This window comes from Nicotiana attenuata, unplaced genomic scaffold, assembly GCF_001879085.1.
Source record: "Nicotiana attenuata strain UT unplaced genomic scaffold, NIATTr2, whole genome shotgun sequence".
Classification (NCBI taxonomy): Eukaryota; Viridiplantae; Streptophyta; class Magnoliopsida; order Solanales; family Solanaceae; genus Nicotiana; species Nicotiana attenuata.
Window position 1 is genome coordinate 529,097 of NW_017670401.1, and position 72,089 is coordinate 601,185.

Sequence of the window (72,089 nt, forward strand, 5' to 3'; positions counted from 1 at the left end):
ACAATTTTCACCCTTTTTTTCTTTTTTTCCCCTTTCTTTTTCTTTTTTTTCTTTATTTTTCTTTCAATAATAAAAAAAATGATTCGATCGAATCCTATGTAGGTTGCCTACGTATCATGACCCCGCATGAATCAGATATTTGCGTAGTTCTAGAAGATCGAGAATAAAGCAAACAAACTATCGTTCTCTTTTTTTCTTTTTTACCTTAATGACTACTCTGATGAGAAAAGAGAAATAAAAGATGCAAAACACTTTTTTTTGAATTTTCTAGACTTAATGTTCTATAACCTATTCTAAACTCAAGCTTAGCGAGCATATATTTTTCCTTTTTTTGAAACAAATATACTATAGAAAATTATTAAGGAAAAATCCTACAAGAGAAAAATATTTTTGATTCCTTTTTTGTTCTGAAATGAAGTCCAAACAATAAACCAAAGAAAAATATTTCGAATTTTCATTTGATATCCCTGAAGAAAGACTTCGAAACGAGAAATGAACAAAATAAAAAAAAAATTGGATTTCGGTTTTTGATTACCTAAGAAAGAAACTTTAAAGATAAAGTATGTTTTTTTCTCTTCTGTGCACAATGTCCTAAAGTTCTCGGGAAAATAAAAGAATATTTTTTCCATTTTTCAAAGAAGAACCTCAAAAGAAAATCTTTTTGAATTTTTGAGATTAATACCTTAAAGAAAACTTTTAAAAAAAGGTACTAAAAGGAAAATTCTCTTCTTTTTTTTTGAATTTTTGGTCCTAATATAGTAAAGAAAATATAAAAACAATTTGTTTTAAGTTCTAGGTATTAATTGCCTAAAGGAAAAACCACAAAAGATATTTCTGAACTTATAGAGTTAGTATTCTAAAGAAAACATCTAACAGAAATATAAAAACGCCAAATCTCTTTTTTTTGGGATCTTTGATTTGTTACACATCTCTTTTTTCAAATACAAAATACGAAATAATAACAAGACTCGACAAACTTAACTAGACTATGACAGACTCTAGCATCAACTAAATGACTGAAATGAACAATAGACTCAAAAAAAAAACTCCTCAGGCAGCTCCTGAATGCAGTGATCCTGGGTATCTGTCATGCTCAAACTCCGGTAAGTAAATCCACACCTGTATGAGAAATCTTAAACCAACACTATGTGAGACAATAACATTCCCTACTAGACACATGCAAGACATGGTTTAGGCTATTTTTTGCAAAATGGTTTATTTTGGCCAAAAGATGTCTAGAAGTGCAAAATTTGGCTAAGACCCCGCAAAGCCAAGAACCTAAGATCTACTAGGAAGACCGGACCCTATGTGGGTTGCCTACGTATCACGCCCCGAAAGACGAGAATCAGGTATGCGTAGTTCGGGCAGATTGGATACGGGCGAAAATTAAAAAAAATAACTAACTTAGAGAAAACATTTTTTTTTTGTCTTTTCCTTGAAAATGATGAAACATGCAAACTCTTTTTTTTGATTTTCTTTTTCCTTTTAATTTTTTTTTTTGCTCTTTTTTTTTCCTCAACAAAATGTGACAGAAAATATAATTGGGCCCCACTCGCTTTATCTTCACACTTCACTCTCTCTTTTTTCTTTTTTTCATTTTTCACTGTTTTTTTTTCATTTGCCCTCAGCTATCCTTGGTCTGTCAAATGACCCTTTTACCCTTGAATAAATGCAACATGTAGCACATAGGATGCATCAAGATGGTCTGTTATTTTGGGTACACCTGTCCTAGACGGACCCAACCCCTGTGTTGAGTCCCCTAAGTCAAATGCACATGATGCAAACAAGTGTTCCTTCTAGGGATCCGGCATGAGGCTGAGTTATTCTAGGTTTAAAAACCTGGGGTTATTGTTCTAGACCTGGCTTACCCGAGCGGACAACTCGAGCCGAGGGGGGCAGCATACCGGGAATACAGAAGCTTCGCTGGCTTTGCAACTTATCCGAACCTCGTTCTAAAATTTGGGATATGACTCTAACAGAAAAGAAGTCACACGAAGTGCACACTCCTTCATGATTTAGAAGACTCAGAGAGAAGAAGGGTTAAGTAACAGTTTATATACAGTTCACGGAATATCAAAGCGGTAAAAGCAACACTTAGCACATTAGGCCCAAACATGTAACAAAATCAGATAAAGACAAATATAACAATTTATCTAAGCTCGAATTCTGAACCCTGAACCAAAAGTTCTGGGTTCTTATCCCCAGCAGAGTCGCCAGAGCTGTCACACCTCTTTTTTTACTGCACCCCCGTAAAGGGTGTATGGGAGTTTTTCCAATTTAAGTGACAATCAAAACGGGATTATTTTAATTGAAATTCATAGTCGCCACTTGGGATAATTTATGGTGTCCCAAGTCACCGGTTTAGAATCCCGAATCGAGGAAAAGATTGACTTTGTTTTACAGTCCGAAACACAGAAATCCGGGTGAGGAATTCTGTTAACCCGGGAGAAGGTGTTAGGCATTCCCGAGTTCCGTGGTTCTAGCACGGTCGCTCAACTGTTATTATTGGCTTAGTTATCTGGTTTTAAAACACTTTTAAACCTATGTGCATTTTAACTTTTTGAAAACCGCTTTTACTTATTTAAAGAATTAATTCAAGGTTATTTAAAACATATCGCAAGCCACGCTACATGAAATGCACCCGTGATTCACGACACACTCTATTTAACCTTGTTGGAAATTAGAACCGAGCCACTAGCGATTTTAATCAAATAAGATAAAGCATTAAAACACTCCTTTCAGTTCTTCACCCAAGCTTCATGGACAAATCCTTTTCCATTTTATTTCCCTTCAAAGCGTGTGTATAAAAGGCCTTCATCAACATTTAGCAAATTGTACAAATTGTCGCAGAAGAAACAGGGTAACAAGCAGAATATTGAAATAGCACTTGATTGAAAGAAAGTATACGTATAGAGAGGATATACACCCAACAACTTTTCAGCCTACTTGAAAGTGGTAAGTGAGAAAGAGTACTGACTATCACAAACACAAAATTAACAAAAACAAATAGAGTCAACTACGTATTTAAAACATATAATAAGAATAGTAAACTAAAGGAAATAAGAGGAACATACAAGATAAACTAGAACAACAATCTACACTTCAGCTAAGTCTCAAATAAACATGTAATATAGTAAAATTAAAAGGGTACGAGTAAGAATGAACCTCGGTTAAACGATTGATGTAAACCAATTCAGTGATAAACCCATTCAGTTGACACCAAATCCGGAAAACCAGAGGCGGCAGAAACCCAAACCAAAAAAAATAAACCAAGTTTTAGACTGGAACACTCGAACGACGGCGGCGAACTCGGCTCGATCGGAGCAGAATATCGCCGCGAACGACCTCGACAATGTCTATCTTTTGTGACTGGTTTTAGGTGTTTTGAAATGAGTTTTACAGTTGGGTTTTGATGTCTATTTTTGGACTATTTTAGCTGAAATTGGCAGCGGTTGAACTGGTTTTTTGTTGCTTGTTTGGGGATGGTTGTCGCTTGGTTGTTGCGGTAGGGTTCAGGGGTGCTTGGTTTGTGAAGACGAAGAGGAATGGCGGTGGGTGTTTTGCTCTTTAGTCTCTTGCGGCTGGTTTTTGGAGAGTATGGGGTGTGAGGAAGATGGGTTTCGAGGGGGCGGGGTCGTGTATTTGCTGAAACGGCGCTTGTCCTTTTCAGTGTATATCTTCCATTTTTTTTCAGGTGTATTTTTTGTGTAGCCTTAGCTTTTATAGGTGTAGGGTCTAGGGTTATATTTTATGTTTTTTGCTCATTAGTCCCTAGGTCTTTTGTGTATTAGGTCCTTAGGGTCTTTTTTATTTATTTTTGTTCCAAAGAAGATCTAGAAGGGTCCCTAGGCTTAATGGACTAATCCGAATTGGGCCAAGAACTGGATTCTAAAACTCTTAAAATTGTGATCCAACACCTTAATTGACCCCTTTTAAAATAAGATAAAAATACTACACAATGCAAAAACTAATCCTAATTAATTAAACTAAACATGAAACTATTTTTGCCTTTTCGAAATTATATAAAGATAAAAATAAGGTACTATTTTTGTATTTTTTTTTAAAATTTACGGAAAATACATAAACTAAAATATTTTTTGTAATTTGCATTTTTCTTGTAATAAAATAAAGTAAAAGAGTCAAAATGAGTTGAAATAGCTATATTAAGCCTAAATTAAATATTTACGTGCTAAAATATAAAAAATCTTGGGGAGGGTCAAAAATCACATGTCTACACTCGGAAGCACAAAATTCATTTAAAACAGGTGATGACCCTTTGGGTCGTCACATTCTCCACATCTAAAACAAACGTTCGTCCTCGAACGGACCGAAGAAGGAAGTACCTGAGTCGGGGAAAAGATGAGGATAACGGCTCCGCATATCGGACTCGGACTCCCAGGTCGATGCCTTAGGAGGCTGACCTCTCCACTGAACACGAACAGAAGGGAAACTCTTCGACCTCAACTGACGAATTTGCCGGTCTAGAATAGCTACCGGCTCCTCCTCATAAGACAAGTCCTTGTCCAACTGGACAGTGCTGAAATCTAACACGTGGGCTGGATCGCCGTGGTATTTCCGGAGCATGGAAACATGAAAAAATGGATGCACGACTGATAAGCTCGGCGGCAAGGCAAGTCTATAAGCCACCTCTCCCACTCGATCAAGAATCTCAAAAGGACCAATGAACCTAGGGCTAAGCTTGCCATTCTTCCCAAATCTCATCACGCCCTTCATAGGCGACACTCGGAGCAGTACCCGCTCGCCAACCATAAAAGCCACATCTCGAACCTTGCGGTCTGCATAACTCTTTTGCCTGGACTGAGCTGAACGAAGCCTATCGTGAATGATCCTGACCTTGTCCAAGGCCTCCTGAACCAGATCCGTACCCAACAACCGAGCCTCTCCCGGCTCAAACCATCCAACCGGAGATCGACACCGCCTGCCATATAAAGCCTCATAAGGAGTCATCTGAATGCTCGACTGGTAACTGTTGTTGTAGGCAAACTCCGCTAAAGGCAAGAACTGATCCCACGAACCTCCAAAGTCAATAACACAAGCTCGGAGCATATCCTCCAAAATCTGAATAGTCCGCTCGGACTGACCGTCCGTCTGGGGATGAAATGCTGTGCTCAACTCAACCCGTGTGCCCAACTCTCGCGGAACTGCCCTCCAGAAGCGCGAGGTAAACTGCGTACCCCGGTCCGAAATGATAGATACGGGCACACCATGAAGGCGAACAATCTCCCGAATATAGATCTCAGCTAACCTCTCGGATGAATAGGAGACTGCCACGGGAATGAAATGTGTTGACTTGGTCAGCCTATCAACAATGACCCATACTGCGTCGAACTTCTTCCGAGCCTGCGGAAGCCCAGTAACAAAGTCCATAGTGATCCGCTGCCACTTCCACTCGGGAAGCTCAATCCTCTTAAATAAACCACTAGGCCTCTGATGCTCGTACTTAACCTGCTGACAATTCAAACACCGAGCCACATATGCAACGATATCCTTCTTCATTCTACGCCACCAGTAATGCTGTCGCAAATCCTGATACATCTTCGCGGCGCCCGGATGAATAGAGTACCGGGAGCTATGGGCCTCCTCCAAAATCAACTCTCGGAGCCCATCCACATTAGACACACAAACTCGACCCTGCAATCTCAAAACTCCATCATCATCTAAGGTAACCTGCCTGGCACCTCCGCGCTGCACCGTGTCTCTAAGGACACACAAATGGGGATCATCATACTGCCGATCACGGATCCGCTCCAATAATGAAGAACGAGCGACCGTGCAAGCTAACACACGACTGGGCTCAGAAACATCCAGTCTCACGAACTGATTGGCTAAAGCCTGAACATCCAAAGCAAGCGGCCTCTCACCGACCAGAATATAAGCAAGACTGCCCATACTGGCTGACTTCCTACTCAAAGCATCGGCCACCACATTGGCCTTTCCCGGATGATATAAAATGGTGATATCATAATCCTTCAACAACTCCAACTACCTCCTCTGCCTCAAATTTAACTCCTTTTGCTTGAACAAGTACTGAAGACTCTTGTGATCCGTGAACACCTCACATGCCACGCTATATAGATAATGCCTCCAAATCTTCAATGCGTGAACTATGGCTGCCAATTCCAAATCATGAACCGGATAGTTCTTCTCATGAATCTTCAACTGCCTCGAAGCATAGGCAATAACTTTTCCATCCTGCATCAACACTGCTACAAGCCCAACACGAGAAGCATCACAATAGACTGTATAAGGCCCTGAACCTGTGGGCAAAACCAACGCCGGTGCCGTAGTCAGAGCTATCTTGAGCTTTTGAAAGCTCGCCTCACACTCGTCCGACCATCTGAACTGGGCACCCTTCTGGGTAAACCTGGATACCCTCTGCTCACATTACATGACCCAGGAATGCAACTGAACTCAACCAGAACTCACACTTCGAAAACTTGGCGTACAACTGACTATCCCTCAAAGTCTGAAGAACCACTCTAAGATGTTGCTCGTGCTCCTCTCGGCTGCGGGAATATATCAAAATATCATCATGAAGACTATCACAAACGAATCCAAATAAGGCCTGAACACTCGGTTCATCAAATCCATAAGAGCTGGTGGGGCATTTGTCAACCCGAATGACATCACCAAGAACTCATAATGCCCGTACCGAGTGCGGAAAGCTATCTTAGGGACATCGGATGCCCTAATCCTCAACTGATGGTAGCCAGATCTCAAGTCAATCTTTGAAAATACCTTGGCACCCTGAAGCTGATCGAACAAATCATCAATCCTCGGCAGTGGATACTTATTCTTGACTGTAACCTTGTTCAATTGCCGGTAATCAATACACATTCTCATTGACCCATCCTTCTTCTTAACAAATAACACCGGCGCACCCCAAGGTGAGACACTGGGTCTAATGAAACCCTTCTCAAGCAAATCCTGCAAATGTTCCTTTAACTCTTTCAACTCAGGCGGGGCCATACGATACGGCGGAATAGAAATGGGCTGAGTGCCTGGAGCCAAATCAATGCAGAAGACAATATCCATGTCGGGTGGCATACCCGGCAGGTCTGAAGGAAAACATCATGAAACTCACAAACGACGGGCACAGAATCAATAGATGGAACTTCAGCACTAGAATCACGAACATAGGCTAAATAGGCCAAACACCCCTTCTCGACCATGCGTCGAGCCTTCATATAAGAGATAACACTATGGGTAGAATGACCAGGAGTCCCTCTCCACTCTAAACGAGGCAAACCCGGTAAAGCTAAGGTCACAGTCCTGGCGTGACAATCCAAGATAGCGGGGTAAGGTGATAACACGTCCATCAGCAATATAACACCGAAATCATCCACGTCCGGAAGAAGCAAATCTACACGAGTCTCAAAACCTCCAATAACCACTATACATGAACAATGGACGCGATCCACCACAATAGAATCACCCACCGGCGTAGACACATAAACAGGGGCACTTAAGAATCACTAGGCATGACCAGATATGGCGCAAAATAAACCGAAGCTTCTCTGCTACAAACCAGAACAGTACCTGCACCTCCACCTCTAATACCTCTACCTCCACCTCTAGCTAACTGAGCGGGCTGGACGAGTCCCTCAATGAACCTCCTCACTCTCTCTCACGGTGGGAAGTATGATAAGATCATGACGAGCCAAGTCGATGAATCTGATCTCGTACTGAGCAACAGTCATAGAACCCTGCTGGGGACGCTCAAACTGCCTCCGATAGATCGCTCTCTAAGTGATCGGGAGAAACTTCTCCAGAAATAGCTGCGTGAACTGTTCTCAAGTCGAAGCTGATGACCTAACTGGTATAGCCAATCGATAATCTCTCCAACAGGTCTTGGCGGATCCAGACAAGCGAAAAGTAGCAAAATCGACCCCATTGGTCTCTACGATCCCCATGTTCCTGAGAACCTCATGACAGCCGTCTAGATAATCCTGGGATCCTCAGTAGATGCACCGCTGAATGTAGTAGTGAAGAGCTTGGTGAAACTTATCCAACCTCCACAAAGCCTCCGAAGACGTAGCTGATCTATCACTGGTCTGAGCTGCTGCTCAACTGAAGAAGCGACACATGACCTCGCCATTCGCGAAGGGACAAGAGTAGAGGTTTCAATTTAGCATTTGAGAAACAAAACCACACGACAGGAAAGAACAAGTGTGATGTTTCCCTAACTCCGTAGCCCCTGGGGGATAAATATAGACGTCTTCGTACCGATCCCTCAGGCTCTACTAAGCTAGTCCGTGAATTGTGGACCTGTGTAACCTAGAGCTCTGATACCAACTTGTCACGACCTGGATTTCCCCACCCTTGGGGGTCGTGATGGCGCCTACTCGTAGAAGCTAGGCAAGCCACAAATCATAAACTCCTACCTATTTCATTTTAAATCCTTTTATCACTCATAACAACAAGCGTTAAATATTTAAATGACAGCGGAATATGAAATTAAAGTGAAAGACTTAAATTTAATAAGCTGAATAATAATGCGGAATTCAACATGTGTCTCTACCCAAGAACTGGTGTCACATCATCCACGGACTACTAACAGTACTAAATACAATCGTTCGAAAGAAATATAACACTGTTTGTCTCGAAAATATGAGATAACAGAATAAAATATAAGATAGAGGAGACGCCGGGCCTGCGGACGCGTGCAAGGCTACCTCGGAGTCTCGGTCGACTGAAGGCTGGCTCCCGAGCTACTACTGCTGTCCGGGACCTGGATCTGTGCAAAAGAGCACAGAGTGTAGTATCAGCTCAACCGACCCCATGTGCTGGTAAGTGCCTAGCCTAACCTCGGCGAAGTAGTGACGAGGCTAGACATGACTACCACGCAAACCTGCACAGTTATATATATATCTACAAGGGGAAAATAACAAGAACAAACATTTTAAATGGGAGGGGAACATGCTTCGGGGGTAGCAGATAATATAGAATTTCAAGAAAATAATAAAGAACATCAATAATTTAACTTTAACACGGATAAGGGAAATAAAAGCAAATTTCACTATTAGTACATATCTCGTTGCAGGCGTGCAACCCGATCCCATTTCTCAATAATCAAATCTCGTGGTAGGCATACCACCCGCTCCCATTTCATTAAATCTCGTGGTAGGCGTACCACCCGCTCCCATTTCTTAAATCTCGTGGTAGGCGTACCACCCGCTCCCATTTCATTAAATCTCGTGGTAGGCGTACCACCCGCTCCCATTTCATTAAGTTAAGAGTTCTTCCAAATGAAATTTACTCCAACAAACGCAACAATTAATACGAATTCATAAGACACCAAGTACACAATAATTATGACTCACTGAGGAAAACAAGTAATGACAAGTAGCAATTAATTATGGACTTAAGTAGCAAATAGACAATTTAATATTTAGTATGCTAAATGTCAAGTAGCAATTAAGTCATATAAACATGTAGCAATTATAGAATAAATTCAAAGCATAATGTTGCGCAAGGATACCTCGAGCCAATAATAACAAGTAACACAATAAAGGAAAATGCCGACATAAAGAATCACAGTAATAGTGGAATAAGATAATTAATGCAATTGAACTGATAACAACAAGAAAATCAGTAAATAGAAGTAAAGGACAACATAACTCAATTATCAGCAAAAATCATGAAAATCAAAGACAAGTGCACGGCATCACCCTTCGTGCTTTTACTCTCGTTCTCACCAAGCAATAATATAATAAAAACGTGCACGGCACCACCCTTCGTGCTTTTACTCTCTTTCCTCACCAAAGCAATTAGAATAATAAAATGTGCACGGCATCACCCTTCGTGCTTTTACACTCTTCCTCATCCAAACAACAATCACAAACAAGGGCAAGGGAAATAAACAAGAACATATAGGAATCCCGGCAAGGGAACAACGATTTAACAATTAAATCCCGGCAAGGGAACAACAAGTAAATAATTAAATCCCGGCAAGGGAACAACAATTAAACAATTAAATCCCGGCAAGGGAACATTTCAATAACTCTTTCTCTATCTTTCACTTGTACTTCATAACTCACTTTACCACTTGAGCCAATGCTCCAAAGGGTTCAATCATCTCATATACTTTCACAATTCATAATATAACTCGAGCCAATGCTCCAAAATATTCAAAGGTCTAAATTCCTTCCACAAACTTTTCACAACAACTAGAAATCATCACCAAAGCATGAAGAATACAACGAAATCATGAAAATCACAATATAAGACTCACGGTCATACTTGACACCAACGTATAGATAGCCGTCACCATGCCTATACGTCGTACTCAACAATTATCACATAGCAAATAGGACTCAACTCCTAATCCCTCAAGCTAAGGTTAGACCAAACACTTACCTCGATGCCTTGAACACAACTCAAGCCTCAACTATAGCTTTACCCCCTTCGAATTCGGCTCCCAATCAATCGTATCTATACACAAATGACTTCATAACATCAAATAATGCTAAACAATTCGAACCCAATGCCTAATTATAGCTTTTCCATCATTTTTCCCAAAAATTCAAAAATCGACCCCGGGCCCGCTTGGTCAAAACACGAGGTTCGGACCAAAATCAAATCACCCATTCACCTACAAGCCCGAATATATAATTTGTTTTCAAATTCGACCCCAAAACGAGGTCTAAATCAAGAAAAATCAAAAAGCCCTAACTCTACCCAAATTCCTAATTTTCTACCTTTAATTCCATGTTTTAAGCCTAGAAATCTAATAGATGTTGATGAAAATGGAAGAAAATAAGTTAAAGATTACTTACCCAGGAGGTTATGGTGAAGAAGAGCTTCAAAAATCGCCTAAGGGCTTTGGAGAAGGAAAGGTTTATGAAAAATGGCCAATTCCCCGTAGTGCATTCTGTTTTTTGAGCTTAAATAACTGGGCGGATTTTTACTCTATGCGATCGCGGAAGAATCAATGCGATTGCATAGAACAAATTGATGACTACCAAAATTAACTCTATGCGATCGCGGAAGAATCAATGCGATCGCATAGAACAAATTGATGACTACCAAATTCACTATATGCGATCGCGGAAGAATCAATGCGATCGCATAGAACAAATTGATGATTACCAAATTAACTCTATGCGATCGCGGAAGAATCAATGCGATCTCATAGAACAAAACCTGGACACCAGCAACCAGCAAAAACACCAAATTTTCTAAGTCCAAAAACACCTGACGCCTATCCGAAACTCACCCGAGCCCTCGGGGCTCCTAACCAAACATACGTACTAACTCAATGACATCATACGTACTTATCCGTGCGATCAAATCGCTAAAATAACCTCAATATCAACGCATCACACCTCAAAATCCAAGAATTCTTTCAAACTTCATAAAACATCAAATTTTCCAATTTAGGTCCGAATCACGTCAAACGACGTCCGTTTTCAACCAAATTTCACAGAAATGACTTAAAGCACATATAAGACCTGTACCAGGCGCCGGAACCAAAATACGGTCCCGATACCAACACATTCTAATCAAATATCATTTCAATTTTTTCTTAACAATTTCAGAAAAACAATTTCTTTTAAAAATTTATTTCTCGGGCTCGGGACCTTAGAGTTCGATTCCGGGCATACGCCCGAGTCCCATATTTTCCTACGGATCCTCCGGGACCGTCAAATCACGGGTCCGGGTCCGTTTACCCAAAATATTGACCAAAGTCAAATTTATTCATTTTAACATCAAAATTTAGCGTTTTTCACAGAATTTCATATTTAAGCTTTCCGGCTACGCGCCCGGACTGTGCAAGCAAATCGAGGCGACTCTAAATGAGATTTTCAAGGCCTCGTAATTACAGAATTCATTTAAAGCAGGTGATGACCCTTTGGGTCGTCACATTGTCAATATATTGTCAAGTGTTCTGGTAATTTTTTTTCTTCCTCTAATACTCTATATATGATTGAATGACAAAGGCGGTTTATTTCAGGTTTTATCAAGAAAAACTAAGAATTTTTGTGTTGAATGTGAACATTCTTTATTACTTACCAACAAGTATGTTTTGAATTTGTATCCTTTGCCGCAAAGTTCATGTTTTTAAATGTTAATTCCATTGGTTTGTTTTCTTGATTTTTTCCTTCCATTTTTCATTTGTTGGTTTTCACATAATCAAGTAATTCTTTATACCTTTTCTCTTCTGAGTTTTAGTTTTTACCTTGCAATACATTTTGGTAATACTTTTTTTCTTATCTTGAACTTTTATATGCTTAGACATAATTACATTGATTATCTGAGTATTTGAGTTTTACTTGGTTTCATAAACATGATTGTTATGTCTATAGTTGATTACATATATTGTTAGTACATATGCAACTCCAACATAAATACAAACAAAAACCAAAAAGAAAAAAAAATATTGAAAAATTTATAATTAGGCAAAATATTTATTGTTTAATGTCTGTACACGTATATGCGATTGATCATTGATATTTGACTATTTCATCGTTAACTATCTTCTAATACATCCCAAGGCTTTTCCTGTTTAACAAGATTACAAGACAACTCTAATAAATCATATAAAAACTTTATAGTAAATTTACGGAGCATAAATAGCTTTAGATTATGGATGCGTGACAAAAGATGTTCTTATATTACTTATCACTCTACTATTATATGCTTCTTGCTCCGGTAGATATAACATCCACTATATATCTAAGAAAAATAAAATCACACCTATTTTCAAATTATTCTTTGAGTGCCCATTCAACTTTTAGTTTGTTGCAGTCCTATTTTACCCGGGTAATATACTTTTATAAATTGGGATAATATATTTTTACTAGCCACACCAATTTGTCATGAACTTGGTGGTTAAACTCTATTACGACAGTTGAATCATTTTAGGAAAAGAGAGGGATAAAGCAACACTATAATCCATCTTTTTGATAAATGTATCAATTTTTTCTATGCTTTCCTCTTTACCTAAATCCTATTTTATTGTTTCACATCTTATAAATATTTTTTATTGAGTTTTTGGTGCATTTATCCAGATCTCATTTAGATAAATAGGGAGAGAACCTGGCTGCGATAAGGCTATTGTGAAAAAAGAACCATCGCCATCCTAGGAAGATATCAACCTCTAAGATTATTCTGTAAAACAAGACATCCAATAATTCTGAACATTTCGGGAGATAGATGGACTTTTTTCGTAATTTTATCCTATATGATGAAATACTTTTTATTCAGTATAATAATGAATATAATTTATTATGCAATTTAACCTTTCATATTCACCAATGAGTTTAAACTCTAATACTTTTTAATGAATAAAAATAATTACTTGTAGGTCTATATATGATGAAGCTGCAGATTTTGTGCATGACATCTACATTGAGATAAAAAAAAATGAGGCTTGAATATTTCCGAAAAGAGCAAATAACCTTGAAAAGACAATTTGCCAAGGCGAGATCTGATATTGTTATGGATGAAGAATATAAAGAATATATAATTGATCAAAGAATGCTGCTTCTAACAATATCAATTAGATTGATAACGCGATGGCTAGAAGAACGAAGATAAAGTTGGTCATATAGTATTTTTTCTACTTTATTCATGAAAGGTCTTAAGATTACACGACAATGCTAGCTTTTGAATATTCAAATTTGTAACTATAATTAATATATAACAAAATTAAATGCTTCTCGATTATGTATGTACACATTAACTATTTTTAGTATATACATTATGTTGAAAATAATATGATATGCAGAGAAACTAGTAAAGGCTAAAAGTGGCAGGGAATTAGTTAGCACTTTCACCCTCGACTCACTGCCATCCCGGTGCGCACTTTTTAAGATTTCCAGTTTCCTCTTCAGGCGACCTTTTCGACTTGCAAAAAACAACAAGTGGCTTGTCTTTTCCCCTGCCGCTCAATGCCGCCGAAAGCTGCGTCGGTGCCGCGGTGGCGCCGCAAAACCATAATGACCGCCAGAAAATCCATTCCTAAAGTAACCAAATCCACCGGTTCCCCCACTCCCTCACCGTCCACCACCACCGCCGATGCCGCTGACGTCATCACCACTACCTCCGATGAATTGTCTCCCAACTCTACCAATTCTAAAGGCATCAGTGAGCAATCCCTGATCTCCCAAGTTCCTGAAACAACAAACACGGTTATGAATATTGGGGAAACCACCGCGGAAACCTTGTTGAGCTCGCCGGAGGATAAGAAAGTGGAAATTGAAGCTGCTGGGGAGCAGAAAGTAGGAGTTAGTAAGAAAAAAGTGGTGAAAAAGACTGTAAGGATTGTCAAGAAGATTGTTAAGAAAAAAGTTCCCAAATCGAAGAATGAGGAATCAGTCAAAGACAGGGAAAATAGTGACAGAGATACTGTTTTGGATTCATTGGCCACCTCTCCAGGCATTATTGAATCAGAAACTGAAAATATAGAGCCTACTACTGCTGCTACAGTTGGTGAGGTTGGCGACCCAAAAAAAGGCGATCATTATCCAGTAGAAGTTGAGAAAGGTACTATCGTTGCGGCTGAAGATATCTTAGGAAACGATGGAATGAAGGATTGTGAGGTTAGTGTATCTAAACATGAATTAGAGCTTCCCATTTCAGATGCAAAGGATAATATAGGTTCTCTTGAGACAGGAAACGTAGTTCTTCATTCAGAAAAAGGTAACCTTCGTCCAGTTAAAAAGATTGTCAAGAAGATTGTAAAGAAGAAAGTCCCCAAATTTAAATCTACTGTTAGTCCTCCAGAAACTGAAAATCTAGAGTCTTGTAAGGCTGTATCAGCTAATGGCGAGCAGTCAACGAAATACAATCCACATCCTATGGAAGTTGAGAAAGCTCCTAATGTGAGTGCAACCCAAAATACATTAGAGCCTCTAGTTTCGGAATGTAAAGAAACTACTTGTATTGAGACTGCTGATACAGTTTCTCAAGCTGCACTTCTTGATTCAGAAGCAGGTAATCTTAATGTTTCTACTAGTGACAATTTGGACTCATGTAAGGATCAAAATTTGGAAGAAAACAGTCAGAGCAGGGATGAAACAATGGAAGCTGCAGATACTAGTCTGAGGTTGAACCAAGGAATAGTATTGAGTGGGGAATTGGAGGCATTAGAGCGGAGGAAGAGGCGGAGGACAGAGATTTTCATTGGAGGATTAGACAAGGAGACAAAGGAGGGTGATATTAGGAGAATCTTTGAGGAGGTTGGTGAGGTTGTGGATGTAAAAGTGGTGACAAATCGTGAAACAGGGAAGAACAAGGGGTTTGCGTTCGTGCGGTTTGCTTCCGCGGCTGATGCAAAGAAGGCTGTAGAAAGATATTCCAAAGTTGAGGTAATGCCGTTTGGAATTACTATGCGTAGTCTTCTAATTAGAGCAAAAATTCGTTTAAGTAGTGCAGTTGTGGCTGTTTTGTCTACACATAAAGCTATTAAATCTAGTGTGTGACAAGATTCGTATGGATTTTTCGACCTAACTATCAATTTTCCAGATCCTACAAAAGTTTCAAGCTTATTAATTAAACTAATTCTAAATAAATTCGGCTTCTCATAATTTTTTGTGTATATAGCAAAGAAATTATAAAATGCAAGCATGTGATTTACTGTCATCCTTTATGAAGAGAGTAGAGTATTTTGGTGTTCCCTCTTTCACTCTCATAAACAATTAGCTGTTATAGGTTATCAAAAGAATGATTAGCTGTTATATCCAAACCATTTTACAAAATCAGTTTGATTTTTCCAAAAAGATTAATTATAGAGACTGCCTCCTAACCTTTCAGGTTTCAACTGTTCAGACTTATCTTCCCAGATTTTCAAACATTTCTCATTTTGCAATTTCATAACAAAGCTAATTCTCGTGGTTTGAAGTATCCTTTGTCATAAGCCTCAAATGAATAGATAAAAGTGGCTACAATCTAATAGCTAAGTGTTTTATGTGAGGCGCCGCGTACTATTCAACATGATAGGCAAAGTTTTGGATTTTTGTTTTACCGTCAATCATCCCAAAATTCTTTATGTGTTTGGTAAAAAAAAATAGGCAGCAATTTAGAGGGTGTCTTGCAAAACTAAAATGAATAAGTAAAAATGTCTTATCTCGAACTGTGTAAGCTTTTAGATAAGGATCTTAGCACAACTACTTTTTTTATTTTTGGGAGAAAGGTGACAGCAGAGCAACTTTAACCTACAAAAACTTTATTTTCAAGCAGCAATAGTTGCCTTTTTTTCCTGGAAGGACTTGAAGCGATTTATAGTAATGTCACTATTGGTGGGCCATGCTTGTATATAAAGGGAACTTGTTGAAACGTCAATAGGGCTCTGATGAATTTGACGATTTTATGATCTATTATATCTATCAAGTTGATATGGATCCTCTGATAAAGATCAACATTAAAATATGGAATATTTAACTTACTTTTCAATTGTGGCTAATGGTAGTTATAGACTATGGATTTGCTTTTAGTTTGATCAATTTATAATGCCAAGCACATGACTTTTATTCTTAGCTGCATGCTGTTGTTTTCTTTTGGCAGAATACTATGGTCAGATTTTTGTCATATCATACATCCACCTAATGTTGCTACTAGTCAGAAAAAGCAGTGTAGCACCAATGATTTCGATAGTATTCAGTATAATGCTTTAGATAATGTCAATTTGGGAATTCATTCTCTGTTCTCTCTATGTGATCGCCGATCGTACCAGTTATGCTATACTGGCGTTATCTTTTCAAACATTTCTTATTTTGTTCTCTTTAGAGTGTGATGGTATGATATAAGTCTATCTACAGGAATCTAGATGATTTAAGATTTATATGCTGGAAGCTTATCTGTATTTATCCCAAAAAAAAGATTTATGGAAGCGTATCTAGGAAATTTGTGTACCCTAATACAGGTTAGAGATAGGTGCTACAATTTGGAAAGTGGTTCAGTGAAAACTTATTTTTGGATACCAAGCTTTAAATGGATATTGGTTACAGATACCTTTTTTCTGGTTGATAAGTGGATGTGGCTACCAATTCTTAAGATTTGCTTTGTGTAATTGTACGAGTCATAAGTACTATGGTTTGAGGTAGAATCATACTGTCTGGATGTCGATTCTTGTGATTCTTTGTTCATGCAATTTTCAGTTTCCACCCAAATCACGGCATAGAGAATAATATCTTTTAGCTAAGTTTACTTGTGCAGTCCTGCTGAGAAGATAATTGCAGTTTCTGCACTAAGGCCTAAGCTGTTGTGTGCAATGGACTAACATATTTGTTTGATCTTGAAACCTAGATATCTGGAAAGCAATGTAGTGTATCCCTTGTTGAGGGTAATGACACAATATACCTTGGCAATATTGACAGGAAATGGAAGACTGAAGACGTAAGCTTTACTGTTCGCTGCTGATCATTGTAATTCCTCTGGGTTAAAGTGACTTCTAAAGTGTTTATCTCTTGACAGGTAATTGATCTACTGAAGAAGGCTGGAATTGAAAATATTGATAAGGTTACAGTTATGGCTAATCCTAATAACATTGAGCAGAATCGAGGGTTTGCATTTGTTGAACTTGAAACAAATAAAGAAGCCAAGATTGCTTTCAATAAGCTCCAGAAGAAGGATGTTTTTGGGAAACACATGAATGTAAAAGTTGCATGGGCGCAGCCCTTAGTTGAGCCAAATGAAGAAGAAATGCTAAAGGTCAGTTTGGAAACTTTTGGAATTAATATATTGAGGCTCATCAACTTGTTTACCTGAAATAAATGCCAAGTGGTGCCAGAGAGAAGCCTCAATTTGTTCTATTTTGTTCTTTATCTTTCCCTTTCCTAGCAGATTAACTATTTCTAAATGCACTTTTTAAATTTGATTAAAATACTTAAATTGAAAGTGTTTTGCCTTTGTCAAGGTTAAATCAGTTTATACTGAATATTTACCTTCCACATGGAATGAAGAGAAAGTGCGGGACTACTTTGGCAAATTTGGTGACATTGAGAGTGTTGTTCTTGCAAAAGATCTTGCTTCCTCAAGAAGAAAAGATTTTGCCTTCGTCAATTATATAAGCCGTGAGTCTGCTCTAGCGTGCATTGAGGCATTCGGTCACGAACCAGTCAACGAAAGTGGATCCAAGGTTTCAGTGTTAGAGTAATCTGCTGCTAAGTTATTGAGAAAATTGCTTTGCTCATGATTATTTTAATGTTGATTAAATTTTAGGTAAACTTGAAGGTATCTCTTGCAAAACCCGTCCCTAAGAGCAAGCAAACTAAACGTGCAACTGTTCCTACTAGAAGGGAACCTCGTGAGGAGAAGAAATTACGGGACCCATGTGAGTGTCTTGAAACCCTTATATTTATCAATCTGATGACAGTTTGATGTGATTATCTGTGTGCTTTTTGCCTTAAAAAACTTGATGACCCTTAGTTCCGTAAAAAATATAGAACAAAGAGATCTTTGGGGAATGATCCTCTCAAGTATGTTGGAATTTCAACGATGTACAAGTCAGATACCTAGCTCATTCTCCTACCTAAAATATTTACTGGCATTCTAAACCTTTTCGTATGTACAAGGTGCATATATTTAATATAAGTAAAGATCATATTCTTCATAATAACAACACTAAGATTGTGCAGAAATATGTATATGGCAAAAACTTAGTTCACTCTACAATTACAGGGAACCAAAATGATACTACACTCTTTTCATTTTAGGACGCTCCAAAATGTTTGACACCATTCCATTTCTCTACAACTTTCACAACTTTTAAGATTCTAAATTCTTTAAACTATTCACACTTTAACTTTAATGTTATGTTTGCCTCTTTTCAACCACTACTTCAATATTCTCTTCCATTCACTAATATATTATAAAAGTCAAATTGGCATCTTACTTAAAATCCATGTGCACTCAGGCACACCATCACGTAAAATGAAACAGAGAATACGATTAACATTGTGAAGAAATGAACTAACTCAAACCCAAAAGTTAGCTCATAAGTTGAATTAAGCCCAATGTTCATTCCTTCACATGATATTAGAGCTAGACCCACCGATCCCTGATGTTGTGTTTCTCAATGCTGGGACATGTTGTGCGGATAAAGGAGGGGTGTTAAGTCCCACATTAGTTGAGGGAATGGGTTGTGATCTCCTCATACGATTTTGGCAATCCTCACCTCATGAGCTAGTTTTTGGAGTTGAGTTAGGCCCAATGTACACTGCAAAACATCTATTGAGTTAAACAATTGTCACTTGATAGCAGCAGTGAGTTCTTGTCTCTAATGATTAATTTCTTTCTTGCGGTTATAGCTATCTCGAAGAGGAATGAACCCAGCAAAAAGGTAAATTACATGAGAAGATATACCGAGGATCATAGAGTCGATAGAGGATCTTCTGCAACCAATGAACTTCTGCACCTCTTGAGACAACAAGCGCCAGCTGGTCAGATCCATTCAGGTTTAATATTTTACTTTTCAATTCTACAATTTTTTCTTTTCCTCGCGTCATTAGACATAATTGGTTGACTTAGCTTTCCATTTCAAATGTTCTGGTTGTGTAATGTACTTGTTTTGCTATAATATCCTCCCAAAACTCATTGGCATTTTGATAATTAAGTAGATAGTTACTTAGAGTAGAATGGCGTGTTAGGGTAACACAATGCCTATGTGAATAGAACTTAATGCAGATGCACTGTGGGTTGTTTATTCGGTTTTATTCAACTCCTTATGTTTAATATGGTCCGAAGGGCATGAAATCCGGAATGTCATCTGCAAGGGACCATGTTATATCTTAGTGCCAAGACATCTAATGAACCAGGTTTTACTCCTAAATAGAGGCCCCTAGGGAAATAGCATAACTTTTTTTGTCTCTGCTGGAATTTGAGCGCGGATCTCTCATGGTTTCACTCGCTTACCATTAGGCTGCACCCTTGGGTGTTAAAAGGAAGACTTTGGAGCCCTGTTTTTATTTTCAAAGAAAAAATTAAAGCAAGAAAGAAAGAAAGCAGGATGTTGGAAGTACCATCTAGTGCCTAGTAGAGCGACGTAGGCATTTGAATCCGTGTTTGTGAGAGGTATAAGTGCTACAGATGCACGAGACAAGATTGGTGCTTTGTCAGGCTTTAGGGATGGTCTGCAGAGATTTTATCATCTGAAATTAAAATAGTCTAGCTGCTGCCTTCACACCAGATCAAATGAAGCAAGTAGCACGATAATGTCTGATGGGAGAGTTTAACTTCCATCATGATTGCCAAGAGGAACGAGCTGGAGAAAGCAAGGAAAAGAAGGGGGGGAGGAGGGGGGGGGGCAAGTTTAGTCAATATAAGTGAACTCCTGAACTGGACAATGATGAATGATGAAAACAAAATGGTAACTGATAGTATTAGGTAGAAAATGGTAAATGTGATTGCACTTCTAATGCTCGTGTTGGTAACAAAGTGTCCTATTATCTCGGTCTTTTATTGGTGCCGGGATTAGATTTCATTCATCTGTATTCTTTATTTCTTTTGAAAAGGTAAATAACATGTATATAGAAATAATAGAAAGCTTAGCGCCAACCTGGTGCTTGGACAGTCTTAATCTTCTCGATCCGGACAATTGGCTGGACTAGACTTCCTATGCTAATCCATAGCACAATGCCCTCTGCAATTATTGGTACTTTTTCCCCCTATTAAAGGAAAAAAGATAATTCTTGTGTGGACTATGCTTGAGACAAACAGAAAGACGAATGAGTGAGGCTGAAGGAGAATCTAGATAAATATTAAGTAACAAGATGGAGAATTTAGACAAGTGGGCATGCTCCAGTGGAAAGAGCAGTCCACTTTCAACCTAGAGGTTGGGAGTTCGAGTCATTAAGGGAAGAAACTATGAAAAGATTGTTGTGCAGTCATGGGTAGGGGAGTTTGGCATGCTGTTACCTTGTAAAGGAAAAAAGAAAGATAGAGGATGTATTTTATCTTTTTATAATTCTGATGTTTTCTTCTTTTAGAGGATGTGTTTTATGTTTAATGTTTATTGATTGCAAACGTTCCCAGATCCCTGCCTTTTGAATCCCCTCCCCCCTTTTCCTGTTGAATATAATTGATGTTTGTCTTTTATTGTCCTTGTCCGAGAAGGCTCAGGCATTGACCATCGGTATTTGTTATCTCGAAGCAAGCGGCCACTTTCAGCTGTAGTAAGTTGCAAATTGGTTGCATTTATGCTGCTTTTTCATTTTATGTTCCTAGCTTCTTGTCTACACCTAGACTTATCTTTGATGCACCCTCTTTCTGGCTATGCAGGTAGATAATCCACATCGTATAGATTCCGTTGGAGTTTCTCGATTGCGGTTAGAAAGCTCTTTTCCAACTGCAAGCCAAAGGTTCATGCCATTATCTTTGCTAGTGGACGTCCTTTTAATCTAGGATAGTGTCTTGCAGATACTTTACCTCAGTAATTTATGACTTTGTGCTTTCTTTCATTCAGTATGTTATCACATAGCCGTGGACCTCTTGCTACACCATCTTTTGCCTATTATCGCCAGCTAGGCAGTGGCCAGTCACCAGGTGGGTTAATACTGCAATTACTTGGTTCTTGACATAATTTTTGACTCAATAGTTTTTGCTCTTTTGAGTATGTCTTAGTGTTTAAGTTGTCTCCTTAATGTGTCTTGTCAGGTTCAGTTTATGGAGTCGGAAGCTTTCCGAGTTCTTTTCAGGTATAGAAATGAATGATCTGTGGTCGTTGTTACTGTTCACAGTTTTGCATGGCAAGCTTTCGGTTGTTCATTGGAATTCCCAGCTATTTCCCATTCCATTTCTATTATATAGTATATACACCTGGCACTCTTACAAACTTGTGCTTCCCGCCTTTCACAAAGATTCTATACCAGTAGAATACACAAGGATTCTCCACCCATTATTATCTCTATTATAGAGTTGACATGTCGAAAGATAGAGATAGAATCGAGACAGATCTTTTTTCTTCTATCACTCTTGTGGCATTCATCATCTTGAGCACCCGGTTTGAACTGAACCATTTTAGCCTTTTTTTAAAACTGAAACTCAGTTGCCTATCTGATCCTTGTTCTAATTGGGCCTTTCTCTATAGTTCGAATCGAATAGCGCTCCAATTTATGCTAATTGTTGTATATTGCATATTTTTCAATTTAATGGCCTGCAAACTGCACCTTATTTTAAAGATTTGTTGCTTGATTCTGCATGTGGATAGTAGTATACCTCACTGTTGGGAAAGCAAATCTTGTGTAGAATACACTTGCAATTGTGGGGGATGCATCTTCTTTATATGAAAGTATAAACAGTAGGCCATATTTAAGCCCTCCAGAAAGGAAAAAGAAAGAAATGGCTTGTAATTGGACCAACTCCAACCCTTTAACTCCATTCTGTTCAATGTCCAATGACCTAGGATTTTTTTCATATTCCTGATTAGCAAGTTCACTTTTGCAAAATGACCTGAAGTGGTTTATACTTTATACAACCTGATTGTGATGATTAGTTTCCTGGAAAAAGTTCTTAAGCTAAGGAGACTTCCTCCTTAGTCCGTATATGCTGATGATGCCTGTTGAATCTTGCCTGTGTCTAAAGAAGTTCAAAATTTCTTCATTCTATTTCGGGAAGGATGAAAAGCTCTAGCGATTGAGCTCTGTTGCTAAAGAACAAAAGTTTCTAAATATAATTGATAAAGTATACCTTTGTATACATTCTTATCAAATTATTTTAATCAAGACCTTCCAGCCTTGTTGTTTTTCTCCTTTCTAAGTTATATTTATAGACATTTCTCTTTCTTTTCAACATTAAAGGAAGATCAAAATGTTAGAGACTGACATTTTCTGAGCTTTGGCTCAGAATAGAGTTTCTGAACGTTGTTTCTGTTTGGCTTGCAGTCTCAGGAGCGTGGCCCTTATGGTGGACATAGTAGCATATATCGTAGATGTGAGTAAACTTCTTCTGGTATCTTATTGGCTTTTAGAATGCTTTTTTAAATTAGCTTGGCTGATTGCGTAGTTTTCGCTTGATTTATGCTTTGAAACAAAGGGTCTCAAGTATTGGTTTCTTTTCCTGCTTGTCTTGCTTTTTTTCCTCTTTAGTTTGGTTGGTTGGGTGGTTACATTTGAGTGTGTCCAAATGAATCCTTTCCTTACATCTGATCTGAACCCACAATGTCACATGGTGATGCCTATAAGACTATCTTGATTCACTATTTGTCAAAATCTTAATCGTATTTTTTTTTTTGGTGGTGGTGGGGTGGGGTGGGGTGGTCAGGAGTTTATTGCTCTGGTTTTCATCCGTCCTTTTGAAAATTATTTGAAGATTAAGAGTTCTCAATGGTCATCTTGGTTTTCTGTGCATGTTGTATTAGTTTCATATTACTGTACCTACAGCATTTGGTATTAGCTTCTTTTTGGACCTTTGTAACAGATTCTTTTTTGCCCAATTTTTGGTTGAGTCCCTTGTTAGTCGTTTAGTAGTTCCCTCTTAAAAACATGTTGGTTTCCAATGTCTTGGAATTCGTCAGGGTTTATTATAAATTTTATCATTGCTTCAGTTTTTTGCATTTCTATTCCAACATTAGATTAGTAGTCGACAGAAGAACTGAAATTTAACCATAAGCTGCCGTGAAGTGTCTGCAAACTGTGTTGACTAGAATTCACATTTGATCTTATTGCAGCATTTTATGTTCTACGTGATCTTATTGTTATTCTTCATTGGTTTCTACAGATTGAAGGAGCGATTTTGGGTTTTGGCAATGCTGCTGACCTGATGTTTCTAGCAAGACATGTTATACACTGACAAATTTGAAATCCAATTTGGGAGTTTTGATATGTAAAGCTAACGCATCAATGATCTCGTTAAATTATATGCAAGCTCATACTAATGTTTTCTAGTTGAGTAATGTTCAGGGTTTTTTTGCCATTTCATATGTGGCTAAGACCCTCTTTTCCACCTCCCCTCGGCCCCTTCCTGTAGTGTCTGCAAATTTTGGCCATTTGTATCTTCAGTAAGTATTGACGGAGTTTGGTTGATTGCCAAGGCTAACATAGGATCCGTTTTGCAATTCATCAATGTGGTGTAATTCTGTCATCTGTCAAAGTTTATCAAATGCCATGACTCTTCGAAACAATAAGTCTAATGGTATTAATAATTCATTCAGCTGAATTTAATTAGTTTGGATTGAGGCTCACTAAACAGCTTCTATCAATTATACTCCTATATAGTTCAACCTAATTAAAGTTACTGAACGTGGATTCACTTAGCCTTATCAAACATAGCGTCATAAAAATAGGTGATGACTGTTTATTTCAGCAGTTAGTAACGTTGATTGAGTTCTAGTCTATTGTTGCATGGCAAAACACGGAGTATTACAGGGAATGGTCACATGGGCATTGTGTAGTAAGTGAAAAATCTTGTAGCTTTGGCAAAATATTAGTGGTTCAAGCTGATAACCGTAGTCAGCACTCGAGTAATTTTGTTCGTATTCTGTCTCTTTTCATTCTTCTTAATCTTTTCTGCAATAAGATCTTTTGCTTGTGATGCTTAGTTTGATTGGTTGAATTCCTTTGCTGATTCTATGCTAATACTTCTGAATTTGTGTTGCTTCATCAATTCCCTCAAATTCCACATATCCCTGCTATCTTTTTCTTTGCTTATTTTCCGTTCTAGTTGTTTGAATCATGATCCCTAAAGGATCCCAATTATTTATGCCAAAGCAGAACTCAAAGAAGAAGATGCTGACTTGCAAACAATCATGAAAACAGAGGATGGTAATTCTTTGGTTTTCATTCATTTAGAGTACATAAATCTTCTTGACGCCTTTCAAATAAATTTGAGGATAACATCGTCAAAATAGAGCCGATATGATTTCCTCCAGAGAGAGAATGCTCTAAAGAAAAACATAAAAAAGAAGAATGGGATGCCCGGGGACAGTACTACTAACCTACAGAATAATATCATAGCGAGCACAATTATTAAAAACCAATAGAAAATTTCCTTTTCAAGTTAAAGAACACCATGAGCAATGCCCCGAGGGGTTTGTTTCTTCCAACTGGCTCACTTGGCGCTGGCAAGCTGGGTGCGGATGGCCTTGGCTGCAGAAACCATGGCTTGGAGTGCTGGCTTCACCTCGGTGTACTTGCGTGTCTTAAGACCACAGTCAGGGTTGACCCACAAGATGTTGGTGTCAAGAACAGCAAGCATCTTGTTCACTCTATCAGCGATCTCTTCAGTTGATGGTATTCTTGGAGAGTGGATGTCATAGACACCAGGGCCAATTCCAGCACCATATTTCACTCCCTCCCTGAAAACTGAGAGGAGCTTCTCATCGGAACGTGAGTTCTCAATTGTGATCACATCAGCATCCATGTCGATGATGGAGTGGATAATGTCATTGAAGTTGGAGTAGCACATGTGAGTGTGGATCTGGGTAGTGTCCTGGATATCGACATTGGTGATTCTGAAGGAGTGAACGGCCCAGTTCAAGTAGAAAGCATGCTCAGCCTTCCTAAGAGGCAACCCCTCTCTCAATGCAGCTTCATCGATTTGGATGACAGTGATGCCTGCCTTCTCCAAATCCTCCACCTCATCCTTAATGGCCAAAGCAATCTGGTAGCAGGTCTCAAATCTGGAGATGAAGATGACACACATCAACATCAACTCGTAAAAATAATTTCCGATGGGGGGTAAAGATCAAATATTAATTACCTTGGCTGGTCATTTCTGACAAATGACCAATTGAGAATGGTAACTGGTCCTGTAAGCATTCCCTTCATTGGGCGTTTGGTCATGCTCTGAGCTATACTGGACCAGAATACAGTCATTGGCTTTGGGCGACTGACATCACCATAGATGATTGGTGGCTTCACACATCGAGATCCATAAGATTGAACCCATCCATTAGCAGTGAATGCAAAACCAGAAAGTTGTTCCCCAAAGTATTCAACCATATCGTTCCTCTGCATCCATTGAATATCCAAAGTGACTAAAGATGTCAAAGACCCAGAATATGCATAAAGTAAGAAAAAAGAAGCAGCCGCCTAGCAAGCATGTGAGTCGCCTTACCTCGGGCTCTCCATGAACCAAGACATCAATGTCAAGCTCTTCCTGGAGGTCAACAACCTTCTTGATTTCCTCCTTGATGGCTTTAACATACTCTTCCTCAGAGATCCTAGAAACAAATGGTATTTATCAGAATACATGTTTGACAACATTGACAATGACAAGAGCTAGTACAAGACTCACTTCTTGGCCTTGTATTCACGACGAACTCTTCTGAGCTCCACTGTCTGAGGGAAGGACCCAATGGTGGTTGTCGGGAGAACCGGGAGGTTAAGTTTCTTTTGTTGGGCATCAAGCCTAGCACTAACATTTGTTGCACGGCGGTGGTCAGAACCTCTGAGAGCAGCAGCCTGACAAAACGAAATAGAAGCCCAAGCTGGTAAGTTAATCATACTCCCTAACAAAATGACAAAATAAACTGTAAATAGCTCATGACTTACAGCCTTTTGAACAGCTTCATTTGTCACTCTTGGGGAGGTCTTTCTGGAAGCTTGAGCAGCAGCGCCAGCGGAGAAGAATGCCTGAAAATACAACCAAAACATTTGGTCACGAATGATAGAATAATCTAGTAAGGATAAAATCACAAACTTTGATTTTTTGGCAGGCACTCTTCTCGAGACCTTTTCGGGTAGGAATGAAGTATACCTCATCCTTGTCACCAGCCAATGCCTTGGCAAGAGCATTCACTTCAACAACTTTTTGAGCAGCAAATGCCAACCATGATTTGATTTCATCATCTAGCTTGGTCTCATTGATGAGATCAACAGCAGTGTGGAGCAATGAGCAAGATGTAGAGACAACAAGCTTATCTGCATTATTAAGTTCACAGAAAAAATTATCTTCTGCAGCAAAGCACCAACAAAATAAGCCATGCAGCGTGGAGATGTGGGTTACATACCTTTTCCTACAATGCCCTCAAGTGATTTCAAGAGCTCAAGAGATGCAGCAAGATCATTAGCCCAGATGTTCCTCCCATCAACCACTCCTGCAAACAAGTACTTTCCTGAGGGGAAGCCACCCTTGATCAAATCAAGGGTCTGAGTTCCACGAACCAAGTCAAAACCAAAGGCAGTAACTCCCTTCAAAGCAGTAAGGGTTTTGAATGCGCCGGCAGGAACATCAGCAAAGTAGGTCTCGATGAGAACATCAAGGCCAGATAGAGTTGATTCCAGTTCAGCATATGCCTTGGTGAATGCTTCCAATTGGTGAGCCTCAAGATCCAACACAAGGGTAGGCTCATCAAACTGAATCCAGGAAGCACCAGCAGCCTTCAACTCGGAAATGACTTCCCTGCAATGATGTTTTTGAGTTAAAATGGGAATGTCTACAGAACTAGATGACTGAGACAAAGAAAAGAGTGTATTTCTTACTTGTAGATTGGAAGGATTTTGTCAAGAAGTGATAAAAGGGGGAAAGATTTCTCAACACCCTTAGCAGGTTTAGATAGTAACAGGTATGAGACTGGACCAATAAGTACTGGGACAGTATTTACACCAAGCTGCGCGAAGAGAAAGATCAAGATCAATCAATCATCAGTCCTATCTCTTAATTACATTTAAAACAAACCAAAGGTACATACGAACAGTGAATTTAACAAGACACTTGATAGTTGTAATAAACATATAGGGAATAATGAACCAACCCCTGCCTCTAAACAAACTGAAATGAGAAAAACTCAAAAGAATATGTATATGTATATTCTCTCTTTCTCTCCACACCACCCAATTTGTATCACAGACCACAAGGTTTCTGCTATAAGGTTCCCATAAAAGTGAACACTACATTAATAATGCTCCTGTTCAAATAACTAAGATAAATGGATATGTCTCGTGAAATCAAAACTAAGGATTAATAAAAGTCACATACCCCCTTAGCCTCTTTGTACTCGTCCACTGCCTTGTGAGAAGCATAAGAGAAGTTAACATCTGGTCCCAATTCAGGGACAATGAAGTGGCTGGATCAAATAGTGATGATCAGTATGAATTCAGAATAATAATAATAATAATAATAATAACTGTTGATTCAAATGATATTCGTGTCACTCACTAGTTGGTATCAAACCACTTGGTCATCTCCATAGCAGGGACAGAGGCATTTCCTCTGGCCATGGAGAAGTAAGTGTCGAATCCGATCTCACCACCGGTCCAGTTGTATCTAGATGGGACGGCACCGAGCATAGCAGTTGTGTCAAGCACCTGATCATAGTAAGAGAATGTGTTGCTGGGAATGTACTTAATGCCAGCATCAGCCATCTGTTTCCAAATGGATGACCTGAGATCTGCAGAGACCTTCTTCAAGTCCTCAGCACTGCTCTTTCCATCCCAGAAAGATTCGAGAGCAAATTTCAGCTCTCTCTTTGGGCCCATACGAGGATATCCAACTATGTGAGATGCCATTTTTCTGCTTCACCAAATTTAATCAGTCAGACGAGAATTCAACAGAACCCATTGATATAGTAACAACAGAACCCATTGATATAGTAAAGACATAGTAAAGATCCTATCTTTTCTTGAATATGAAATAATGTGCACAAGGAAGGTGAATTGTTGCAAAGCAGAGACTATGAAACCTTAGAAAATGTAAAAGCTAAAAGAGCAAACTAGCAAAGAATGAAAAGCTGCAAAGAAAATCCTCAACGAATTGAACGATCTAATTAAGTCGATCAGATCTATAACTCCAGATCTAAGTTGCATCAACCAAAAAATATGGATACATTAATCTAGATCTATAATTGTCCAAAGTCACCACATCACAGAGATCTAGCACTCACCCTCCTCATGCATACACATTAAACATTAGAACAAATGTGTTCATACCAATAGATATAAATATATGTGAAGTAAAACAAAGAACTGAACTTGAAATGAAATATGAACGTGAGCATGAGGCTAAAAGATAGAATTTTGGGTATACGTGCAATATGCAAATGAATTATCATACCAATAGATCTGGATCAAATGAAGAAACCAATAATATGAAAAAGAGAAGTATATTGAACGTGGGCAAAGAGAAGCAGAAAGAAGAGAGGCAGTAGAAATAGTACAAGGTAAAACAGGGAGACCCACAAAAGGCAGCAACGACAGAGCGTACCTATAGGAAGAGATAGAAGCGGAAAGAAAGATGACTGCTTCGACACAAAATTAGCAGAGGAAAAAGGGCTGACGCGAGTTTGAAGAGGGGGAGTGTATGGTGTTTATATAGCAGAAAATGGGAGATTCAGAGTTGGTGGCAATGGTAGATCTCAAAATTTAAAAATAATAAATGGAGTGCTAAAAGCGGAGTATAATATACTTGCTACTCTTTGCTAACAACAATGGAAATGAGGGGCTGATTTAATGGCAATTACAAAATCATGTGGGAGTCTATCTCCAATGCGTTTAAGTTATGCATTTATAAATGTAGCAATATTTATAAATCCTATGCAAAGAGGGTAGCCGCTGCGGTTTTCTTTTAATTTTTTATTTTGGTCCAAAATAAGTGTCCATTTATATAATTAAAAAAAATTCAATTTATTTTTTCAAAATTACCCTTATGTACGTATCCCTAAAAAGTCATTTACTCCTCACATTTGAGAAGAGAAATAAGTGCTAATATAGCTATGGTGCAACATTTAATAAAGAGTAGTTTAGTCACACTAACTATTTTCGTCTAGAATTTAGTGTTTCCTTAATGGGTGGGCCCAAAGCAAATTGATCACTTATTGTGGACCGGAAAAAGTAATAATTAGCATAAATCCTATTGTAAATACTAGCACGCAACAACAACAAACCCAGTGAAATTCATCAAGTAGGGTATGGGGAGGATAAAGTGTATACAGATCTTATCCCTACCTTGTTACGGTAGAGAAGCCGTTTCCGAAAGACTCTCGGCTCTAGAATAACTAACCAACTATTACGAATTAAATTTATAAATAACGAGTAGAGGTTTAATTGATTGCATTCAAACCTTGTATAAAGAAAGAATATACTTCTTTAGGTTCAAAAATAAGTGTGATCTATTATTTTTGTAAATTCATAAAAAAATAATTTAATAGCATTAATCATAAGGTTATATCTCTTCAAATTATCCTCTTATCTCTTGTACACCTTTTTTAATCATTTATTGGAGTAAGGGTAAACTTGAAAAAAATTGCTTTACTGGTTTCCTAAGGACCAATTTGGCTAAAACAATACTTAATATGGAACGATGGAGTAATATTTAACCGGCAAATAGAGCATTTTGAAGTTTTTGAGGGGGCAAAATGAAAATAAACTTTTCTTGCTAAAAGCAGACTTGGGTGTCGGTGTATATAACCAGCATAGGAAGTGAGGATTGAGGAAGTTATTGGGTTTACTTCATTTGAGCAAAACAATTAATGCTGCTGTGTTGCTTTCATTCTAAGGTAAGGAGATTCATTCATGTTACAAATACACTACTTCTCACTCTATATTTTACCAATGTAGCCAAAAAAATTATGATTCTTATACCTGATGCTTCAACGTTCCTGCTTTTAAGATTTATGGATAAATTAATAATGTAAACAATTGACATGTAATTCTATAAATCTCCTCCTTTCTTTCACTTTGAGGTCTATTTTGTTTAGATCATTTGATCATTTGAAATATATATTTCTTCCTTTCTAATTTTTTGGTGAAAAAAAGGGCTCTACTTTTTTCTGCTTTGTCAGCTGGATCTACTTTGGTTTCAGACCATTCAACTCACTATCAACTTGGCATATGAAAGCTTAATGAGCCGACATTAATTAAATAAACTAGAATTTGTGACAAATGTATTCTACTGTAACATTTATGATAAGAAATTTTTATTTATTTATCTTAGGTACTCGATCGGTCCTATTTCACATTTCAAAAATTATAACTTGAAAAATAACACTTTTAATTTTCAACTTTTTAAAAATATTTATATCATTTTATAAAAAATTAGAATAACCGCATAGATTTTAAATATATAAAATTTACTCTAAAAATATTAAACAAGTAGAGTTTTGTACAAAAAAATTAAATTGTTTCAATTTTAATCCTCAAAATCTTTTATCAAAAGAAAATCCTCAAAAATCCGGTAAACTCCATTCTTTTAGTCTTGTATACGGTCAAAATCATGTGTCCCCGATTTTGTAGGCTCGAGGGGTCGCGTCGAGAACGAGTTCAATATGGACCGGGCTCGAGCCCGATGGCAGAATACGAAACTCGAAGATCGAAGTGCTCGATGAACACTGGGGCCGAGTATGACCAACTTCGAGATAATACCGTTATGATTTTATAACAGAAAGAGCGAGATTCCCGCGGTGGTCCTAAGATAACGGCGTAAATTCCGGAAGGTATTTGTACTAGGCAGTTAGACAATTGTATAATAAGATTCCCTACTACAATTAGAATTGTACCTTATTTAGGATTCCCCTACTATATAAAGGGGACCCCACTCATTTGTAACGGAGAATCATTGACTGAGAAGAGAATATACATTTCCAATTTCTTGACTGAGAAGAAAATATACATTTCCGCTTTCTTGCCTACTGTTCATCCGACTCAACTTATTATTATTTTATTGTTCTTGTTCATTTACCTCGAGGTCGTCATTGTTCGAGGTCGAGGTCTGCTTATATGTTGGTTTGACTTACCTTACTCTTTAATTTAACACACTTGATTTCTTGTTTATCAGTTAGTATTGGATTAAATCACATATCTTTAACACCACAATAAATTTAATTGTTACTCGGAATTTAGGGTAAACAAGTCTGAATATAAATATAATCCTTTTCAGAAAACTCCAAAGAAAAAGTTGCACGGTGGGTGGGATTAAGAAGTTGGTGTGCTGTAGTTGGTGAAGAAATTCGAAAAACGACATGAGCACAAACCTTGGTATTTGGTATTACTTGCGTACGCCGATGTATTGTAGTTTCAATAGGTTCTACTGAATTTAATATTTTTCAAATACATCATAAGTTCATCGGAATTTTAATAAATATTAAACTCATAATTACAAAAATGTAACAAATTAATGGTGAGAATATAAAAACAACAACAACAACGATCCAGCAAAATTTCACTAATGGGGTTTGGAGAAGGTATAGTGTACGCAGACCTTATCCCTATCCCGAAGAGATAGAGAGGCTGTTTCCGGGAAAATATGAATATTAAATTCATTAAATATAAATGCAGGATCCGCATTCCACAGTGGGCTGTTAGTCATGGGCCATTTTCTCCTCATTACGGTTGGGAACTTACATATTAAAGGGAAGCAAATCTCATTTTGAATGTCCAAATTACCCTTTCAATATTTTTTAAATAATTTTTTGCAGCAGTCAAAGAAATTCAACAGAAAGTTTGTTGTGGGAGTAGGTGATCTGTCCCCACTCTCAAGAATCAAGATCCATACTAAAGAATAGCGGAGATGGGACTTTGTATATAAATTTTTATATTAGGAATCACATTGTGCTGAAGTTGTGGTTGCCACCATCCACCAAAGTCAGATATTTTTGGTAGCTACAAATAGTGGTGCCAAAATGGTTTTAAAAAAAAACAGTTAACCACCCATATTATCCATTAAAAAATGGATCGGATAATGAAGTTTTTTAAAAACGGGTCAAATATGGATAAGAACTATATTATCCATTTAGAAAATGGATAACCAATGAGTTTAACTTTTACATTTGGTCATGGATAATATGGTTACCTATATTATCCGTCAGTTAACCCGTTTTTTATCTGTATTAAATATGGAACGGCAAGATAATTTATCCGCTTTCGACCCGAACCATATTCGAACGACCCGACCGTTTGCCATTCCTAACTACAATTAAAAAAATTCACTTTGGGGTAGTTCGTTTTTAAGTATAAAAAATCAATTTCACTATAATTTTTCCGTTTCACTTACAACTTGTTTGGATGGTTGTTACATATCGTTTCATAATGTATCGTATCGTATTGTATTGTATTGTACTGTATCGTTTGATGAATACAATGTTTGGATGGATTGTGTCGTTTTGGCGTCGTTTCATGGTATCACGCATCTGTGATATGATGAATAAACTTGCAATATTATAAAGAAAAATTATGATACGGTATATAAAAAGTTAGGGTAAATGATAAAATAAAATTATTTAATAATAATGAAGGGTGAGATTGAGAGAAAAACACAAGGAAACGACGCGACCAAACCAAATCGGTCGTTACATAAAGTGGCACATTTCATCGTTACGTAACGACGGATTTAACGATACGATACAATAAAATTTAAGTAACAATCAAAACAAACATTGTTTTTAAAGTAACAATACGATACGATACGATAGGTAACAACCATCCAAACAAGCTGTTATAGATCATTTGGTTTCAATATAAAATTTTGCAAGACTAGCCTAACTTTAGACCGTTATGTTTGATTACTCATATGGTCAGATTGCAAGTCAAGTTTGCAGCTGCATAACCCGAAACAACAACAGTAACAACAACCCAATAAAATTTTATAAGTGGAGTCTGGGAAGAATAGAGTGTACCCAGACCTTACCCCTATCCCGAGGGGGTAGAAAAACTGTTTCCGGTAGACCCTCGGCTGAGAAAAGACGAAAAGAGAGACAAAATAGTATCAAATGAAAGCTCTCCGATAATAACATAAGTTATTGATCAATCTGCTTATTTTTCTAATGATTTTACCAATTTATACCTCGATCCAAAGAGTATTCATATCCTACAGAAAAACAATCAGTTCATTCGGCACAACACTCAAACATGCATCATATTAATTAATAAGCGGTGTTTTTATTGTAAATCATTATAAAATTAACGATACAAATATGCTACGTTAAGTTGCGGACGGACTTAAGTGCTTAAAGTTGATTAAATGTTACATAATTTTTAAAAACTGGATACATTTTAAATAGGGGTGCTGAAACTGGATACATTTTAAATAGGGGTGCTGAAAGTGGATATCTAATGCCAGCTTTATAGCTGGGTGGGCCTATACAATATAGGCCCAACTCTAGTAAGTGGCCCATGCTAGCACTACATCCAAGTTAGGGCGAAACGACATCGTTCGCATTTGGCCGGGAATTGATCTTTTACACATTCTGCTGCAATTGCCTCTCTTTAGTTTGCTCATTCACTGACAGCCTTCCCAAGCACCCCAAGGAAAATTGGTCGCGAATCAGGTCAAATTTCTTCACTTTTCTTTGTTTCCGAATCTCGAAAGTCACAAAAAATCTGATGAATTTCCTTGGAAAATATTGTTGTTGAAGATTTCTAGAGTTGGATTTGCGAACCATTGTAAACCCTCAACTTTAAATTAAATTGAAGAAGCAGCTTGTAAGCATCTCTTTGGTAAAAAATGTACCTAAGGCCTGTGTTATTTCGTGCTTATTTTTCTTCGAAGAAGTAATTTTGCATACAACTTGACTGACTATATGCATGCCCATTGTGCATAGAGCATTTCTCGTTTTTTTTTTTTGCGGAAGTATTTACTATGAAATGCTTGGCTTTATACTACTTTACCCCTCACCTGAGCCTTTCTTTGCCTCTGATAATAGCTACTTACTTCATGATCTTTCTATTTGCTCTTTATTTTATGCTATTTTAAATTTTTTGAGTTTCTTGACAGTGAAATTCTGCATACTACTTTATTTAGTGGTTTCAATCAGACTTATATAGTTGGTCTAGCTTTTTATTCCATAATGTTTTAACTTCTTTTTTATTGATTTTATAAAGATGTGGATGGTTTCTTTCTCTGAACTTTGTGAATTGAATGTTCCCCTTTTCGTCATTAACAAGATAACTTGTAAAAACTCTGTAGTTTCGCTTGGGGATTGTTTAATATGTAATTGGAAAATTAAACTTCAAAAATTACAGTGCTTTCCATTTTTGTCTAGCATAAGGATTATAAAAATTTGTCGCCTAATATCTACTCTCAGGCTCCTGTTTTCCACATTCTCTTATAGTAGTTTGGCTCAAATTTGAAGATGTTGTGGGTTGACAAGTACCGCCCCAAAACCCTAGACAAAGTTATTGTCCACGATGATGTTGCTCAAAATCTTCAAAAGCTGGTAAAACTTCTTTTATTTGTAGTATACACCTTTGTGAATTCTCGAATTATTCACTGTTTGTGACCCTTTTCTTTATGCCTACTATTAGGTGTCAGCGGGAGATTGTCCTCATCTTCTCTTTTTATGGCCCTTCCGGGTCAGGGAAGAAAACTCTGATTATGGCACTTCTGAGGCAGATTTTTGGTCCAAGTGCCGATAAGGTAACTCCGTCTCTTTTCAATTGATTTCTTTTTATGTGTTTTCTTCGCTAAAATATGAAATTTGCTGCTTAATTGATCTCTAAAGTAATATGGTTTCCATTGGTTGGACAACTGATGCAGGTTAAGGTTGAGAACAAGATTTGGAAAGTTGATGTAAGCTTTTCCTTGAATTTCTTTTTTCAGGGTGCAAGTATGTTAATGTGAATTCGGTGTATAGCTGTATTATTCTTAGTTCTGTACATATATCAAAATATTTAGATCAGTAGGTTCCTATTTTTTTCTGGGCAAGGGGCTGTTCAAGTCAACAATATAAGGAAAAACATTAAGAAGAAATCTTGGTACTTGAAGTGTCTAGAGAATATTTCAATGCCTTTTTTTATTTAAAAGTAAGACATGGAAAAAACAACTGAATAATCCAACAATTGACTAAGTTACTTAATAATTACAACTCAATCTGGTGCCTTAACGAATAGTCAGAAAATTTGTCTCATGCATTACAAACACTACCGTAATCAGAGCATAACCATAATACAAACTAAAGTAGAAAAATGAAGCCCATCGTCCTCCCAATCCAACTTGGCAAACATCTTGCAAACTTCCAACCCTGGTTGAAATCTGGTCTTCGAGGTGTTTGCTTTTGAGGGATATAAAGTTGGAAGATCTATTCCATCCAATAATTGTTCTTCATATTGCATAAACATGAACCCTCAGGTGTTGGCCTGGTGGCAATTGACTTGAGCCTTGGGGTTTGCTCCGTTTCAAGGTCTCAAGTTCGAAACCCACTGGGTGCAAACAATTTCTGAGGGCCATCGGACTGGGTAAAAGTGACAACAACCAGTGACTTCCATGGTTAGGGATCAATTGCAACTGATATCCTTCTTTCTTTCTATATTCTTTAATTCTTTTAGAAGTTTTAGTTTTACTTTACCCATGTGTGTGTATTTTTTCTCTTTGTTTTAGTAACATAGTATGTCGATTTCAAGTTTAAAGAATATAAAGGTTAGGCAACATGTGAATGCACAAGTTCCATAAATTTTAACTTCAGGAGAAGTATTGCTAGTTAAATTGAAATAAACAGAAGTGTCAAAATCATGATAATCCTTTTGATTCCTCATAATGCTTTTTCCATTTAAAGAGGCAGAAAATTTAGGCAACCACAAAATAAAATGAAATGTGTTACTATCAGTTACGAAAGCTACTTTGATCCAGTTGATGTCTGGAACTGATTAATTCAAGTATTTATTCATAAAAATTCTTATAAAGAAGGTACTTACTCATAAACTTACTTCGATACATTCTTTACATATTAACAACATTTAATTATTTGTTGCATTTGAGAAAACATATTGGACTGTGATGACCTTAAATGGAGTGACATGGATAGTCAGGAACTGAGAATACATATAGCCGACCCCAACTTGCTTGGGATTGAGGGTGTTGTTGCATTTGAGAAAACAGATCCCTCTTTTTGTGCAAGTATGCCTCTAATCTATTTGTCAACACTGAGAAATTTGATATTCAAGAGCAGATGGAAATGGATCTTTGAGGTGAGAGACATTTNGAGCATTACTTCTTGCATTGGCTGGGATTCACCTATACCCGTTTTCTGGGAATTGAAAACAAGCATGGTGATTCGCCGATTTTAGTTTGATTTATGCTTTTCTTCTCAGGCTGGTACGAGGACAATTGATGTGGAGCTCACAACATTATCAAGCACCAACCATGTGGAATTGAGTCCAAGTGATGCTGGATTTCAGGATAGATACGTTGTTCAAGAGATAATCAAAGAAATGGCCAAGAATAGACCAATTGACACTAAAGGAAAGAAGGGGTTTAAAGGTGATTCAACAACTTTATCTTTTGATTCTAATCCAGGGAGAAGTTGTAGAAGTTCTGAGTTATGACTCACCTTTTGTGTTTTATTTTCATCTGTGTTCTCGTGGTTTTATTTTGCGAACTCCTAATACTTTTCATTTGTATTTACATAATATTGGCATGTGATTAGTCTAAATGGAGTAACACGGTCAGCTAGCATTCATATAGCATACCCAACTTGTTTGGGATTGAGACGTGTTTTTTTGTTCACGTGGTTTTATATGGAGTAGGGTCCTAAGACCTTACCATGTCAAGGATGCAATGAAAAAGGCTGACAGCACTAATGTCTGCTGCATTTTTAGACTAAATAGAGGCCAACACGGGAAAGGAAAGAGTAATGGGAAAAGGTTTAAGATATGTAATGATTTTCTTATTTGCCCAAGTAACGAATTAATTGATAGAAGAGTATCTTGATCGCTAGTAAAGCCAATTCTTCTGAAGCCCAAATTTCTCATTGTGAAGATAAACTAAATGGATATAATCTCTTTACTGAACTTGGGTTTTTTTAGGCAGCACTCAAAGCCTTCTACTTGGGACCTCTTGAACCTCTTGAAGGGATGATGATAAAGCTACGCCCTGGACTTTGGTTGTACTTGGTGATATAGTGTCTTCAACTTCATTTTGTTTTAAGTGGACAAGAGAGGGTTGCTCAAGTGGTAATCACCATTCACCTCCAGCCCAATGGTTGCGGGTTCGAGTCACCAAGGGAGCAAATTGGGGAGTTCTTGGGGAGGGATTAAAAAAAAATTCATTTCCTTAAAAAAAGTTAGTTTGTTTTAAGAGTATGATGAAAGATGTCATACTCTACTTCAGCCTATGATTTAACCTTTACCTTTGTTTCTTATGTCAAGTGGCACTTAGATGTTGAGGTGTAGTTTTGCTAAATAATTGTATGTTTGCCTCCGTCTGAGGAGATTGCCTCTTTCTTGAATGTGTTGTTCCCATGGAGCCCATTTATATTGCCAGACTCGATGTTTTTTTGTCACTTGATGAACTAAATTTCAATTTCTTGATTGGAAGAAAGAACCAAAATACAACAACAATAACAACAACCCAGTAAAATCCCACAAGTGGGGTCTGGGGAAGGTAGAGTGTACGCCGACCTTACCCCTACTCCGGAGGGTAGAAAGGCTGTTTCCGAAAGACCATCGGCTCAAGAAGAAGAAAATAAACAATAGACAATAGGCGCAATAGATTGGAAGAAAGAACCAAAATAGTTCCTAATAATAGCTATACGTTTATTTTGGTCCTTAATATGCAACTGTGGACAATAGCCCTTCAAGTTTTTCTAGGTTTTGTCATAACCCTAATTGTTTATTTCGAATTACATAAATTGATAGTTCAAACCACACTCAAACGTAGAGCATTTCCCATTTTTATAGGAACTTCTACCAGAACAATGGTATCTTCAATTATAGCCCCTCTCTGGGATGTAAAATATATTTCCTCTCACCATCCCCACAGTGTATGAGACAAATGTATGCATTTCAATTAGGGTCGTATTATGTGGTTATGATTCTATCATATATGTCTTTTTCATTCCGTTGAAAATTAATTTTACGATATAGACGCTTATGACCTCCCCCTCTATGCCTTGTGGTAATGATTCCTCTGGCGTTACGACCTTTACCACAACAATGTTGTCCATATTTTGTGGATTGGATTTCTCTTATCTGAGCTAGTCCCCCTATCTCTGTCTTCCTCGCCTTGCATGCACGTATCTTCTGTGGGAGCTGTAAAAGTTTTGATAGTTTCATATATGACTTTGCTCATGTTTTCATTTACTATGCTAGTTTCTAATAAATTATGCTTGGTTGTACATAGCCAGCTTCAGAAAGACAGAAACATGTTATTTAGTTTATGCAATAATGAAGGGACCATTTTGGTCACTAGCTGTTTTACTCTCTCCACCTTTTAGGCCAATATTTCGTTTCTCTGCCTCTTTTTTAAAAAAAATTGTGTATAAATTTCTTCTGAAGAATTGTTTCCCCTGAGTTCTAGCAATGGACATTTAAAGTTGACTATTATCAAATTATTGAGAGGAGATGCACACAAATAGCATCTGCTGCAATCTGCAGTGCAATCTTCTACAAAGTGGCGAACCATTATAATATCTCATTACTATTATGTTAAATATTATTAAGTACCCTGACAAAGTTTCAGTTAACTTACAAAAAACATATATATGTTGATGCTTAATGTGGGCCAAAGTAGTTCTCGTATAGCAAATTTGAACTGTAACTGAAATACATGTCATTTTTTTAATAAGGAAAGTACATGTCATCTGTTATACGTTGCTTGTCAGAAGGGGAAAAAAAGATTCATCTGAGATAGCATGACAAAGGTGAAACAGGGCAAGAAGACTGATAATCTAAGGTGATTTTCTCTAGAAATTAGTTTAGGTAAGAAATAATAGTTTGGGAATTAAAAAAGATACTGAAATGTTTTATCAACTGTGAGATATTATTTTCTCGAGTTTGAGTTGTTTACCAGCAACATTATGTGGATAAGCCGTATTACTTGTAATTTGTGGATTACTTATATAAGCTACCTAGCTGATAATATTTTATTTTGGTAAATGTTAGTATTAGTGCTAAATGAAGTTGACAAGCTCTTAAGAGAAGCACAACATTCACTTCGAAGAACAATGGAGAAGTACAGTGCGTCGTGCCGCCTAATTCTATGCTCCAACAGTTCTTCAAAGGTTACAGAAGCAGTCCGCTCACGATGCCTTAATGTGAGAATAAATGCGCCAATGGAGGAAGAGGTCAGTGAAATTCAGTTGTCCCGCAGTTGATATGACTACTATGTCTTCTTCTCTTTTCCCTTTTTTTCCTGCATTCTTACTACAAAGTGAGGAGTGGAAGTGTGTTCTGTATAACAATTGCCTGCATCTTCTAGGCTCAGGCTTGCTTTAGACTAGTGTGTTTGTCTGGTCTTTCCTCCAGGACCCATTTAATGGTGGAGAGTTTTTCAGTAATGACATACATTGACTCACCAAAATGGGTTCCAAGTGAAGTGGCATGCTGCACTTGTTTAGACGAGGTGGACTATAAATGCCCATATTCAGTTGTGTTGGTTAATTGTGTGACACAGAAAGTGCTCTTTTTGAGGAAAGGCTGTTTGTTCATCGTTGAAATAGTTTGAGCAGTCTTTACTCTTATATACCAATTTGTGCCTTAGATAATAGATGTAAGCTCATTAAGGAGAACATTTACCTAGTCAACACATTATACAGTAGTAGGATATAAGTGTAGCATACTTATAAAACTTATCGTCACATGAGTTTGTTTAATTTTTTCTACAATTTGAACTCTTTCGTTGTATTTGGATAAAGTTTAAGAACAATTGATCATTTTCTTGATCCTACTTCAGTTTTTGTTTAATCATGGATAGGCATGATTCAGTGATATTCCACTAACATGTTGTAGTGTCCAGGAAAAGACGTGTCTAAGATTAATATTTGACTTTTGAAATCACCTCAACTGAAGGGCTATACAACATGTGGTTTTGAGGACCCTGTAACTCTAGTTGACCTAATGCGTAATTTACGTTGGTGTGTGTCCGCCAGGAAGTTCTCTGAGTCTTGTAAATCATTTAAACTTTCTAAATCGGAGTATATATACAGCCTGGTTAGTCATGTAGCAAATGTTGTTGACATGTTCTTTGATTATTTGGTGCATTCCTGAAATTCTCTTACAATATCTCTTGTTCAGCAGATTGTTAATGTTTTAGATTTTATTGCCAAAAAGGAAGGACTTCAACTTCCACAAGGATTTGCTGCTCGCATTGCGGAAAAGTCCAATAGGAATCTGAGGAGGGCAGTCTTGACGTTTGAGACTTGTCGTGTTCAACAGTTGAGCTCATAACACCTTGGCTGGACTGATTTGTCTTAGCTTCTTGCTAGCTTGAGCTGCTAAATCCAAGCTTTTCACATATTATTTGAACTATTTGCACCAGAGTTTCCTTATGCATGTGTTGACCCCTTGTACTATTTGCCTAAGGTATCCCTTCACTAACAACCAAGCTATACCTCCAATGGACTGGGAGCAATATCTTTCAGAAATTGCATCAGACATAATGAAAGAGCAGAGCCCTAAAAGGTACAACTGCAGTCCATCTAAATAGTGCATTTAATGTTCAGCACGTGATTTCAGAAGCTTATGCTTTATGATGACAAAGATGATTATTTTCTTTTTCAGCTCTGAAGTATTATGTCAATGTGCTCTGGATAACTGTGTTTTAATTGTCTAACTTTGGAACTAGAGGTTGACACTAGAGATACAAGGCAACTGAAGGTTTAACTTTGAGAAAAGGGAAACTGTATAGTGGAGGAGTCTAGGCTTTTGAGTGCAAAGAGAAGATTATGTTATTGCTAAGAAAATAGACCTTAGGCCTAACTCAAACTCAAAAGGTAGCTCATGAGGTGAACGATTGCTTAAGACCATATAAGGAGACAACAATTAATTCTATCAACGAACGTGGGACACTTAAAACCCCTGGTACACTAGGGCTGAACGTCTAGAGCATGGACAACATAACTTGTCTCCTTTTTGTACTAATGACAGCACCTCAAAACTATAATACATTTGCCTCTTTATCTAAACTGCAATGCATTTGTTTCAGGTTGTTTGAGGTTAGGGGAAAGTTATATGAGCTACTAACAAATTGTATTCCACCTGAAATTATTTTGAAGGTAAGGTCTTTCCCCAGGTGCTTCACCTTCCTCTCTTATAAGGTGTTAGAAATCCTTTTTTTTTTTTATTGATTCTGCCTTTGACTGCAGAGGCTGCTTTTCGAACTATTGAAGAAATTGGATTCAGAGTTGAAGCATGAGGTGTCCCACTGGGCTGCTTATTACGTAAGTTGTTGAGCTACATAATGTAGCACGTTGGATATTTAAGGGAATCAAAGGAACTTATAGATGTCTTGACTACCCCGACCATTGCCTTACGGGTTTGGATTGGATGACCAAATTCATTCGCGTAGTACTAGAATCAACCTTTAGTAAGTTATTCTCACACTTGTAAGTTGGATTCAGGTCCACGTGTGAACTTAGAAGGTGTTTGGATTGGCTTTTAAAAAATAGTTTATAAGTTGAAAGCCCAAAGTCATAAGTTGGTAATACCCAGGTTTTTGCTTTTGGCTTATTTTTGTACTTTTCATGCCTAAAAGTAAGTGCTTTTAAGCACTTTTTATCATTGCCAAACACCACAAAAACTAAAGATGTGCTTAAAATTCAATAAGCACTTAAAATAAGCCAATCCAAACACCCTCTTAGAATTGGTTAAACATGCTGGAAGGTAAGGGTGTTTGTGGTTTGATTTGAGTTGGTTTTTACCTAAAAGAAGACCAATATCACTACTATGATATGCAGAAGAAAATTACTTAATATCCAGGTAGGCGCAAATATTGAAGCAATACGTAACTAGAAAGGATTAATTGTTTCTTTAAGCGATAGTAACTACAGAGTCAACTGTGTTTCCTTATGTTGTTGTTGTGTTTGTGTGTGTGGGGGGGGGGGGGGGGTTGCTAACAGATGCTTTATATGCAATGTCATATGATTCAATAGGTTATATTGCTCTTCTGCTTTATAGATTCTTCTGGAATTTTTCCTGTGCATGGATGAATTATGCAGATTAATAAAAAGAAAATTAGAACATTCCATAATTTAGAAAATTTCTCACTGTCTTTCAGGAGCATAGGATGCGCCTGGGACAGAAGGCTATATTTCATCTTGAAGGTATTGTATAACCTTTCAATCAAAAGTACTTGAGCATAATGTGAAAATGGCTTAGACTGGCTGTGTTGAAGTGGAAACTTGTTACCTCTAGAAAAAAAAGAAAATCTAAAGCACTTTCCATTCAGAGCAGTGTAAACATGTCACCTCTAGATAAGGAAAACTTTCCTTCACTTTCTGTTTTGCTTGCCAAATAGCAAAAAGGGACATTATGAGAGGCTTTTGCTTCCATCCTATTCTCTTCTATTGAACCATCCTAATATGCGAGCATTTCTCTCTAGTTTTCATCTTGAATTGAACTATATTGGAAGTTTAACATTGCTGAATCTTTTCCAAGTATTATGATATGATGTAGATAGTCTATTAGAATTCCTCAGTCTATTAAATCTCTCTAGTTTTCATCTCGAATCAAACTTTATAGGATAAATGAGGTCCTTATATACATGAATGTGAGGTGTTTTAGGTGTATCTCATAGGTCACAGCTGAATGTTAGGCACTAGTAATCAATTTTAAGAAAAAAGGTTGATATGATGTGGAAAAATTAATTAGATATGGCTAGATATAGCTGCCTGGGGCTGTCTATTTGTAAGAAAGCAGCATGATGTTTGAGTTAAGCACATGTCACGGTTTCGAACCTTGCCATAGTCAAAGCCTGGGTATTAAGTGGAGTAGGGTAGAGGGGGTGCCCATTATCCACATAGTATCAAACTATGTGCCACAGACCCTGAGGGATTTATCAGTTACAAAAAATATATTAGATGAATAAATAAATAATAGGGCTAGATATAGCTTAACGTCGGACCTCTGAAATAGAATATACATTGACTTGAGAAAAGGATACATGAAGGACTCGTAGAAATAAAATAAACCCGAGTTAAATTGAGAGAATAAGCACTTCTATGAGATGCACACTTACTTTCAGGTTTCTTTATTAGATGCAAGCTTCGTGATAAGCTAATGTCAAGGACATGTAATCACTACTCAGAATGTAACATAAATTACCTGATCTGCCTTTAACTTTCACTGTACATGGATTTCCCGTGTACCAACCTGTTCTTTTGTTGTAGAAAAGACATCAAAAAGTTGAGTACTTGATTGGCTCACCCATTATATTGTTAGAAGTAACATTTCAGCATTCTGACGTTCCGGCCGATTACCACCTTTCTGCCCGAGTGCTTTATCTCTTCTCCTAAAATATGATATTCTCAAGATTTTGTTTATAGTTTGCTCAGAAATGCCTTATTAATACAACAAGACATGGATACCTGGGATTTGTCAATAACAGACAATACTAGAAGCTATGGTAGTAGGAAGGAATTTTTTAGCTTTCTGCTTGTTGGATTGGCTCGACAACATTGTCCATATAGTTGAATACATAATTTCATCAACTGCGTGTGTAATATACTTAAATCCATGTCTAGCATCATAGCGAGCATATCGACAAAGGGTTAGGATATAGACATAATTCATTATTGGGCAAAGATCACTTTAGCCCGCGGCCGAAACTATTTACATCTGGTAGCCGCAAAAGTGTATAAGATAATTTTTTGTATATATATATATATATATATATAAATATATACATATATATATATATATATATATATATATATATATATATATATATTATTTTGAGAGCGTCACTTTTCCTTCATTATTTATAAGTGACTATGAGTGCATGATAGTGTGCGAAGAGTGTTGATGGACAACTTGAATAGAATGATTGAAGCTAAGGAGTAATACTTCAATTGTTATGGGGTGCCTGTGTCACGGGCTTAACTCAAGGAAGCTACGTGCAGACAACTGGACAGCCTATATGCTGCTCCAAGCTTTAGTCCTAACCAAGAAACAAGCACAAACTTGTGCTCAAGCTAAGGCAAACACACACACACACAAGTGATGGAAAAACAGTGAAGTAAAGGGCACACAATGTTTGGGAGGCCAAGGCCAATTTTTTGGATTTACTTGATACAAAGGGAAATTACAAAGTGTATGAGATGCCTTTGACAAAGGGCTTATACATGTATATATATAATAATCAGCCAATACTTGGCTTGCACAACAAAGGGACCCACAAGGGCTGCCTAACTAAATGGAGAAAGCTGGTTTGGGCACCCAGCTTTGTCCTTGCCCAAAATGGGTTGTTTTGCTTTGACTTGTGCAGGTTGTCCCCTTCATGGGCAGCCTTTGATCAGGTGCACGCCCAAGTCATGTGTTGCTGGCCCTCCTTTGCATTAAATGCTTGGCATGCTTGTCTTTGACCTGGTTCAAATGTTGGCATATGGTCATGAACTTGGGCAGCCATGGTTGATTCGAATTTGAGCACATTGGGCGGGAAAATCAGTAGAGAATTTGGCGGGTCGGCACACTCTCCCCCACTTGAAATGGCGACGACCGCGGCGCCACAAAGCTTCAAGTAATCATGGACTTGATCTTTGAACTGCCATAGATCCTCATATTTTTCCCATGACGCCTCCTCCGGTGATTTTCCTTTCCAATGGACAAGAAATTGGGCACTTGAATTGCCCTAATCTTTGTCTCGGACCAATTGATGATCAATAATCGCCTCAATTTTCTTGTCAATGGCAGAAGGGGTAATGAAAATCTGAGCACGGCTGGACTGCCCCCGCTCCGCATCATCCTTGTCTTCATGGTATGGCTTGAGTTGGCTAGCATGGAAGACGGGATAAATCTTCAAATGATGAGGCATGTCCAGCTTAAAGGAAATCTTGCCAACCTTGGCAGTAATTTCAAATGGCCCCTCGTAGCGCCGAATCAAGCTTTGATTGACGCCTCTTAATGACTTGAATTGTCGGGGATTGAGATTTACCATCAGCTTATCCCCAATTCTGTAGTTCACCGGGCGCCTCTTCCGATCAACGACCTTTTTCATTTTGCGGGCAACCTTGTCTAGATAAGACCTTGCCATATCCACCTGCTTTTCCCAAGCTTTAGCCATATGAAATGCCCCTGGGCTCTTTAACTCTGCACTTACGGGCAAAGATTGAGGTGTGTTAGGTTGTTGCCCCGTTGCAAGCTCGAAAGGACTCCTCCCGATTGATTCACTACGCTGCCAGTTGTATGAAAACTAGGCAGTGTCAAGTATCTTGGCCGAGTTCTTTTGATTGGCACTAACAAAGTGCCTCAAATACAGCTCCAAGAGTGCATTGATCCTCTCCGTTTGCGGATGAAAACTGGTGGAGAAGTGCAACTCCGATCCCAACAAATTGAACAGCTCTCTCCAAAAAGCACCGGTGAAACGGGGATCACGATCACTTATGATGTGTTTTGGAATGCCCCAATGCTTTACCACGTCCCTTAGAAACAAACGTGTTGCCTCCTTAGCTTTGCAATTAGCGGTGGTAGCAGTAAAGGTTGCATACTTTAAGAATCGATCAACCACCACCATGATTGTGCCAATGCCCTCCGAGTTTGGCAAACACGTAATGAAGTCCATTGTGACGCTGTCCCATGGCTTTTCTGCCACTGTTAAAGGCTCAAGCAAACCTCCCGGTACCTTGTGTTGAACTTTGTCTTGTTGGTACACAAGACATGTTCGAACGTAAACTTCAATATCATCCCTCATATGCGGCCAATAATATGATGACTCCAATAGCGCCAAGGTGCGCTTTTGGCCTAGATGGCTTGCCCAAACAGTGTCGTGCCCCTCTTTGATCAATGTGCGCCTAAGGTTACCCCACTTAGGCACAAAGATACGCCTACCGGTGGTGTAAAGAAGCCCATCTTCAACCCAAAACTTCTTTGTCTTGCCTTGGCTGGCCAAGTCAAGAAGTTGCTTCGCCACCGGATCATGCTACATCCCTTGGTTGATTGCATCAAAAATATCACTGCTGGTTGTGCTAACAACTGGCGCCAACACTGCCTTCCGACTCAACGCGTCGGCAACAACATTAGCTTTCCCCGATTTATACTCCAAGGAATAATCAAACTCCGCCAAGAAGTCCTGCCACCTTGCTTGCTTAGGTGACAGCTTCTTTTGAGACTGGAAATAACTTGTCGCCACGTTATCCGTTTTGACAATAAAATGAGCACCCAACAAATAATGAAGCCATGTTCTAAGACAATGAGCCACTGCCGTCATCTCCTTCTCTTGGACAACATAACGACGCTTAGCATCATTTAATTTTCTGCTCTCAAAGGCTATTGGATGGCCCTCTTGCATCAGGACGCCACCAATAGCAAAATCAGATGCATCCGTGTGGACTTCAAAGACTTTAGAAAAGTCGGGCAAAGCCAAGACAGGCTCCTCCGTAATTGCTGATTTGAGACCCTCGAATGCTCCTTGACACAAATCAGTCCACTCCCAAGAGTGATCTTTCTTCAGCAAATTTGTGAGCGGAGTTGCAATTGCTGAGTAGCCAAGAATTAATCGCCGATAATAATTGGCAAGGCCAAGAAAGGACCGCAGCTCGGTTACCTTCGTTGGGGCCGCTCAATCTCTAATCGCCGCGGCCTTTTGCTATCCATACGAATGTGTCCCTGACTAATTGTATGCCCCAAAAATTGCACTTGGGGTTGGGCAAAAGAACACTTTTCCCTCTTCACGAACAAGTCGTTTTCCCTTAGAACTTGGAAAACTTTGCGGAGGTGATCAAGATGTTCCTCCATGCAGCTGCTATAAATCACAATGTCATCAAGATAGATGACCACAAACTGATCCAAAAAGGGGTGGAACAACTTGTTCATCAACGTGCAGAATGTAGCGGGGGCGTTGGTTAAGCCAAACGGCATCACCAACCATTCAAAAGCCCCATAACGCGTCACACAAGTTGTCTTTGGTTCATCACCCTCGGTTGTGCGAACCTGATAATATCCTTGGTTCATCACCCTCGGTTGTGCGAACCTAATAATATCCTTTCCTCAAATCCATCTTGCTAAACACCTTGTGTGACGCGTTATGGGGCTTTTGAATGGTTGGTGATGCCATTTGGCTTAACCAACGCCCTGCTACATTCTGCACGTTGATGAACAAGTTGTTCCACCCCTTTTTGGATCAGTTTGTGGTCATCTATCTTGATGACATTGTGATTTATAGCAGCTGCATGGAGGAACATCTTGATCACCTCCGCAAAGTTTTCCAAGTTCTAAGGGAAAACGACTTGTTCGTGAAGAGGGAAAAGTGTTCTTTTGCCCAACCCCAGGTGCAATTTTTGGGGCATACAATCAGTCAGGGACACATTCGTATGGATAGCAACAAGGTCGTGACGATTAGAGATTGGGAGGCCCCAACGAAGGTAACCGAGCTGCGGTCCTTTCTTGGCCTTGCCAATTATTATCGGCGATTAATTCTTGGCTACTCAGCAATTGCAACTCCGCTCACAGATTTGCTGAAGAAAGATCAATCTTGGGAGTGGACTGATTTGTGTCAAGGAGCATTCGAGGGTCTCAAATCAGCAATTACGGAGGAGCCTGTCTTGGCTTTGACCGACTTTTCTAAAGTCTTTGAGGTCCACACGGATGCATCTGATTTTGCTATTTGTGGCGTCCTGATGCAAGAAGGCCATCCAATAGCCTTTGAGAGCAAAAAATTAAATGATGCTGAGCATCGTTATACTGTCCAAGAGAAGGAGATGACGGCAGTGGTTCATTGTCTTAGAACCTGGCGTCATTATTTATTGGGAGCTCATTTTATTGTCAAAACGGATAACGTGGCGACAAGTTATTTCCAGTCTCAAAAGAAGCTGTCACCTAAGCAAGCAAGGTGGCAGGACTTCTTGGCAGAGTTTGATTATTCCTTGGAGTATAAACCGGGGAAAGCTAATGATGTTGCCGACGCGTTGAGTCGGAAGGCAGTGCTGGCGCCAATTGTTAGCACAACCATCAGTGATATTCTTGATGCCATCACTGGTGGCGAAGCAACTTCTTGACTTGGCCAGCCAAGGCAAGACAAAGAAGTTTTGGGTTGAAGATGGGCTTTTTTACACCACCGGTAGGCGTATCTTTGTGCCTAAGTGGGGCAATCTTAGGCGCACATTGATCAAAGAGGGGCACGACACTGTTTGGGCAGGCATCGCCAAAAGCGCACCTTGGCGCTATTGGAATCATCATACTATTGGCCGCATATGAGGGATGATATTGAAGTTTACGTCTGAACATGTCTTGTGTGCCAACAAGACAAAGTTGAACACAAGGTACCGGGAGGTTTGCTTGAGCCTTTACCAGTGGCAGAAAAGCCATGGGACAGCGTCACAATGGACTTCATTACGTGTTTGCCAAACTCGGAGGGCTTTGGCACAATCATGGTGGTGGTTGATCGATTCTCAAAGTATGCAACCTTTACTGCCACCACCGCTAATTGCAAAGCTAAGGAGGCAGCACGTTTGTTTCTAAGGGACGTGGTAAAGCATTGGGGCATTCCAAAACACATCATAAGTGATCGTGATCCCCGTTTCACCGGTGCTTTTTGGAGAGAGCTGTTCAATTTGTTGGGATCGGAGTTGCACTTCTCCACCAGTTTTCATCCGCAAACGGATGGCCAAACGGAGAGGATTAATGCACTCTTGGAGCTGTATTTGAGGCACTTTGTTAGTGCCAATCAAAAGGACTGGGCCAAGCTACTTGACACTGCCCAGCTTTCGTACAACTTGCAGCGTAGTGAATCAGGCGGGAGGAGTCCTTTCGAGCTTGCAACGGGGCAGCAACCTAACACACCTCAGTCTTTGCCCGTAATTGCAGAGTTAAAGAACCCATGGGCATTTCATATGGCTAAAGCTTGGGAGGTGGATATGGCAAGGTCTTATCTAGACAAGGCTGCCCGCAAAATGAAAAAGGTCGCTGATCGGAAGAGGCGCCCGGTGAACTACAGAATTGGGGATAAGGTGATGGTAAATCTCAATCCCCGACAATTCAAGTCATTAAGAGGCGTCAATCAAAGCTCTATTCGGCGCTACAAGGGGCCATTTGAAATCACTGCCAAGGCTGGCAAGATTTCCTTTAAGCTGGACATGCCTCATCATTTGAAGATTTATCCCGTCTTCCATGCTAGCCAACTCAAGCCATACAAGGATGATGCGGAGCTGGGGTAGTCCAGCCGTGCTCAGATTTTCATTACCCCTTCTGCGATTGACAAGAAAATTGAGGCGATTATTGATCATCAATTGGTCCGAGGCAAAGGTTGGGGCAATTCAAGTGCCCAATTTCTTGTCCATTGGAAATGGTAATCACCCGAGAAGGCGTCATGGGAAAAATATGAGGATCTATGACAATTCAAAGATCAAGTCCATGGTTACTTGAAGCTTTGTGGCGCCGCGGCCGTCGCCATTTTAAGTGGGGGAGAGTGTGCCGGCCTGCCAAATTCTCTACTGATTTTCCCGCCCAATGTGCTCAAATTCGAATCAACCATGGCTGCCCAAGTTCATGACCATATGCCAACATTTGAACCAGGTCAAAGTCAAGCATGCCATGCATTTAATGCAAAGGAGGTNTGGAAAAACAGTGAAGTAAAAGGCACCAACGCCAATTTTCTGGATTTACTTGATACAAAGAGAAATTACAAAGTGTATGAGATGCCTTTGACAAAGGGCTTATACATGTATATATAATAATCAGATGCCCCGTTTCATATACCTTTGACCCAAGCTTTAACCATATGAAACGGGGCGTTTGAAATCACATGTATAAGCCCTTTGTCAAAGGCATCTCATACACTTTGTAATTTCCCTTTGTATCAAGTAAATCCAGAAAATTGGCGTTGGTGCCTTTTACTTCACTGTTTTTCCACCACTTGTGTGTGTGTGTTTGCCTTAGCTTGAGTACGAGTTTGTGCTTCTTTCTTGGTTAGGACTGAAGCTTGGAGCAGCATATAGGATGTCCAGTTGTCCGCACGTAGCTTACTTGAGTTAAGCCCGTGACAACCTGTTTTGTAGGAAATAAGAACATTAGCTTTTTTTGTTTTCCTAATTCGTCTTCCTACTTTTAGTCTGATATTGGTAACTTGGAGCTGAGAAACTTAAGGGATTTAACGCAAATTGACTACTGATGAGGGAAGGGGCTCAATATGAATTGGAAATATATTTACTTTACACCATTAAATAACCCAATTAAGAGCCATCAAAATCAATTAGATTCTACCATCTTCCCACCCATGGTGACGGGATGATCCTACCCCAGGTGATACTGCAAAATACTATCAATAAACGATGGTGGTGCTTTCATTACAATCTGGAAAATAATCAATGGAAGCAAGAGGAATGCTCAACTCTATTCATCAGCATTTATCTTCAGGTCTATGACTGTATACTCTCTGCTGTTTGGCGGAGACAAACTTACCTAATTCAATAAGCGTCATTGATGTTTATAGTTATGCTAAATTGCATACATACTGTGGGTAACCACGAATTCTTGGTGCGAGTTAAATAGCTTTTTCAATGTTAGGATTGAGAGTGTTTTATGTATAGATGTTATTTCAGTGAACCTTAAGCTGTAGTTTGACATCTGAAATATAGATCAAGACGTATTAGGAGCTCATTTTGGTACCTTCATCTTTGATTTGTTTTGCAGCATTTGTGGCCAAATTCATGAGCATCTACAAGAGTTTTCTCATTTCAACATTTGGCTAGAATAGGTGTGAAGTACTATGGAACTATTCGGCAGGAGGAAGAACTTTTTTTGTTCCATTGTACCAATCTCCTATGTGTTTTAATTTTCTTGGGGCGTGTAGTCGTGATTAGGTATTATTGTACCTGAATTATATGCCAATTTGATCAAGTATCTTATTTCTCTTTACCTTGATATTCTATCAGAAGAGGGCTTCACAGCTTCTACCTTTGAAGGTTGGCCTGAAGCTTGTTCGGCCTTGGTCCTTCCATATTTTGCTTCTCAAGTAGTGTCAAACATTTTTACCTCCTTATGTATCCCAGGGAAAAGAAAGAAAAAAACTCTTTTAAGCCATTTTTACATGCTCAATTATTCATTGCGTCTGCATTCATTTTGCTTCATTTCATTTCTCTTATTTCTCTTTACCTCTTTTAAGCCATTTTTACATCCTCCCTATTCCACCCTCCATTTTAAATACAATACTAATTCTACAAGCTGAAGCCCATCTAACTCAGTTCTCGTGTTCGATTCAAATCCAATCTCCTTACTTGCTTAACGACCAGAGGAAAATTAAGAGGTAAAATCTGAAAGAGGAAATGAGCACCAAAAAGGATTAAACTTCGTGGCTTACTCGATAAACGCCATTATTCGGTCGCATATTCCTCATAAAAAGGTCTAAACATCATGCTGAAATGGAAACATATCCTCAATACGCTATCCATGCTAGTAGCAACTGCTTTATCCACTAAAAGCCAGATATATAAATCGTGAATAAGAAAACCAATATTTTTTTATTTTTTTAAAAGAATAGAGGATTGCAGTTGCCTCTATTGCAATTTGAATCATATGGAGAAATTTCTCGAATAGCTTAGTACTTATATGCCTTAGTTTTTCTTTTTCTTTTCTTTGTGCGCGCGCGCATAGAGCACTATAATTAATTATTACTATAAAGACTAGAAGATTACTCACTATAATTAATTATTACTATAAAGACTAGAAGATTACTCAAATGGTAAGCACTCTTCACCTCCAACTCCAAGGTTGCAGGTACAATCATCAAGGGAGCAAATTGAGAAGCTCTTATGCATGTTAAAAAATAAAAAATATTACCACAAGAGTGGAAGCATAAACGTACCACAAACTCAAGCTATATTTGCATCATTATCTTCTCTATGCAATCTTTTTACGTTGTAATTGTGTCGTAAAATTCGATTGTAATCTTTTTTCTATTAGTTATTACATTTTACACAATCTACTTTCGGATTTGTTATGTACACCTTGTTCATAGTTAGCCAGATACTTCAACAAAAATAATATATGTAGTCTCAAAATTGTACGTCATACTTATGAAAGCTATTTGCAAAACAATGTAATTATGACAATAAATTTGCGTCAAGAAAATAAAATCAAGATCGAAAAATATTGCAACAATCGTAGTATTTTATTTCAAATAATATGAGTGTACAATCTCTATGAATTCTCTGATTCTTCTTTCCAATTGTAAATAAATTCAAGGGCTTTTGAGCTTGATCTTGAATATGTAGTTGTTGCCACGAACGATGATCTTGTTCTTGAGCTTGAGCTTGATCGCTTGAACTTGACTTTGATTTGTTCTTCGTTTTTGAACTTGATTGCTTGAAACTTGAAATTTGTGGAGGAATTTGCAGCGTTTGATCCACGAGCTCTTTCTTGCTTCTTGTTATAACTTCTGTTGTCTTTTCTAAGTTATGCAGACCCCTATGTATGGTTGTGGAAGGGAGGAGTTATGAAAAGAATAAACTCTTTCCGACCAATCAAATTGAAGTGTGACAAGGCCGCATTTGATTAGCCAGAACATGTCACTTGCACACATGGCGCGGTTTCATTGACCTTTAAATGTGACTCAGTATGCCTTGTCTTTTTGACACGTGGAATGATCGTATTGGATCTTCAGTTTGACTTGGCGTGCCACGTCATTTTACACGTGGCACCAAACTTGGGCCTCTAGGAAGATGACATCTTGGGCTTAATGAAGTGGGCTCATGACTTTACCCCAATTAAATGGTCTAGCCCAATGGATTAAACTTATTTATTAACCCATATGTGTTGGACTTATATAGTTAATTCAATTATATTAGCCCATAATATTTATTTGGATCAATATATCTTGATACTCAGCAATATTGTTGGAACTGAGTTGTGTCAAAGTGAAGGAGTAGGGCAAGACATCACCTTGGGAAGTGACAAATACTATGCCAGCACCAACTCCCCCACGATGCGCAGCACCATCAAAGTATATCTTCCATGGAGGTTGAACTTCAACGACCATTGCGTCCTCATCAAGTAGTTCGTCAGTTAGCTCCCAATTATCAAGTATAGGGTGATCTGCCAAGAAGTCCGCTAACGCTTGTCCTTTTATAACCTTTTGAGAGATGTACACGATTTCAAATTGTTGAAACTAGAGGTACCACCTTGCTAGTCGATCACTAAGAAAAGGTTTTGACATCACGAACTTGATGGGATTTGCTTTAGAAATCAAACGAACGACATGAGCTTGAAAGTAGTGCTTCAAATTTTGGATTGAGAAGACTAGCGCCAAACATAACTTTTCAATTGGCGAATAATTCAGCTCATTTTGTGTCATCATCCTGCTCAAGTAGTAAAGGGAGTTTTTTTTTCCTTCACTATTTTCTTGGGCCAACGGTGCTCCGACTGACTTTTCTTGTGCTGAAATATATAGTATCAGCGGCTTTCCAAGTATAGGGGCTGCCAAAACTGGAGGCTTCATCAAGTAGGATTTAATGCTCTCAAAGGCATTGCTTCATGCTTAGTCCCATTTGAAAGGGACACCTTTCTTCATAAGGCGACTGAAAGGTTGGCACCTCCCAACTAGGTTTGAGATGAATCTCCTAAGGTACGCTAACTTTCCTTGCAGACTTTTCAATTCGTGAATATCCCGAGGCTCAGGCATTTCCAAAATGGCATCCAATTTGGCTTGATCAATTTCGATCCCTCTATGTCGGACAATGAAACCAAGGAACTTTCCAGAAGTAACTCCACAGGCACATTTCAATGGATTCATCCTAAGTTGGTACCTCCGGAGCAACTCGAACACCATTCTCAAATCTTTCAAGTGGTCGCTCTTCTCTCTTGATTTTACCACCAAGTCGTCAACATAGAATTCGACATTCTTGTGGAGAAAATCATCAAAAATATTCTGCATAGCCCTTTGGTAAGTAGCACCGGCGTTCTTCAAGCCAAAAGGCATTACCTTGTAGCAATAAATGCCCTTCGGGGTACAGAATGCAGTAAGCTCTTCATCTTATGGCGTCATGCGAATTTGGTTATAGCCCGATGAACCGTCCATAAATGACATTTCCTCGTACCCAATAGTAGCATTGATCATCAGCTCTGTAATAGGAAGGGGAAATTCATGTTTTTGAGCACGCATTGTAGAGATCCCTGAAGTCAACGCACACTCGAATTTGGCCATTTTTCTTCCTTACAGGGACAATACTAGAAACCCATCTTGGGTATTTAACTTCATGAATAAATCTATCTTCGATGATTTTGTTAACTTCGGTTTCAATCAAGGGAACCAAGTCCGGCCTAAAGCGCATTTGGGCTTGTGTAACAGGGCGAGCACCATTCTTGACGGCAATGTGATGGACTGCTACTTTCGGGTCCAAGCCATGCATCTCTTTGTAGCTCCAAGCAAAGACATCCCTGTACTCATTGAGTAACTCAATATAAGTGCTTTCTTCATCAACTTCTAATAAAGTACTTAGGTAGCTGGGTCTTGATTCCTCATCGGTGCCAAGGTTAACTCTTTTAAGGCATCAACTATAGTCTTCACTCCTTCTTCAAGTTCAGGTGGAGCGTCTTCCGCATCTTCATCTTCTTGAGAATCCCCATCATTGAACGGTATATGTGATAACACGGTGAAACATCGTCCAATTTCTCGTACATCCTCCATTACGAGATAAACACCATGACTCGTTTTAGTGCAGTACATGATACGAAGACCCACACTTCTACGTCTTCAATTCACGTTCTTTAGTGTAGACCACACTGTATGGATTCACCTTCAGTACTTCATCACACGAAAACCATGACTTTTGTTCGTCGCTTCATTCTAGAAGGAACCAAACTTTGGAAATCTTTAGAGATCTTCTGCATTTTGGGCGAAGCGGGTGTTCTGTATTTCGATAATTTTCCCTTAAAGAACTTATTCCCCTTCTTTAATGGACCCAATATCTCCAATACGGAAGTCACACAGTTGATTTTCCAAAGACGATCAAAGACATAAGGCCTGTTAGAAGCCGGCATATTCGTCTTCTACAGTGATATAATTGCTACTCGCCCTTCTTATTGAGGTGCGCACTGGTGATGGTTTCTTGTATCCCAAACTTCACGTGGTTGTCTCGTTGCAGCTTCTGATGGGAGTTTCCCTAGCTTTGACGGCTCATTGGATTGTATCCAGCTTTTGCAAATAGCTTGTAAGCGTTAGGTGTCAAAACCAGTTAGTTTATATGAGTCCACCAAACTATAAGAGTTCCTGGCCCTCTATGAGTTTTAACTGAGAATGCTAATGAAACAAGAAAGTAAAGAAGACACGGGATTTTTTACGTGGAAAAATCCCAACTCAAGGGACAAAAAAACCACGACCTAACACTTGTAGGCTTTCAACTTCACTAACTTGTAAACACCTATTACAAGCCACTTTGTAATGACTCCATCACAAAGACTCAAACTCAAACTAATTGTGATACTCTTACCACAAGCCACTTTGTAACTCTCTAGTTACAAAGGGTTTAACATTTGAGTAACTCTAGTCACAACCACAAACTCAGAGGAGTTTATGGTTTTTATAAGAGGGTTCCTAATCAACGGTTCTAGCAAAGCAATTTAGGAATTACAATAAGAACAATCACAAAGTTACAACTCAACTAAGGACAACAAAATACTAGATTTAGGAAATGGTCTGTAGTAGCGTTTAACTTTGTTCTTCAAGCTTCTTGAAGAAATGAAGTTTACTATTTTCAGAAGGCTTGAAAGCGGAATCTAATTCTCAAGTGATGTTTTGATATAATCTCTTTGTTGATCCACCTTGATGACATCACTTGAATGATGTAAGCACTTTGGTTGGTCAAAGGATAAGTGGCCACAGGAAACAGTGCAGTGCAGGCAGTCACGTCGCTTCCAGCTGTATCCAATTGACTTCGTACTGATATGAGGGAACCACAAGGGTATCAGTCCTTATTTGGTTCTCTATCTCCTGAAGCTATAGTAGTTCACATTTAGGTGGAATCCGTTAACTTGCAATGTAGCCCAAGTGTGCCAGGTTTCCTATCTCGTCTTTGACAGTAAGTTTGTTAGATCATCAAAACATAAGGCAAAGACATTGGAAAACCCATCAATTTTCCCCTTTTTGATGATGACAAACGTAGACATTGATAACATGTATTTTAGAGCAGAAATAACCAGATAAAGTAACAGGAGCTCACAAGTTCCCCTGACTTTTATGCCTTCCCCTTAATCAGATCATTGATTCAATTAATACTCTAAAATTTTATTATCCAGCTTATTCCCCCTTTTGGGCATCATTAAGCAGTTCAACAGCATAAAGAAGTCTAGCCAGCTCACTCATGCCACATATGTGCACACAATATGATATAGAAGAGAATCATAAAAATACCAAGCAATGAGACAATAAGAGAGTATAAATTTTATATAGATCAAAATATATGCCTTTGCTTAAAAAGCAAAGGCAGAATTGGATTGAAAGACGGGAGCAGTACTGTTACATCCCAACCACATCAAAAAAAAGAAACAAAACATCTTCCATAAAAAAATTTAAAAGAACATTCCCAAAAACTGGTCACTGAAGGGGTACTTAGGGGCACTAGGAGTAGAGGGCTTGGAGGCTGCAACAAGAGTTTGGAGAACTAGGTCTATTCGGGCATTGGCCGACTTTTGCTCATTGAGCAGTTCTGCTTTCAGGTTCTCCACTTGCGCCCTAAGATCATCATTCTCTTTAGTCAAACGAGCTACTTCATCATTTGACGCCGGAACCCCTTGGGCTTCCTGACCTTCCAGGATAGCATTCCTAGCCTTCAACGATGATCTCCTCAGTTAGCCACTATTTTGAGCATTAATGAGTTGTGAGACGGTTGATGTACTGCCTATCCCTCCCTCGTTCTTTTCTATGCACTCACATTCTTCCAATGTTGTTTGTGAGAAAGTCTGCTTCTAGTTCCTACCTTGCCTTGCCCCAACGGCCTCGAAGAACTTAAACACTTGCGTAAGCAAAAACCCTTACGGAAGGCCATGATTACCATCCTTGAAGGTTTCTACTTTTTGCATGTGCTCGATCATAATAGCAGGCAGGCTGACATGAGTAAAGCTATCAGTTGCTCATCAAAAATAGGTCAGACTTAGAGATCATGGAACCTCCTCTCAGCACGAGGCAATGAACTTGTTTACCAATTCAAAGAGCAGTTGATAAACAGGGAGTAATGCCTTCTTATGGATCTGGTCCCCCTTTTGGTTCGCATTGTCCTTTACCACAGCATTCCAGAAATTATACTGACACGCATCTTTCACACTAGACACACTAACTGTAGGGACTTTAAGAATGTCCCTAAGCAAACCTACGTCAAACACGATATCTACTCCATTAACCAAAGCACAAACATGGTCGGTCTCAACAGGAAAGAGGCTAGCAAAGAAGCTTTGAACCTCATCCTCATACACCTTAGGTGCATCTATTTGGAATAGATGCCCCCATCGTTGAAACTCAACTATCTCAAGAACTTGTCGCATACCAATCATCTCAGAGATTGCTGGGTCAAACGTACAACCCAGCAGAACCTTTTGGTGCCTTAGGTGTTCTGAAACAGAACTGCCTTCACTCCTCAGCCTTTTCACATAACCAGGTTCCTGAACAGTTTCAGCCTTTCGTTTGCCAGACTTCCCACCACTTGATTGCTCTTTTCCCTTAGACTGGACTAACACATCCTCATCAAAAATTGAGGGCTCACTCACAACATCCTTCAATTTAGAACTGGGGGTTGAAACTCTCTCTACTGAAGCAGGCTGCTTCTTTTTCTGGAACCGTCTCACCAAGGAACCGGATTCCTCTGGTGTTTCCTCTTCCACTTCTACCACAGGGACATCTTTATCACATACTGGCACATTATCTTTCACCAACCTCCTCATTTGCTTCTTACTGCTTTTTCTGCTTTTCTGAAGGGCAGAGTCGTAGGCCACCTTAGCTTGCAACCTGGTAGTAGGTCGTTTGATGGAGGACTCAGGAGTGGACACCACCCTTCGCTTGACTATGAACGCATCAAGAACCAGGTTGTCTAAATCCTCATCGTCGCTGGACCTCATCTCAGGTGCTTGAATGTCCAAAGGCGCAACAGCAAATGCAGGAGCAGAATTGTCCTGGGAATGAGAACCCTGACCTGGGTCCTCCGAAGAGGGGTCAGGTTCCTCATGTGAGGGCCTAGTAGTTTCTGCTAGTGCAGCGCCCGCAACAATCACTATGGCTCCTTCTTCCCCCATACCATGTACCTCGTTTCTCTGAGAAATTATCTCATGTAGGAGACTATCAGCAGACACCACAAACATGGTTACAATATTTTCTTCCTCAATCGGCACCGCCGCCACCACGGAATCTGCAGCAACAATGGCAGAACCCTCTGCGACCTCAGGTCTTTGACCTTGTTCTCGGCTTGTTCTTTGATTAGTGGGTACCTCAGAAGATGGAGAGGACGGATCAACAATTTTAGAGGTTTCTGAAATGGAGACAGACGGGGAATCTGGGTGACGTGTGATTTCAGCGGGGAAAGTAAGAGTGGTTATAGAAGACTCAGCAGGGACGGAGGATTCCATAGGTTTTTCAGTATCAGGGATGACTGAGTCAGGGAGGTCGGAGTTTGTATCAGCCACTGAAAAGATGGAGTGAATGTGCTTTGGGAAGTTATAATGGAGGACTTATGGTTTGTGGAGAACGGAGGAGGGTTTTATTAAGAATGGATAATTATGAAGAGAGAGATAGGGACCGGTTCTGAAACGACGATTGTGCGTGGAGAAGTGCAATGTTTCAGAGGGAGATGGAATGATTTAAATTGAAGAGACGTGATAGCATGGTCTGAAAAGGTGGATGACATTGCAGTTGAGTTTTATACCTTTTTAAGACGTGTATTAAAGAATGTACAGAACTACTAACCTTTGGTATAAGAACCAGGTCCTTGACCTGTTATTTGAAAGTATTAATCCTCTTTCATTGTCCATGCACTGCATCTACAACTTCTATACTCATCATGCGTGTTTACCTGCAACGGTATTGAAGTGAGTTAGACTTGGCTAGAAAACACTTTAGCTAGTTTTACCTGAAGGTGATTTTCATAGCCAACTGATGAGAAATCAAATTCTCAATTGGGCTTTAATATCCCAGTTTCACCCTATTTCTTTCAAAATGTTCCCTACTTAAGGCTTTGGTGAAGATATCTACAATTTGGTCTTTTGTGCTGCAGAACTTCATACAGATCAACCCTTTCTCCACATTGTCCCTCAGAAAATGATGCCTCACATCAATATGCTTGGTCCTTTTGTGTTGAACTGGAATCTTGGCCATGTTGAGTGCACTGGTGTTATCACATAGAAGGGGCACACTCTCAGTAAGTACCCCAAAATCCTCCAGTTGTTGCTTAATCCATAGAAGTTGAGCACAACATGAAGTTGCAGCTACATATTCTGCTTCAGCTGTTAAAAGAGCCACTGAGTTTTGCTTCCTTGTGCCCCAAGAGATGAGACATGAACCTAGGAAGTGAGCCATTCCGGAAGTGCTTTTCCTGTCCACAAGATAACCTGCATAGTTTGCATCAGCATATCCAATGAGATTAAAACTGTCACCTGAGGGGTAATAAAGGACCAGGTCATGTGTTCCTTTAAGGTATCTCAGAATTCTTTTGGCAGCTTTCAAATGAGATTCCTTTGGATTTGATTGAAACCTTGCACATAGCCCCACACTGAAGACAATATCAGGTCTGCTGGCAGTGAGATAGAGAAGAGACCCAATAATGCCTCTATACATGGTTTGATTCACAAGGGATCCAGTTTCATCCATGTCCAGTCGAGTGGACGTAGCAATGGGACTGTGTATCACCTTTGATGCTTCCATGTCAAACCTCTTCAAGAGCTCCCTGATGTATTTTTGCTGACAAATGAATGTACCCTTTAAAGACTGTTTTACTTGAAAGCCCAAGAAGAAGTTCAGTTCCCCCATCATGCTCATTTCAAACTCACTTCCCATGAGTTTTCCAAATTCTTCACACAGAGAATCAGTTGTTGCCCCAAACATGATATCATCAACATAGACCTGAACAATGAGCAGGTTCCTTCCCCGCTTCTTTAGGAACAAGGTGTTGTCAATTTTCCCTCTTTTAAAACTATTTTCTAAGAGGAACTTTGACAGCCTTTCATACCAAGCTCGATGAGCCTGCTTCAATCCATACAATGCTTTGTCCAGTTTAAACATATATTCAGGGTGTTCATGACATTTAAACCCTGGAGGTTGCTTCACAGACTTCTTCCTTAAGAAGTCCATTCAGAAATGCACTTTTGACATCCATTTGGAACAAGGTGAATTCCATATGAGATGCAAAAGCGATTAGAATTCTAATAGCTTCCATGCGAGCGACCGGAGCAAACGTTTCATTATAATCAATCCCTTCCTCCTGATTGTAGCCTTGAACCACTAGCCTGGCCTTGTTCCTTGTAGTGTTTTCAAGTTCATCAAGCTTGTTTCTGAATACCTACCTGGTCCCTATAATTGTTCGATCTAAGGGTCTAGGTACCAGGTGCCAAACATTGTTCCTTTCAAACTGATGCAGCTCATCTTGCATGGATGTAATCCAATCTGCATCTTTCAGGGCTTCTTTGATATTTTTGGGTTCTATTTGGGAGAGAAAGGCTGAGAAGGCAAGTGAATTTCTGGCTTTTAACCTAGTTTGTAATCCAGATTCTAGAGGAGTAATTATGTTGTCAAGAGGATGGGAGCTTTTGTGTTACATGTCGCATTTTTGTACAGTAAAAGTTTCATCTTCGGTTAATTGATGTAGACTCGGGGATGAGATCATCTTGACGTTAACGTACTTACGCTATCTATAACAAGCGATAAATAAGTATTATGAAGGATAAAAGGGTACACGGATTAAAGAAAACGAGTTTCGTTGAAAGTGGCCAATTTGGAATAAAATACGGGTCGAGCGATAATTTCCGATAATTATGAACTAGTACCATGCAAGGTACCATATGATCACGGTAGTATAATATATAAAGTATATATGAAGTATTTTAAAAATAAATAAAATTTTAAGTAATTATGATAACTTTTAAATTATGCGGGTAATTGATTAATTACCAAGTAACAGAACATTACACAGTTAACTAATAAACGGACAAAATTTAATCAATTACAAAAGGAAACGTGGCACAAGGTCACTAATTGGGAAGAATGACTCACTAATACATGTATATGTGTCTTAAGTTTAAAGAGTCTTAAACTTAAAGTCTTGGTAAGACTTATCCCATGACATTTAGAAGGAATACTTTGTAAAGTTTCAAAGCCACAATCAGCCAAGGACGTGAAATAGAACAAATTCATTTCAAACAAGTTTCAATTCATTCTTTGGTTTGAAATCAAAAACTTGGAAACAGAATCATTTTCGTCCAACCTCTTAGCCAACAAATCTGTTCTTGGTTTTGAAACCAAGAACGTTGAACAGGAAACAAATTCGTCCAAAATTTCAAAACCAATCCAAGTTCGTTCCAATTTCAAGGAAATCCATTGTAAATTTCGCAGAAGCAGATTCGTTCAAATAATTCTAGGAACGGGTATGTTAAGGCCCTCCTTTCTTTCTTTTGGCATGGTCCAAATTATACTGAAGAAACGAGCAAACACACAGTTTCCATAAATTACTCTATTCATAGAATTATTAGGGGTGTCTATATTCTTGATTCCCCATGAAAATTATTATTATTTTCTGTTCATGGGTCTCAGAATAATACGCAGTTGAAAAAAGTTTATCCGGGAGGAATATAGAGATTATTACGTATTTTTCATGCATTTCACTCATTTATACATGTGCATTGACCCATGACCAAATGGCGTTATATACGGGTATATATGTGAATATATGTATATGGGATATGGGAAAATATTACGGTGTTATATACGCACCACCACCTGATCAGCTGGTATATGTTGATGATGTTACCCACAGTGGCTGAGACGATATGATGGGATGCCCTCAGTGGCTTGATGATATTATGTACACCCATACCTATGCATGGCATGACATTTATACGCACGTACATGACATTATAAACGTTTCAGAATTTATAAAGTTATTCAGATTTAAAGATGTGTTTCTGTATTCCATGTTTCATTTATGTCTTTTACGTACTAATTTCCATGCCTTACATACTCAGTACATTTTTCGTACTGACGCCTTATTTCACGGGGTCTGCGTTTTATGCCTGCAAGTGCAGGTAGGCAAGCTGACGGTCCCCCTTCTTAGGATCCCTGGTCAGCGAGAGTTGGCGTGCTCCATTTGATCTGGAGCTGCTTTTGATTTTAGTACGATACGTTTATATATATATATATATATATATATATATATGGGTATGACATGGCTCAGTCCCGTCTTTGTACAGTTATATTTCTGTTAGAGGTCTGTGGACAGTATGTCTAGTTGGGTTGTATGTGGCCTTGCCGGCTTTCAATTTTGGATGTATAGTTGTCTATAGCAACCTTGCCGGCTCACCCACTGTATTCTGCATGTATACGTATATATGCCTTGATGGCAGGTTTCCTTCACGTATGTTAATTTTGTAGTGCAGCAGATGTTATTCAGGTTCATATCTAAGACGCATGCTTAGGGGTGTTTGACAGGTAGGACTCAAGCAACCGTCGCGGCCCATCAGTTTGGGTCGTGACAGAAGTAGTATCAGTCAGTTCAGTCCTAGGGTTGTCTACAGACTGTGTCTAGTAGAGTCTTGTTTATGGTTGTGTCGTGCACCACACTTATAAATAGGAGGCTACAAGACACATAGGATACTATCCTCCTTTTTTTTTATCTCAGATCATGCGATACAAGAATTTATGTTCCTAACGATATGTTATATTTTCAGCAATGCCTCCAAAGAGTACGGCCGCCCAGAAGGGAAAGTCCGTGGCTGGTGAGACTACTAGTCGAGCGCCACATGTTACCAGGGCTCGGGGAGAGTCTCATGGTGAGGTTCCATCTCAGACTTCACATACCCCACCCTTTCCAGAAGAGCTCCGAGGGGCACCAACTCCAGCGCCCGCCCCTATACGTTCAGCACCTCAGCCGGGTGCACCGGGTTAAAAGATGAGAGATGCTATTCAGCTATTAACCCGATTAGTAGCCTCGCAGGCTTGGCGTCAGGAAGTAGGTATTGGTCATGCAGATTGGTCCGTTAGTGCAAGGGTTCGTGACTTTATTAATTTAGACCCTCCAGTATTCACTGGAGCAGATCCAAATAAGGACCCTCGGGTATTTATTGATAGAGTGCAGAGGACGTTACGAGTAATGAAGGCCACTACCACTGAGTCAATTGAGCTAGCTTCCTATAGACTCCGAGATGTTGCAGTTAATTGGTACAAGTCTTGGGAATTGTCCAGAGGTGAAAATGCCCCTCTAGCGGTATGGCAGGAGTTTACAAAAGCTTTTCTTCATCATTATCTGCCACCAGAGCTTAGGCGAGCCAGAGTTGATAGGTTCTTGACCCTTCGGCAGGGTAACATGAGTGTTCGGGAGTACAATCTTTAGTTTGATTCGTTGGCTAGGTATGCTCCCACTATTGTATCTAAGATGGAGGATCGGGTTCACCGGTTCGTGATGGGATTAGAGCCTCACTTGCTTAACGATTGTATGTCGGTCTCACTTCAGCCAGACATGGATATTTCTCGTATTCAAGCATACGCTCAGGGTGTAGAGGAGCGTAAACAAAAACAAAGGGTCGATCGTGAGCATGATAGGGCCCAAAATAAGAGAGCGAGGTCTTCGGGTCCTTCTGGTGAGTTTCGAGGTGGTCAGAGGCAGCAGTACTCGAGGTATCCATCCTAGCCCTCGGCTAGCGCGCCCCCTCAGTTTGGCGGTAAGAGATTTGATCGTTCTACATATTCAGGGTCTGGTCAGAATTTCAGGGCCTCAGGTTCTCAATATAGGGGTGAGTCAAATCAGATGAGTCCACCCTTGCCACAATATTCTCAATGTGGTAAGCAGCATACCGGACAGTACCGTATGGGATTAGGTGTTTGTTATACTTGTGGTTATCCGGGACACGTTATGAGGGATTGTCCGATGAGAGGTGATGCAAGCATAGCTCACGCAACGGGATCTGTAGCTAGTTCGTCATCATCAGTACGCCCCCCTGGGCAAGGTCCCCAAGCACCAATGAGTTGTAGTAGAGGAAGAGGCGGAGCATCTAGCTCGAGCAGCCCTCAGAACCGCATTTATGCGTTGGCAGGACGACAGGACCAAGAGTCATCGTCTGATGTTGCTACGGGTATATTATCAGTCTCCTCATATGATGTATATGCACTGATTGACCCAGGTTCCACCTTATCATACGTTACTCCGCTAGTTGTTGGTAAGTTTGGAATAGAACCTGAATTGGTTAAACCTTTTGAGGTATCTACAGCTGTTGGGGACTTGGTGATAGCTAAACAAGTAAATAGGGATAGTATAATAGTAGTTCATGGTCGGTCTACCGTAGCAGATCTAATCGAGTTAGATATGGTAGAATTTGATGTTATAATGGGTATGGATTGGTTGGCTTCTTGTCATGCCAACGTTGATTGTAGATCAAAGATAGTCCGATTTCAATTTCCAGGGGAGCCTGTTTTGGAATGGAAAGGTAATACGGCATCGCCGATAGGAAGATTCATTTCCTATCTCAAGGCAAGTAGGGCCTCCATGCCCTAGTCGCCTTTTTTACCAACATTACTCCAATCCCTGAGTTGAGTTTTTAGACATAGGGCCTCCATTCCCTAGTCGCCTTTTTACCAACATTAGGGCTCCAATCCCTGAGTTGAGTTTTTAGACATAGGGCCTCCATTCCCTAGTCGCCTTTTACCAACATTAGGGCTCCAATCCCTGAGTTGAGTTTTTAGACGTAGGGCCTCCATTCCCTAGTCGCCTTTTACCAACATTAGGGCTCCAATCCCTGAGTTGAGTTTTAGACATAGGGCCTCCATTCCCTAGTCGCCTTTTTACCAACATTAGGGCTCCAATCCCTGAGTTGAGTTTTTAGACATAGGGCCTCCATTCCCTAGTCGCCTTTTACCAACATTAGGGCTCCAATCCCTGAGTTGAGTTTTTAGACATAGGGCCTCCATTCCCTAGTCGCCTTTTTTACCAACATTAGGGCTCCAATCCCTGAGTTGAGTTTTTAGACATATGGCCTCCATTCCCTAGTCACTTTTTTGCCAACATTAGGGCTCCAATCCCTGAGTTGATATTTTAGATATAGGGCTCCATTCCCTAACTTTTTCCCTTCTAGATAGACACAATCCTTATTTTATTGCTTTCAAAAAAAAAGAGAAAGAGAAAAAAACGAGAATAAGTTCAAACTTTTGTCACAAATAACTCAAGAAATTTTCCTAGTGAAAACTAGGGCAGAAAAATTTCATTCGTTTGTTTGTTTTGGTGTCTGAGCAGGTTTGACCTCGAGGCACGGGATTCGAGGTAGCCGAAAGAATGAGCCTCAGTCCAGAATAAAGAAAAGAAGAAAAAGAACAAAAGAAGTGAATTCAAAATGATGATGTGGAGAAGGATGCGAACTGCTCAAGATATGATTGAAGTCACAGGCTTCGCGTGTCTCACCTTGATCCAAAGCTGAAGAATGAACCAGCGGTTACAGCTGGCGAGCATCAAGGTTCAGATCGGAGTCTGCAGCAAGAGCCAGCCAAGACTCAAGATCAAGCTTCAAAGGATTAATAGATAGGAATCTTGTAACTCGTAGCTGATAGGCTTAGTTAGTCTTTTTCATTTTTGATTTTGATGTAATAATGGGACCGCAGACCGGAACCTCGACGGCACCTCACTCGGCTCTCCACCTCGGTACACTCCATCACCTCATTCACTTCTAGAACTACACTGACCTGATTCCTTTATAGCCAAGGATATGTAGGCAACCTCTGAAGGAGGGTTCGGTCAGGCTCTTTTAAAAAAATGCTTCTCATGGAGTTTCAAACGGGCAAAAATCCATCATATTTGCTCACTTTATCTTTGCCCGAAAACTCTTCATGTTTCCGAGCAAAGAGGGGCAGCTGTAAGCACGTGATTTTTGCCCTATATGAAATACTCCTATAAAATCCAAGAAGATAGATTTTTTTTATAATTATTTTCCATTTTAGGAATTTTTATAGATTTTATTAATTGGTTGCATTTTTCTTGCATGTTTAATTTTATTTAAATCGTGAAAAAATACCAAAAATATCGCGCATTGCATTTAGGATCTAGTTTTATATTTTTAGGATTAACCAGTAATTATTTGTTTTATAAAAATCAAAAATCACAAAAATGCTTCATTTTTACACTTTTTCCTTTTATTAATTTTTCTCTTTTGATTTAGGATTAAGTAATTTTTATAATTTTTATTATTAGTTTAATTTCACATTTTTTTTTGGATAATATAGGATTTTAATTTTAGGATTTATAATTAATTAAAGAAAGAAAAAGAACAACGAAAAAGAAAAGGAAATTGGAAAAAAGCTGGTTTTAAATTGAATTGGGCCAAACCACTTTAAAAGCCCAAAATTTTCTCCTTACCCAGCCCAAACCGGGTCGACCCGACCCGACCCAACACCCAAGACCCGGATCCTTAATTGACCTAAAAAACCTAATAAAATCCTAGACGGATAGACTCTAATAAGAGGACAACCGCAATAGACAATAGGGAGCCCCTTCTCACGTCTTCATCTTCCTCATGAACCAACACCCCAAAACCCTAGCAACCTAGCTCTAACCACTAAGCAGCGCCGCTGCCAGCTTTCTGCCTCTAAACGACCACCCTCAACACACCCCATTCAAGTCATCTTCCTCCTCCATCGTTACTACTACTAACCGAGAAAGACCCTAGCCCCTACCCTTCTCCTTCAGCTTCGAAACCTCCATTGACGCCTGCTCTCTTCAACAACCGACGAACCAGACCACACTTCGACTCCTCCTCTCGTTAAACCAGCGACCTTACTTCAGTCGCGACACCAAAACACACACACACACAGCCTTCACCATCCACTCGCCAGAACTCACACGGACAGACCCACGAAACACACACATACACAGAGCTGTTCTCTTTCTTCTACCCCAAAGGAGAGATCCTGAGTTCTGTTCGTTTCTCCATTCATATCCTTTTGAGGTTGTCCGGTCAAGCTCAGATCCGGGAAACAGTTTGGAGCTCAAGGCTGCCGGTTTGAGGGTCGTCTGTCGAATTCCGGTCGCAATTGTCTTCTGTTTCCGTCCGTAGAACTGCTGGACATTTGAATTAATTTAATAACTCAGTCCAGGTCCATCTTTTACTTTGTTCTTTTTAAAGTTTTCTGTTTGTATTTTTACATCTTATGATTAAGAATGCTGATGACTGTTCATCCCGTTTTGGTTAGAGTGGGGTTCATAAGTCAAGTGTTTCTTTGTATGCATTTCGATCGACAATTTGGCAAATGTTGAACTTGAGTTGGAATTTCGTTTGTTTGTGAAATATTTAAGGCTGTGCATGTGTGTGTGTGTTCATCGTACAATTTTCATTTTTGTGGATGTGTATAATGAAAAGAATTTTTGAACAGATTGTTTGATGTTGCTGCTTGAAGCATTTTGGATTGGGTCAAGTTAATGTTTTGGAGTTAGGTCACGTATTAGATATAATTGTAAAGAGTAATGTGTTAGTTCATTCATTAATATTGAGGGAAATTTCTTTTAGCTACAGTGTGAATGTTTTATTTTGTGTTGAGGTAGAATACTGAGTTATATTGAGTATAATAAAACCCTTTGAAATAATTTGAGGCGTGCCATATTAGGCAAGGTATAATTTATGGCCCTCCGAATTTTAGTTTGATTATCCTTTTAAAATGGAATTGAGGTGCGCCGCGCCAAATAGAATCTCAAATGCGTGGCCCTCATTTAATTACTTCTTTTAAAATCCTTAGAGCTCGAGGCGTGCCATTTAGCAAATTTCCATGGCCCTCGCAAAGTTAACAACGCGTAGTTGCTTTAGGCGCGTTATTCTAATAATTTTACCTTCCTAAACTCGGGTGTGCATTTCATGTGAACCAAATCCAAATCTTAATAACATTGAATAAAATGTGTTTCGGATTGCGGGTGCATTTCATGTGACGCGGTCCAAAGACATGCTTTAGAAGACATTACAGCTTCTTTAAAATAAATAAAAGCGGCTATGAAGTTAAAATCGAACCATAGGCTAAAACATGTATTAAAATCAGATAATAGGCCAATTATAATAGTTTAAGCGACCGTGCTAGAACCACGGAATCCGGGGGTGCCTAACACCTTCCCTCGGGTTAACAAAATTCCTTATTCAGTATTTCTGGTTCGCAGACTTCACAAGGAAAGTCAAAATCTTCCTCGATTTGGGATTCAAAATAAACCGGTGACTTGGGACACCAAATAAACTATCCCAAGTGGTGACTCTGAATAAAATTGAATAAATAATCCCATTTCGAATAATGTCACTTAAATTGAAAAATCTCCCTTGTACCACCTTCGGGGTGGTGTGTAAAAAAAGAGGTGTGACATTCGGGAGATATTTACGTTAATAAGAGTGCTCATGATCGATAGGGACAATTAGGCAAATCTATGTGAAACATAACCGGAAGGGATTCCATCAATAAGGAAAATCACAACCTTAGATCCCTCTCTTAATTGTTTACAACTTAGTCATAGTTAGTCTTTAGTTACGTAATTGCAGTCAGCTATAGTTAGTAGAAATATCCTCAATTGTTATTCAAAACGTTTGGGAAGTTGATTGCGTAGAATTTAGTGAGTCTAAAAAGAGTAATTGATAAGTTAATTCCTTGTGGGTTCGACTCTGGGCTAAATACTCATATCATATTTGCAACATCCGCTTTGTCCTTTTTATAAGGCATAGTTGGGCGTGATCAGCACACATAATCGCCCTTGATATCTGAGGACCCCATCTTCTGTAATTTCAAACGACGTCTTCTCCTTTTCTAAAGAGTGGTATCCCTATAATAAACTAGCACATGATCCTCATACTGGCGTTCCTTTACTTCAGTTACTAAAGAGGATGTTGTCGTATCCTGAAGAGTAATTCCAACGTCACCTGAGTCCAGTAACTGAACTCCAAGACTAGCTAGCTGATGAATCTCATGGGATATTCCTCTCTTTTCTGGCTGTAAATACGACAGGCTACCCATAGATCTACGGCTGAGGGCGTCGGCTACTACGTTCGCCTTCCCCGGATGGTAAAATATCAACGTCATAGTCTTTAAGTAGCTCCAACCATCTCCTTTGACGTAGATTCAATTCCTTTTGCTTGAAGATGTACTGGAGGCTCGTATGATCCTTATAGATATCAACATGAATGCCATAAAAGTAGTGCCTCCATATCTTTAGTGCATGAATCACCATAGCTAATGCTAAATCGTGGGTAGGGTAGTTCTTCTCATGCTTTCTTAGTTGTCTAGAAGCATAAGCCACAACCTTACCATGCTGCATCAGCACACAACCCAACCCAACTCCTGAAGCGTCACAATAGATAATGTAACCATCGGTACCTTCTATAAGCGTTAGAACCGGTGCTGACTTTAATCTGTCCTTTAATGCCTAGAAACTCCGTTTGCAACCATCAGTCCATTGAAACTTTGCTCCCTTCTGAGTCAACTTTGTCAAAGGTGCTGAAAGGGAAGAAAATCCTTCCACAAATCTCCCGTAATAACCTGCAAAACCAAGAAAGCTACGAACCTCCATCGATGTTGTGGGTCTAGGCCAAGTCTTTACTACCTCAATATTTTGTGTATCCACCCGGATGCCTTCACCCGAAATACTGCTGGGGCATTGGTCAGACCGAACGACATCACCCGAAACTCAAAGTGCCCATATCTAGTCCTGAATGCTGTCTTCGGAATATCTTCATCCTCAACCCTTACCTGATGGTACCCGGACCTCAAGTCTATCTTTGAAAAACACTTGGCACCTTGTAACAGATCAAATAAATCATCAATTCTCGGGAGCTAGTATTTATCGTCACCTTATTCAGTTTCCTATAATCAATACACATTCGTAAGGAACCATCTTTCTTTCTCACAAACAACACAGGTGCTCCCCACGGTGACGTACTAAGTCTGATAAAACCTTTTTCAAGCAAGTCCTTTAGTTGTTCTTTCAACTCTTTCAGCTCTGTGGGGGCCATTCTATAAGGAGGAATATATATTGGGTGAGTATTTTGGTAGTAGGTCAATACAAAACTCAACTTCTCGCTCTGGCGGGAGACCCGGAAGCTCATCGGGGAAAACATCGGGAAACTCATCCACCACAAGAATGGACTGAATGGTTGGTGACTCCACTTCTACATCCTGAACCCGAACTAAGTGATAAATACAGCCCTTTCTGATCATCTCTCTAAAATCTCAACTCAGGGATTGGAGCCCTAATGTTGGTAAAAAAGGCGACTAGGGAATGGAGGCCCTATGTCTAAAAACTCAACTCAGGGATTGGAGCCCTAATGTCGGTAAAAAGGCGACTTGGGAATGGAGGCCCTATGTCTAAAATCTCAATTCAGGGATTGGAGCCCTAATGTTGGTAAAAAAGGCGACTAGGGAATGGAGGCGCTATGTCTAAAATTCTCAACTTAGGGATTGGAGCCCTAATGTTGGTAAAAAAAAGGCGACTAGGGAATGGAGGCCCTATGTCTAAAAAAACTCAACTCTGGGATTGGAGCCCTAATGTTGGTAAAAAAGGCGACTAGGGAATGGAGGCCCTATGTCTAAAAACTCAACTCAGGGATTGGAGCCCTAATGTTGGTAAAAAAGGCGACTAGGGAATGGAGGCCCTATGTCTAAAATCTCAACTCAGGGATTGGAGCCCTAATGTTGGCAAAAAGGCGACTAGGGAATGGAGGCCCTATGTCTAAAAACTCAACTCAGGGATTGGAGCCCTAATGTTGGTAAAAAGGCGACTAGGGAATGGAGGCCCTATGTCTAAAAACTCAACTCAGGGATTGGAGCCCTAATGTTGGTAAAAGGCGACTAGGGAATGGAGGCCCTATGTCTAAAAACTCAACTCAGGGATTGGAGCCCTAATGTTGGTAAAAAAGGCGACTAGGGAATGGAGGCCCTATGTCTAAAAACTCAACTCAGGGATTGGAGCCCTAATGTTGGTAAAAGGCGACTAGGGAATGGAGGCCTTGTGTCTAAAATCTCAACTCAGGGATTGGAGCCCTAATGTTGGTAAAAAGGCGACTAGGGAATGGAGGCCCTATGTCTAAAAACTCAACTCAGGAGGGAATAGAGGCCCTATGTCTAAAAACTCAACTCAGGGATTGGAGCCCTAATATTGGTAAAAAAGGCAACTAGGCAATGGAGGCCCTATGTCTAAAAACTCAACTCAGGGATTG

At 39.2% G+C, this 72,089-nt stretch overlaps 3 protein-coding genes and 1 long non-coding RNA gene across 6 annotated transcripts; 3 read left to right on the forward strand and 1 right to left on the reverse strand.

The window, feature by feature from the left end:
• Positions 1-13,756: 13,756 nt before the first annotated feature.
• On the forward strand, positions 13,757-23,997 carry LOC109238894 (nucleolin 2-like). 2 transcript variants are annotated; one of them, XM_019405380.1, is made up of 12 exons: positions 13,757-15,335; positions 17,272-17,361; positions 17,440-17,676; positions 17,882-18,103; positions 18,187-18,298; positions 19,275-19,421; positions 21,079-21,137; positions 21,244-21,323; positions 21,428-21,507; positions 21,619-21,659; positions 22,845-22,893; positions 23,680-23,997. In XM_019405380.1, the coding sequence occupies exons 1-12, from the start codon at positions 13,917-13,919 to the stop codon at positions 23,682-23,684; spliced, it is 2,541 nt and encodes an 846-aa protein (XP_019260925.1). In that variant the 5' UTR covers positions 13,757-13,916; the 3' UTR covers positions 23,685-23,997. The 2 variants fall into 2 exon arrangements, with proteins under 2 accessions (XP_019260925.1, XP_019260926.1); XM_019405381.1 differs by having other exon boundaries at positions 21,625-21,659.
• Positions 23,998-24,707: 710 nt separating this feature from the next.
• LOC109238895 (5-methyltetrahydropteroyltriglutamate--homocysteine methyltransferase-like) lies at positions 24,708-29,267 on the reverse strand. 2 transcript variants are annotated; one of them, XM_019405382.1, is made up of 11 exons: positions 29,104-29,267; positions 28,060-28,413; positions 27,880-27,967; positions 27,384-27,511; positions 26,912-27,303; positions 26,659-26,822; positions 26,454-26,534; positions 26,197-26,363; positions 26,017-26,122; positions 25,660-25,910; positions 24,708-25,579 (listed from the first exon to the last, which is right to left on the reverse strand). In XM_019405382.1, the coding sequence occupies exons 2-11, from the start codon at positions 28,407-28,409 to the stop codon at positions 25,009-25,011; spliced, it is 2,298 nt and encodes a 765-aa protein (XP_019260927.1). In that variant the 5' UTR covers positions 28,410-28,413; positions 29,104-29,267; the 3' UTR covers positions 24,708-25,008. The 2 variants fall into 2 exon arrangements, with proteins under 2 accessions (XP_019260927.1, XP_019260928.1); XM_019405383.1 differs by lacking the exon at positions 29,104-29,267 and adding an exon at positions 28,954-29,073 and having other exon boundaries at positions 24,752-25,579.
• Positions 29,268-30,307: 1,040 nt separating this feature from the next.
• On the forward strand, positions 30,308-31,489 carry LOC109238897. Its single transcript, XR_002069823.1, has 2 exons — positions 30,308-30,394; positions 31,131-31,489. It is a non-coding gene; the product is annotated as an uncharacterized LOC109238897 (long non-coding RNA).
• A 2,614-nt stretch (positions 31,490-34,103) lies between these two features.
• LOC109238896 (replication factor C subunit 3-like) lies at positions 34,104-51,614 on the forward strand. Its single transcript, XM_019405384.1, is given in 13 exon segments — positions 34,104-34,159; positions 34,941-35,047; positions 35,136-35,165; positions 35,167-35,247; positions 35,368-35,400; positions 36,918-37,086; positions 39,708-39,889; positions 40,842-40,978; positions 41,127-41,225; positions 41,749-41,818; positions 41,909-41,983; positions 42,820-42,865; positions 51,384-51,614. Coding segments are annotated over 12 exon segments (1,065 nt in total). The 5' UTR covers positions 34,104-34,159; positions 34,941-34,963; the 3' UTR covers positions 51,443-51,614.
• Positions 51,615-72,089: the final 20,475 nt, after the last annotated feature.

Excerpts from the sequence above, each read along its gene's own strand:
- LOC109238895 (XM_019405382.1), bottom strand. The coding sequence starts at position 28,409 with ATGGCATCTCACATAGTTGGATATCCTCGTATGGGCCCAAAGAGAGAG. Across the intron at positions 26,364-26,453 it reads ATGAAGCTGTTCAAAAGGCT|GCTGCTGCTCTCAGAGGTTC; the intron begins GTAAGTCATGAG and ends TCGTTTTGTCAG. Across the intron at positions 25,580-25,659 it reads GTCAGAAATGACCAGCCAAG|ATTTGAGACCTGCTACCAGA; the intron begins GTAATTAATATT and ends CTTCATCTCCAG.
- LOC109238894 (XM_019405380.1), top strand. The coding sequence starts at position 13,917 with ATGCCGCCGAAAGCTGCGTCGGTGCCGCGGTGGCGCCGCAAAACCATA. Across the intron at positions 17,362-17,439 it reads GGAAATGGAAGACTGAAGAC|GTAATTGATCTACTGAAGAA; the intron begins GTAAGCTTTACT and ends ATCTCTTGACAG. Across the intron at positions 21,660-22,844 it reads GCTTTCCGAGTTCTTTTCAG|TCTCAGGAGCGTGGCCCTTA; the intron begins GTATAGAAATGA and ends TTTGGCTTGCAG.